Source organism: Plecotus auritus (assembly GCF_963455305.1).
Source record: "Plecotus auritus genome assembly, chromosome: 8".
Lineage (NCBI taxonomy): Eukaryota > Metazoa > Chordata > Mammalia > Chiroptera > Vespertilionidae > Plecotus > Plecotus auritus.
Window position 1 is genome coordinate 173,690,868 of NC_137782.1, and position 70,512 is coordinate 173,761,379.

Below are 70,512 nucleotides of genomic sequence, written 5' to 3' on the forward strand. Positions count from 1 at the left end.
ACGCTGACTGACCCGATGGGCCAGGAGCCAGAACGGGCCGGGAGAAGGCACGCCCCGTGCATGTAAGTCTCACACACAGCCTCAGACTGCCTCAAGAAACCTGCTTTCTTTTCCCCAAGGACTCAGCGGGGGAAACCCCCACATAACAACACTGTGCTCCAAACGTATGAGATACCCCAGCACATTAATGAGGTTTTGGGGCCAGTGTTCTGTATTCTCATGGGAATAGACCAGGGGTGGGCAAACTTTTTGACTCGAGGGCCACCATGGGTTCTTAAACTGGACCGGAGGGCCGGAACAAAAGCATGGATGGAGTGTTTGTGTGAACTAATATAAATTCAAAGTAAAGGAGCGGAGGGGAGAGCAAGAGAACCGGATAGAACAGCCGGATCCGGCCCGCGGGCCGTAGTTTGCCCACGGCTGGAATAGACTCTCATTGTACATTCACTGATTTAATTTTTTAATTAAAAAAAATTTAAAGCTTTTGTTTTAACCTACTGTGCCTAACCCTTTAATGGCTACCGTTGTAGACAGATTTCTCCAGCTATATAAAAATGAGAAAGCAGGTGAAATGTTCAGTACAAGACGGGTGCGTAATAATGTGTCACATGATGTTCGGATGATCCGAATTTGATACTAAGCCCACTAACCCCATGAGACGGAACTCAGTCTCTGCACGTCCTGCCGTCTTTGCATGGCTGTGCGCTGACGAACCGGAGAGGCCTGAAACATGTCGACTCTCTCCCCGCGAAGCATCTCTGCGTTCCACGTGCAGCCCCAGACGCCTCCAACTTCCCACTCAGGATCGTGACTGGGTCGGAGAGCAGCGAAATCGCACCTCAGTGGTAAAATTGTTTCGCTGCAGTGGCATGGAATTTAATTAAAAAGATAAATAAGATTTGTTCATAAAAGGGATTCCACTCGAATCAGCGAAGATCTAGTGGCGAGCACGCCTGAGCCGCCCTGAAAGGCCACGGCGCCGGGGAGCGTGTCGCCAGCAGGAGGGAGGCTGCGCTTCCTGCCACGTCCTGTGTCTCGGGCTTCGTGCTCCCTTTCTCAGAAAGCGATCTGTTCCTCCCTCCTGCGCAGCCTGACGTGACACTGAGCTGGTGCTTTAAGAGGACCACGGATCCGTTCAGGAGATTATTCCTTCAGTGCTACCAATTTCTCTTTCCAGTTTCCCGCTGGCCTTTGACTGCAGTCACATGACCAAGCTTGCCTTTTGCCTCTGGTTTCAGGCTCAGGAAGTCCTTCCCTGTCCCAAGATCATGAAACCTTCAGACCTGTTTTCCTCTAACACTTAGGAAAGACGAGAATGTTCTGATCTTTGATCCATCTGGGATTTACTTTAGGACATAAAGAATAAGGAAGTGATCTAGTTTAAAAGGCAAATTTAGCTCTAAAATCAATGAATAGAAATATCTGGATACCGTTTATATAACATTGCTTTTTAATTTTCTCAAAAAATATTTGTAATTAAAAAAATAAACTCGCTCTTATACACACTTTATAAGCACAATCGACACATATATGTACTATGCATGTCTAGGTATGGATATATAGGCAAAAAATTCTATTTTCCACACTTCTCTGGACTGTTATATTACAATTTGACATTACTGTCACTATTAAAATATTTTCCCTAGGAAGTTTCTAATTCACTCTCCTCATTTTCTCACTTTGCTGGATCTTGAAGATTTCGTTTTTGCTTTACTGTATTTTGTCTTAAAAAGTCTCTTTTCAATTAAGCTCACTTCTTCGTGGAGGAAGTAGGCCTTTATTCTTAGCAGGAAGGAGAAGAGATTTATTACAAACTGGTAACTCAGTGAGAAATTGGACTCTTCGTAGGTTGTCACATGTTTACAATAGCTAGAAGGAAGCAAAGGAAGGTGTTATCTTTAAATGGCCACCTGGGAATGCGTGCATCTACCCCTCGAACGTCTCCCAAATAACTGAACGAGTAGATATGTTTCGGCTTAAAACAGTCATCTGAGTTGAAAGGAAACTTAGAACAATTTGGTAAAACGCCTCAATTTCACAAAGGGAAGAGCTGTGGCCCTGCCCCCGGCCACCATGGCAGGGACACGGCGGGACTGGAGGCAGCTCTTCCAGCTCCTGGTCCAGGGCTCTGCCACTCCTTCCCAGGGTCCCCCACTCCTTACCGTGATCAAGGCAAACAAAGCAGAAGGCAGCGATTCTGGACCCATTTTTAAAACTAATAAGAGAAAGCAAATACTCCCCCACCCCCACCCAAAATAAGAGACCAGCCTTGATGAGGTGGCCCCCAATCCTGTGCCTGTTACAGGAAGTCTCCACAGCAACGCCACTTATTCTCCAGGAGCAGATCCTGCATCTGACAAAACCTCTAACCACCCCCAAATCTCTCATTCAAATCGCAAGCTCGAACTGCCCGCGGCAGGCAATACGGGGACACGGGACCGTGACTCCATCTACATGGTGCGGGAAGTTGTGCCGAACTCATGACCTGCATTACTCAACCAGCAGATTGCACCGGGACAGCAGGAGATAAAGGAGGAATTTACCAACTAAACCACTTAAGGGCTATCTCGGCCACACGCAAGGTATGGATCCCATTTGGATTCTGGGTTATTTAAAAAAGCACACGACAATCGGGAAAATCTAAAAAGTGACTGCATGTGTGATAATATGAAGGAATTATTAGTTTATTTTATGTCTGGTTAATGGTATTATGGTTTTGCTTTAAAAACATATATATTTTTAGCCCGGCTCAGTAGTTGAACATGGATCTATGAACCAGGAGTCACAGTTCGATTTCCGGTCAGGGCACATGCTTGGGTTGTGGGCTTGATCCCCAGTGTGGGGTGTGCAGGAGGCAGCTGATCCATGATTCTCTCTCATCATTGATGTTTCTCTCTTTCCCTCTCCCTTCCTCTCTGAAATCAACAGAAAAATATTTAATATATATATATATATATATATATATGTGTGTGTGTGTGTGTGTGTGTGTGTGTGTGTGTGTGTGTGTGTGTGTATTTAAATCCTCAGCCAAGGACATGGTTTTTTAAAAAATATTTTTATTTTTTAAAATATATTTGTATTTATTTCAAAGAAGAAAGGAGAGGGAGAGAGAGATAAAAACATCTGTGATGAGAGAGAATCATTGATTGGCTGCCTCCTGCATGCCCCCCCACTAGGGATGGAGCCCGCAACCCGGGCATGTGCCCCTGACTAGAATCAAACCTGGGACCCCTCAGTCCGAAGGTTGATGCTCTATCCACTGAGCTAAACCGGCTAGAGCTAAATATATTTTTATTGATTTCAGAGAGGGAGAGGGAGAGAGAAACATCAATGATGAGAAAGAATCATTGATCGGCTGCCTCCTGCATGCCCCCTACTAGGGATGGAGCCCACAACTCAGGCATGTGTCCTGACCGGGAATCGAACCATGACCTCCTGGTTCATAGGTCTACACTCAACCACTGAGCCATGCTGGCCGGGCTGTATGTGACTTTTTTAATTAGAAAAGAATACTCCTCCGGGGCAAACTAGAGATTGTGTCACGTTTCCCATCCTCGGCCTTCTGAGGGCCCACCCACCTTCTGCAGAACCTCTGTGTACTCAGCCAGTAGAGCGCGTTCAGGGTCGTCAGCGACCGGCCTTTCTTGGACAGGAGGCCCTGGAGGCTGTGCCCGTGGAAGCAGACTCCACCGGGGGCCTCTCCCGTCCAGTTGAACTGAAAGCTGGTAGGGCTTTTTTTTGCAGCCGTTGGTACCGAGTCAACCAGTGTGCTGAACTGTTTTTGTAGATTCACCACCATCTCTGGAAACGGAGGGGAAGGGAAGGAATCAGAGAAAAGTAATGTTAATTCCAATAAAATCTGCAGTTCACTTGGTAACAGTGCACCAGTGTTGGTTTCTTAGCATGACAAATGCATCATCGGTAACATTGGGGAACCTGAAAGTGGGTGAGGGTGTGGGGGGACTTCCTGAAAAAGGCTGAGATGGTGAATGTTATCACACATATTTTACCACCTTTATGAATAAGACAACCTGAAGGCAGTTCTCCACACAGAGAGTTCTGGAAGCCATAGGAAGAGTGTTTAGATTTGGCGGGAGCCTCCGCTATTTGGGGAAGCAGCTTCCTGGGGGGTCACTGCGGGGGGGGGCGATGTGGCCCTGGGGTCCCAAAGAATGTCGAGCGCTCTCACTTGCCCAGCCAGGCCCCTGAGCTCCCCTCACCACGCTGCTGCTGGGCGTTCATGAGAGAAAAGGCAACTCACCCCTTCGTTTCTGCACCACTGATCTGTCGATGGGCGAGTGGTAGAGTGGCCTCTCGCTCTTCCACATGAACCTGTGCGAGGCAGAAACACAGCTGGAGCAGGAGGAACGGACCTCACCCACTTCAGCGCCAGGGCCACAGCCCCGAAGCTCCCAATGCACACAGGAGTGGAAGGGGTCCCTCGCCAGGAAGTGCCCGTTGCCTATCCCATAGAGTGAACCCACCTAAGAAACAACGGGTTCTCCTGGCCTTTGCCCAGCTGACCCTGTGCTGAGGGGGAAGGTAGTGGTTCTGGTTCTGATGCCTGAGGTCACGCCTCTCCTGGGGGGGGGGGGGGGAAGGTGAGGAGGAGGAGGAGGAGAAGGGGTCTGGGTTCCAGCACGACAGTCCTACCAGCCCCTGCACTGATCACCCTCCGCAGCTAGGGAGCCAGCCAGGGCGGTGCCGCTATAAAGTGGAGGTACCGCATTGCTCCCCAAATACACACAGGGTCCCCTCCAGAGCACAGACCAAGGGCGTGTGGGCCCTCCCAGGTGGGTGGCCAGCCCAGGCAGGAGCAACAGGCTCCATTTCGAGTTCTTCCCTAAAGTGGACGGTTTTCCCGATTTACAGCAGAAATAAGATCTGCCTCCTTCGCGCTCGGGCCACGTTCTCACTCTGAGGCAGCGTGGCAACAGGCAGGGACTGGCTCGAGGGCCGGGCTCTGCCCCTTCCCAGGCATGACCATAGGAGTCACATGCGACAAATGCTGGAGTTCCAAAGATAGAGCCCGTCCCTCCTCCGGAGTCCCCCGGGCTGACGGGAATGGCACGTGGTAAGGACTCATTCAAGTATTTGGTGAAGAATGACTGGACGAATCAAACCAAGGGACTCAACATCTCCAAGTCTGCCCCCCCTCGCAGGGCTGCTGTGAGGAAGTCCGTCAAGGTCAGGCCGTAACCCCGCACCCCGGTGAGAAGTCGCTCCTACCCCGTGCTGACCAAGTGTCTGGCTAGTAGACACTCAAGAAGTGTCTGTGGATTTTCTACCCAAAAAAGCCGATCAGGAACAGAAAGGCAGAAACGGAAGGTACGTTTACGAGCAAACTCAATCCCAGGGCTCGGAGGGTTAAGTAACCTGCCGCGGGCACAGAGCGGGCTGTCCCAGAGGCAGGTGCCCAGCGCAGCGGGCTCCCCCCTTCACCACAGGGACCCTCGTCGGAACGAGAGTTCAAAGCCAGGGAGACAGACGGAAGGAGAGACCCCTCCGCTTTCCTTGGCTGTGTGTTTTGGAGGGTCTCTATTTCAGGAGAACATTCCAATGAAAGAAAACAGTTATTAGAAAACAGCGGCTAATATTTCCAGAACAGAAGCGTCACAACGCTGACGGGTCCGTACTGATGACACTTCATCTTTCCAAGGTAAAGTGACGGACTTGGAAGGAAGTAGGTGAAGCTAAAACTGGCGGAGGTTGACGTACTTTGCCCTGGCTTCCTCCCATTTTTGTTTTTTCTCATCAAAAGATTTCTTCATAACTTGGTACCATTTTCTGAAATCAAAACATGGCTTATCTGAAAAAAAAAATCCATGATAATCAAATTAGTCACATTATAATAACACACATTATTCACCTGGATCTTCCTTCGCTGACATAACTAAACAGCTATACCATAGCTCTTGGAAGTTACGGATGGGGTCAATTTTCTGGACTCTATTCAAGTCCTGGCAACAGTCACTCCTCGTCTGAGTCTCTGCTGATGTCAGAGCCCAACCAGAAGATGTGGAAACTGCCTTTGTGTGTCTGTTTCTCCTAGACTGGACTACCACCTCCTGAGAACACAGACGTATTTTGTTTCCTCTGCCTACCAGGCCTCTTCCTCCCAGCCCAGCACCAGCGCCCCGTGCCCCGCGCCGTGCCTAACACACAGCTCCACATGTCTGAGGCCACATGAGGAAGGGACTGATGGCCAACACATGTGTGGACTAGCACTACAGCAGCTGAATCCAGACTTCCGGTTCACCAGCTCCCACTCCCGTTCTTCCTACCCCAATTCCAACCCAGGGCTTCCGGGTAGGCGGGGAAGCGGGCCGCGCCGCACAGCTGGCGTGTGTTCCAGATGTCAAGGTTAGAGCCGTTGGAGCTGCGTGGAGCCCAGCCCAGCCCCCATCGCTCCCTATCCACTCCACCTGGGGGATGGGAAGAGCAGGGGGATAAAGTGAAGGAAAGCAGAAAGAGGGTCCGAGTGAGGGAGTCAGAGGAAGGCGGGCTGCCAAGAGGAGGAAGCGGGCTGTGTAAGTCCAGCTTTTCCGTGTTCTCTAATGAGATCGTCTCCCTCCACGTCTATTAAAGTTCTTTCAACTGGCCTAGCCGTCACTCCATCCAGCAGAGCCAAGGCCACACAGCCACCGAGGGGTGGCAGCTAGCCAAGAGCTACAGACAGAGGGACATGGCAGCGATCAACAGAGCACCGGGCCCTCTGACCTAAGCAAGCCACAGCTTCTCGAAGGGCAAGTTCACTGATGACGCGGAGGGACGGTGGGCAGCAGAGCGGAAGAATGGAGACGACCCTGCCCGCTGACAGCTCAGGTGCAGGGGCAGAGGAGGTAACCGGTCTGAGTGCTCTGCCTGCTCCACGCAGCTCCACAGCGAGGGCGGCCCTGCAGCCGGGAGGGCGCCAGGAGCCGGCCTGCCCACCCTTCACTCTGTGCAGGGCCAACGTGAGGCAGTCGCTGAGCCAAGTACTTGCATGTGCTCTGGCAATCACACACACACCAATGACCATGCATGTGGAATCTAAAAAGAGTCAAACTCGTCGGAAGAGTAGAAACGTGGTGCCAGGGCTGGGGGTGGGGAGTCGGGACAGGGTGGTCACAGGTACAAACTTCCAGGTCTAAGATGAACAGGGTCTGCGGATCCGATAGAAAAGCAGTGGCTGCAGTTGGTAACACTGTATAGTATAGTTGAAATGTGCTAAGAAAGTTAAACTTAAATGTACACACACACACCAAAGTTACATACGTGCGGGAATGAGTGTGTTAGCTGACTGGTCGGCAGGAAGCCTTTGACATGGACGTGCATCAAAGCACAAATGTACACTTTCAATGTCTTACTTGTCAGCTTTCCTCAATGAAACGGAGAATTCAGAAAGGACAACATACATGAACCCTAGTGAGGACGCTGAGAAACTGGAACTGCGTGTAAGAGTTCACGTATTTATCACATGTTACTGAGTCTCTTCGGCCAGTCACCATGGAGGCAGCACAGACACATAACAGTAGCAAGGGGATGGCCCCGCCCTCTAGCCGCTCCCCTCTGCTTGTCTGCCTGTGGTGTACACAGTACCGATTGTATGTCAAACAGGCTTCCACGCGCTTGACAAATACGGACACTCTATTAGGGACAGACATACTCAGTCCACTGGCTGTAGTTCAATGTGCTACACATCTCATAGAAGTTGGGACGGCAGCAGCTGTGGCAGGAGCGATGAGTCCTGACTTGGAAAAGGTGATGGGGCGCAGGTGAGGGGAGAAGGTGTTAGGTGCGCCTGAAGAGTGCAGATGGACTTGCCGGGGGGCCGGGGGGCCGGAGGGGAGAAGGGAAGAGCAGTTCAGGGAGGAGAACCAGTGTGAGCAAAGGCTGAAGGCATCGGAACAGACGCACACTCACAACACGGCCCGAGGCTCACAGCCGGGCGTGGCTGGTGAGCAGACGCAGGAACAGAAGAGCAAGCTGGCCTTTGCACACAGCAGGAGAGCTATAACCAGGTAACTATGTGAACCGAGTCCCGGTACAAGGTACCACTTATCCACATGCATCTGTACAAGTACAGTTCCAAAGGTTCTTCCCTCCATTTACTGATCTTTTACCCACCGCCGATCTTTGAATTGGATGGATAAAACAAGTAAGTACCTTCTTTGTTCTCTTCGTTATGTGTCTCAGCGATCGCAGACAAAGACCTGGAGACACCAACAGACACGTCAGTTGATTTAGAAGTCACTTATCCGCAGAGTGAAATTGTGAACCTGCGGAAAGACTAGTACAAGCAGTCCTCGAAACGGACGGCGAAGCCCTCGCTGACACGGGGAGAAGGACACCCCACATGCGGCCTCTGGGAGGGGCCCATTTTACAGCTCCTTGACTTCCCAAAGGATCCGAGACGCACGGCCGGAGCCCACAGGCATGCAGGCGGAGGGGGAGGGTTCTCCAGGACTTGTGAAGCCAGTGGAACATGAGAAATGTGTATCTACCCAAAAACTAGAAATAAAACACACTACACACACACAGGTATGAAGTCAGGATGGCCCCTGACCACCAGCCGCGTCACTACGGCGTCAGGAGGGCGCGCTGCTGCTGGTCGCCGCCCAGAACCGCCGAGGCGCCGCTCTCCACGGAGCGCGCACGGCCTCCTTCACTCTGCACGAGGCCGAACAGCGCCGCGTCCCCGAGACAGCTGTCACTCACCACTCTACACGGTCATCCAACAGGAAGAGCAGCTTCAGCACCACCACAATGACGGCCACCGCCTGCACATCGTACTTCACAGCCCTTGCCTGTCGGGCGATGGGATCGAACGTCAGGAAGTCCACCTCTCCGATGCCAGCCATCTGTACCACCTGGCAGGTGAAATCGTACATCTCGTCTGTGGATAAAGAGCAGTGAGATAGGAAGTAACATAAAACCAGCATGTATGTCCAGGCGACAAGCTTTATCTTCAGACACGGTGCTGCCCCGCCGGCGTGGCTCGGTGGTTGAACGTTGACCTGTGGCCAGGAGGTCACGGTTTGATGCCCGGTCAGGGCGCAGCTTGGGTTATTGAGGCATAGTCTCTTCCCACATAATTTAGAAGTGGGAACCATCTTATTATTATTGTTGTTGTTGTTATTATTATTATTATTATTATTATTATAAAGAATGACATTTCTTGAAAACTATTTATTTTAAATTAATGTCTCGAACTGCTTTCCTTACGCCAAAAGTAGAGAGTAATAAAAAAGCAAACGGGCCCTGGCCAGCATGGCTCAGGGCTGGAGCGTCAGCCTGTGTGTGGGCCAAAGGGTCTCAGGTCCGATTCCAGGTCAAGGGCGCGTGCCCGATCGCAGGTTCAGTGCCCAGCCCTGGGCTGGGGCGCATGCAGGAGGCAACCATTTGACGTGTCTCTCTCACATCCGTGTTTCTCATCCTCCCCTCCTCCTTTCCACTCTCTCTGAAAATCAATGGGAAACAAATATCCTTGGGTGAAGATTAAAAGAGAAACTGGAAGAATCGATGGGAAAGGAAGAGCAGGGGAAACGGAGGCGTGCGGGCTCTGACCCGGAGCGCAATGTGGCGGACACCGGCTCTGGGACGTGCAGATTGGGGGCCAGTGTGTCCTCTGCCGCCTGCCGGCTCTCATCTGTTACTGAGGTGCTGCACGGGGGAGCACGGGAAACGCGCAAGTTCCCACAAAATACACACATGCCGGTGAAAGCTGCCAGCACGCCTCCGGAGCGGGCACCCCGCCCGGGACGAGGAACAAGACCAGAAAGTGGGTTTGGAGCTCATTCAGAGCCGCCAGCGCCAGTGCTGACTCAGCAAGGGTGTGTGTCGCTCGAGGACACCTCCCTGCTGCCCCGGAGACCACGCGGTCCCACGGGCAGGCTCTGGGGAGGGCACTGGCGGGCAGCGTGCTGACAACGGCGCCCCGCTTTCTGGGAACCCGCCAGAGGGCCGCCGACATCCCAGAGTCTCCCTGCAGTCTTATGGGTGGTGTGCAAACCAGGGTCACAGTTCAGACTCTAACCCAGGTGCAGGGATAGCACGTGTTAATTTGTAGGCCATCTGTTTGTGGTTCCCCCCACCATGAAGCAATACCACCCCAATATGGGACACTCGTAAGACACAGGAAGGCAGAAGGAAGGAAAAACGCATAGCCAGAACTTAGAAATAGCACTTACAGTTGGCATTTCACTCCTAATGTTTTTATGAATACTCTCATTTTATGTAGCTGTGGTGACGTTCTATATAATTTTGTGATTTGGGTCATTTCACTTTTTTATTGTATCACAAACATTTTATTGTAACACAAAAAGCTTAAATTATTTTTGTTCTTTTAAAAATATTTTAAAATTACAGACTTAATGTTTATATTTGTGTATATGTTACTAATTATATTTAAATTATAATTAAAATACAGTTTCACATGCTGTCTTTCTCATATATCTCTTTTCCTTTTCTTTTAAAAATATATTCAGTCACAATTTTGATAATCTAAGCAATAGTACAGTCACCCCATGTTCACATTTTCTCCTAAAAACCAAAGTCCTGAGCTTCTCACATTTCTAGTTCAGCCAGAAATTCAAGAACGGACTCCGTGGGGCAGCCTGGGCCGCGCACGGTGAGCGAGTCTACGCGGCTCTACGTCCTGGCGTCGCTGCCCCGCTCCCCACCCCCCCACCCCCCCACCCCGAGCTCACGGGCTCCAGGCACTTTGATCACCATTTGTTTTAGGGACTGGAAATAGCATTAGGTTTCCAAACCAAAGACATGTCTTCTAATAAAACTTAGCTTCTGGGGCTTTTAAAAATCAGAGTTCATCGTGTGATAATCCTGCTTCCTGCCAATGAAGAAGGGCTGGCTGCTTGGGGGGCACCGGGCCGGGGATCACACGCCGGAAGCATCTGCCCCGTTACCTGCGCAGCAAACGGACTGTGAAATCCGCTGTGCGCTCTCGGCACAGCCGCACCCGGCAGAGCGCCCCCCTCTGAGCAGCCCGTCGCTCGTCAGGGCTCTGAGATGCCTTAGAGCAGCGGCTCTCCACCTTCCTGACGCCGCGGCCCTTTAACACAGCTCCTCATGTGGTGGGGACCCCCAACCGTAACGTTATCTTCGCTGCTACTTCCTAACTGTAATTTGGCTACTGTTAGGAATCGTCATGTAAATATCTGTGTCTTCCGATGGTCTTAGGCGACCCTGCTAGCCGTTCTCAAGCCACAGGTCGCGACCCACAGGTTGAGAACCGCTGCTGTAGAGCCTAAGACCTTCGGGAAACACAGATATTTACATGACGATTCCTAACAGCAGCCAAATTACAGTTAGGAAGTAGCAGCGAAGATAATGTTACGGTTGGGGGTCCCCACCACATGAGGAGCTGTGTTAAAGGGCCGCGGCGTCAGGAAGGTGGAGAGCCGCCGCCTTAGAAGGACTGTGAAGTGAAGCTTTGTGTTGCGACGGCCCCGCCAGGAGGCTCTGCTGGTCTGGGACCTGCGAGGACGCGCCATGGTGCTCCCCAGGGTTCTAGAAGCTTCCTCACCACAGACACCCTTTCTTACCGGGCAGGTTGACCTCCATCAGGTATTTCCGACACAGGATGTTGGGGTGGAGGTAGCAGTCTTCCGTGATGGCCGGGAAGCGGGGCAGGTCCAGGAAGGTGGCGACCTCAATCATCTTCCGGTAGATGTCCTCGTAGCTGGGCCACGACTGAAACAGAGCCCAGCGGCGGTTGCCACGACGTGAGTGAGCGTGCAAGCGTTTTCCGGCCTAAAGTAAGCTGTCCGCCCCGAGCGAGACGGGGATGGGGAGGAAAGCGTGAGGGAGCACGCGCACCGCCAGCATCCTGCCCGGCAGTTCAGACAGCGATCACGCCAAATGCAAAGGGCACCGAGATTCGATTTGGCTCCTCAGACTCTGCTGGTGACGCGGTGGAAGCCTAACTTCCTGCCAATCACAGAAGAATCGGCACAGACAACGCTGCGGGGTCCCCACGTGGCCACACCCGCTCGAACGCAGGCACCACCTCACCAACATCCAGTTCACAGCGAACACACAGCGTTCATGTCACACCCTACTGGCGTGCTCCCACGGGACTCACACGGGGGCTGTACCCATGGTCACAGCAGCCTTGTTCGTAACAGCCAAAAGGTGAACAACGAAGTGGCCAGGAATGAATGACTGGCTCCACGGACGGGGTCTGTCCACGCAACCGCCTGTGCGTCCGCCTTAAACAGGGACCAGGCCGACGTGCCGCACGCGGTGAGCCTCCACCGGGCGGATGGCAAGGTGTGCAGGTGGATGGTGGTGATGGCGCAACGTAAATGCACTTAATGCTACTACTGAACTGCACTCTTCAAAATGCTTTAAATGGTAAATGCTATGTCATGTATATTGTACCACAATTTTAAGGAAGTATAAAAAAGGAAGCGAAACATCACCTAAAGGAAAATAATAAGCTGAAAATGTAAAAAATGCAATATACATAAATTCTACCAACATCTCAGCAACGGAGACGTACATTTGGGGGGCGTCAGTGTTACTGTAACTACTACACATACAGCACCAAGTACAGTGAGTGCTTCCCCACAGGACGAAATACGCTGAGCACAAGGCAGCACCCACTCGCGCCGGGCCTCTTGCTCAGGGCCCCTGCCCAGAGGTGTGCTGGTTACACTGGGCGCTCGGGGCAAGGCCGGCAGCGATCTAGTGCCTCAGACGAGGGAAGCCCCGCCACTTCTGTTCCAGAGGAGTCACCGGAGGACCAGCCTGCTACCTCCTGCCTCCGCTATCACTGGAAGGGATGGCCCAGTTGTCCCTGCACATCTGCTCTGATTCCAGCCGAGCCAGGCTGATCTGCGGGCCGGCCCTGCACGCTCAGCAAGTACTCAGCTGGCAGAGGCCGAGCGGTGGCACCGCCCACAGCCCCGCTCTAGAAGCTAAGACCACAGGGAGCCAGTTTGCTTCTGTCCCACTGGCCTTGCCCAGGGAGGGGAGTCAGGCTCTAATTCTGACAAAATTCTGAAACACGGAAAACTATGGTGATAATCGCAGAAAACACTTAATGACGCTCAGAATGATCTTCCTGTGACTTTCAGAAAATGTATCTGTGCACAGGCCACGAAAGGAAGGCCTCGCGGCAGCTGCCAGGTCGTCGTGCCACGTTTTCATGGGGACTCTGGCGGGTTCGGAAGAATGAGCGGCCTGCCAGAACCCTGGGGTGACAGGTATAATGGCATCTGTTCTGCACTGGACTTCGGTTATCTGCTCATTAGTCTAATTCCACCTCAAATACTTTGTGAAGCAAGCTGGAAAAATAAAAGGAAGAGGCAGGGATAACACTGGTCTGTACTGCTCAAAGCACCCTCTATCAGAATCCTTTGCAAGATGCTTGTGAAAAAGGCACATTCCGCCCTGGCTGGTGTGGGTTAGTGGTTAGAGTGTCCGCCCTCGGACCGAAGGGTTGTAGGTTCGATTCCTGGCCAAGGGCATGTACCTGGGTTGCAGGTTCAATCCCTGGCCCTGGTTGGGGCAGGTGTGGGGGGCAACCAATAGACGTGTCTCTCTCACATCATGTTTCTCTCTCTCCCTTACCTCCCTTCCTCCCTCCCTTCCACTCTCTCGGAAGATTCAGTAGAAAATCAAATACGCGTTCCTACACCCCACACCAGACGTACTGCAGCACCTGACGGGGGTCTGCGAACCGGGGCTTGGACAAGCTCTCCAGGATATTCTCACACAAAATAAACCAAGTGAAACGAAGTGCACGCTTCCCCACGTCTCCCTGCCGCCTCAGGAGGCCGGCTCATGGTTGACCCACAAGCTTGACGACAGAGCTGCACCCACACATTCCAGGGGTGGGCGCGCTGCTGTGGGAGGCCAGGAGGAAAGGAAAACAGCAGCTGGTTTCTCCTGAGCCTGGCAGGAGGGAGGTGCGGGGGCGAGGGACTGAGAACACCTGCTACCCTGACATCACCTCAATTCCTCCCGGGGTGACCTCCGGCCTGTCCGAGTGTTACCCTACCAGGGCTTGCACAGACACCCCAGGAGCTACGGGTGGCCTACAGAGTGACGGGCGAGCAAATCAGAGTCCAGTGAAGACTCACATTGTCCTGAAACTCATCCTGTAAGACGGTCACCTGGCGGGGCCTGGCAGTGACGGACGCCCGAAGGCTTTCCCCGTCAGTGGGCCAGCGGGGACCCAGTTTCACCTGGGCGAGACCGCTCCGGGCCGAGTGAGTCATCCTGGCAGCGTGCCCTCGGTGGGGCCGGCTGAACCAGCGTGACATCTTTTCTTTTTACTCATTCAGAGAGATCAGAATGTTGTTGATCAACATTCAAAATACTGGAGCAGTGCTTGGGGGGGTGGGGGGGGGACTCCCAGCCCCTCCCTCTGCGGAGCGGGAGGGTGACCACAGGACGGCCTCCTGCGAGGACTGGGAACACTGTCGGGGCCACGCAGAGTCCTGCTACAAGTGACCTGTTTAGAAACTGGTCTGTGGGTTGAGAAGACATAAAAATGAAGCAAATCAAGGCTGAAAAGACAGAAGCCGCGCCAGTGGCAGGAAATACTGCATCTGTGATAAGAGACAGTGCCGGGCCAGCCTCGGCGCCCGCGGTGACTGGTTTTTGGTGCCTGCATAGGTAGGGTGTCCCCGAAAGAGACCAGATGTGCAGTTCTTTCCACCAGAACTAAAAGATTTTTGCTGGAAGAAAATGATGCTTCGAATCAGTACCGTACTCCAGAAACTTGAGTCAAAAATAAAATAGCAGATGAGGCAAAGGCAGATAAAGGAGATTATCTTCAGATTAAGTGAAAAACCAAAAAGACAGAAAGAAAGGTTACCTACCTGGAGTTGGGAATCACAAAGAAAATACCAAGCTGAACTGGCACACCTGCCCTCCCCCAGCGCTGCCCTCCCCCAGCTGCCCTCCCCCAGCGCTGCCCTCCCCCAGCGCTGCCCTCCCCCAGCTGCCCTCCCCCAGCTGCCCTCCCCCAGCGCTGCCCTCCGCGGGGAGGCAGGAGGCTGCGGGAAAGGAAAGGAAACAACCCCCCAGCTCCAGCTCCGCACTCTGCACCCAGGCCCGGGTTTGCGGGAGCCTGTCAGCTTTGTTTTCACTGGGGAGAGGGGCCCCCTTCAATACTAACGGAGCAGCTTAAGGGAAGGAAGCAGTTGGCCAGGATAAAGGGTTAAGGGTCTTTAAAGCTCTCTTTTTTTCCTGCTTTGTTTTTTAAGGTGTGCTCGACTTTCTGGAATAACAAAAACAAACTAAAACCGAACACAGAAGAAAAACAGTCCCAGTAGCCCACACACACAAAACTCCACTGGCTTATCTCCGCCGCCATCGCCTGGAACAATCGCACCTTTTGTCATTGCTGGTGGAGGCACAGCTGCCGAGGAAGCCAAGAGGTGGAGAGAGCAGAGGCATGAAGGAGGGAGAAAATGCTTCCTTTGTTAGCGAAAAGCGTTTCCATTTAAAAGTTTCGACACACCGTGGAAGAGTGAACGCACCTCTGTGAGCAAAGGCACGGCATGCGATGAGGAAGAGCTGTCAGGTACACATACAGTCATTTGAAGACGTTCAAACCTCCCCCCTTTTCCCTGAAAACCGAGGGGACGGGCGGGAGGGAACGTGGACTCTAACCAGCAGAGGCTGAAGACGCGTCTACAGGGTACATATAGCCCTGGCCGGTGTGGCTCAGTGGATAGAGCGGGGGCCTGCGGACAGTAGGTCCCGGGTTCCATTCCGGTCAAGGGCACGTACCCCGGTAGCAGGCTCCTCCCCAGCCTGAGCCCTGGTGGGGCCTCGTGCAGGAGGCAACCAAACGATGTTTCTGACATGGCTGTTTCTCTGTCTTTCCCTCTCTCTCCCATTCTCTCTAAAAATCAGTGGAAAAATATCCTCGGATGAGGATTAAAAAAATAACCAAACAACGAAGGGTACATACATACAGTACACATGACACACTGGGCTTGAGTGGTACAGATTCATTTCACAGAAGGGAAAAACCACACGGTACATGTGCTGAAAGACCGGGAGGCTGTAACAGGTCGTCCTCGCATGCATTAAAAAGGAGCGCTTGGGAAAGCTTTTTATTGAATTTCACAAATATTTCGGCGCGTTTCTTTTCCTTCATGGAGCAATGCCCTCGGACAGGTCAGGGCACGCTGGAGTTTCTGTTACACAACAGCAGGCTGATGGCCCGACCGAAATACCTGTCAGCGGGTGCTCCCTGCGGAGCCCCACCCTCGCGCTCATTGTTGTTCTGCAGCAAAGATGCGGCTGAGCAGCCAGTGCTACCGGCACCTGCTAATCCGAAGGGAAAGCAAGACCTTCTGTCCCACAGCACAGCCAACAAGGAAGGACAGCCGCCCCGAAGCAACGACCCAGCTCTGCTCTGCCTGTGCTGGGGGGAGGGATGCACCCCACACGCCTGGGGAGCCTCCGGCAGCTCACCTCGCACTTCAGCCACGAGGCCTTTCTCAATGGCTGCACCTACCAGGGCGTCCCAGGAAACACTTTTCTATGTCCAAGTCCAGTCTACTGCGCGTCTGCGGAAAGCACATTGCTTGCTGTGAAATGTAGCCTTGGTCCTGGGGGTGAGTTTAGAAATGGTGTCGGCTGCACAGACAGACAAATCTTACGAATAAACACAAATGTACGAACTGACGGCCAATGAAGACTTGCCAACAGCCCCGGCCAGTGTGGCTCAGCGGCTAGAGCGCCGGCCTGCGGACCAAAGGATCCCGGGTTCCACTCTGGTCAAGGGCACGTACCTTGGTTGCAGGCTCCTCCCCGGCCTGGGCCCTGGTTGGGGCACCTGCTGGAGGCAACCAATTGATGTGTTTCTCTCACATCGATGTTTCTCTCTGCCTTTCCCTCCCTCTTTCACTCTCCCTAAAAATCAAGGGGAAAATATCCTCGGGTGAGGATTAACATAAAAAAAAAAAAAAAAAAGATTTGCCAACGGAATGGGAGACAAGAATTTCTTTGGCCCCAGGATCAGAGCGAGGGAAAACCCACAGAGTCCTCCTCCTTTATTTTATTTTATTTTATTTTATTTTATTTTATTTATTTTTATTGATTTCAGAGAGGAAGGGAAAGGGAAAGATAGAAATATCAGTGGTGAGAGAGAATCACTGATCAGCTGCCTCCTGCACGCCCCCTACTGGGGATGGAGCCTGCAACCCGGGTGTGTGCCCTGATCGGAATAGAACCCGGGACCCTTCAGTCTACAGGCTGCCGCTCTATCCACTGAGCCACACCAGCCAGGGCGAGTCCTCCTTCGTGAGAGCCTCTGTTCTCCGACTATTCTGCTGATGCTGCAGGACTTGTCTGAACCCACATATCTGCACTGAGGAGATGAACAGCTGGGGTCCAGAAGAGCAGATGACCCCAAATAACTCCTATTCAGTCTCGCAGGGCCATGGGGTTATTTGTGCAGCCATGCACCTGTGTCATGACTCAGTCTGCTGTGGACTAGCACGCAGCCTGGTCCCTTTCTCTGCTCCTGGAAGCAGAGGTGAGGGCAGACTGGGCTAAGCACGCCAGCTACTGGGAGGTGCTGGCCCAGAATCAAACTAAGTCGCAGACAATCCACATTAAGGTGCTGGTTTCACTTAGCAAATATGGCGTATGATTCTCCTAAAAGAAGTATCATCCGTGTAGCTCACACAGACATTTTCTGACCGAAGCAATTCGCTACTGGGTTCAGTATATTGGTAAAGAGCACAAATTAACTTTCAGATTATTTATCTCACACACTGGTTTTCATGAGTGATACCAACACACCCATATTTGCATTGTTAATATCCTTGCTTATAAGCAGAAATTATATCCCTTAGATATTTATCACTTAAATATTAACAGAATGCTTTTTTGTCAATCAAATGCCACTACTTACTGGCCTCCCGATATATAATGAATACATCAGAAGCAGTCTGGAAGTTTCCTGCTTACGTGGGAAAGCTCCCCAAAGGATTAATTTGCGATCTTCTAAAAATAAAGTATGTAACGTATTCTGTTTTCTTTAGCTATTTCAGATCATTTTGTCAATTAACACAGCCTGAGTCCTGACCACGGGTACAGAATTGCATTAGGTCTTATGGATAAGAAGTATTAAATGTGGTCCCTGCTGTCACAGAGTACTGGGGGTGCAAGACATATGTACATAAACCCATGCATTACACACTGCCTTGACGCCTCTGGGTCAGAAGTTCTATTTAGACAACATCCTCCAGCTGCCTTTAAAGTCTTAAAAAATACAAAAGAATACATGTAACATACTGTAAGCCATAGAATAAAATGGATACCATGGGATGAAATGTTAACAGTTGAATCTGGGCAAAGGACATATAGGTGTTCTTTGTACTTTACTGTATTGTTTGTATTTTTGCAAGTTTTCTGTAAATCTAGTATTTTTCCAGAATAAAGTTTACTTAAAAACAGAAAAACTCTTCAAGATATAAGTGAAAAAGGCCAAGTGTGATGGTTACTGTTACCAAGGCACAACATGTAACTGGTACCCCAGAAAAATCCAGGGAGGACATATTTCTGACGCCTGTGCTTCTACCAAAATGTCCGTAAGAAACCGCTCACCTGTTTTACCCAGTCGCCTCACTCAAGATTAACTTAAAAACAGCCAACGAAAGCAAGGATTACTAGGAAAAGAATTGTGTGAACAACAGCCCGTAACCAGTAACGTGGTCAGCTGGGGGAAATGTTTAAGCAAAGAGTAGACTAGTGACAGTATTCATGAACAGAGATTGCAATTTTTTTAAAAACCCACTAATAAATGAGCACTGAGATACTTTTAGGCATTTAAGAAAAAATCTGACTACTGACTCTATTTCTAAATATCTAAAACTCAGCATCGGAACACTTCTGTTTCTGCCATGAAGGGTTAGGTGCTGACAATCCGAGACCTGGAAGAAAACATCTAACAGTTCCCGGCCCTGGCCAACAGGAAGCGCAGGGCTAATCTCGGAGCAAACAAATGGCGCCGTTTATTGCCTGGGGGCGGAGGCCCAGCTGCAGCACAGGGCGTGAGGGGAGGCCGGTGGTCTGGCTGACTGAGGAGACAACACGGTCTCTGTAAGCTTCGGTGGCTAATCGCAGCAGATACCAGAGTATAAGTAATAAATCAACAAAGGAGATCAATGAAACCAACAAATCTTAATTCAAAGGAAGGAAGGAATGCCCGGCCAGTGTGGCTCAGTGGTTGAGCGTCGACCTTTGACCTAGGAACCAAGAGGTCACGGGTTCGATTCCCTGCCGGGGGCACATGCCCGGGTTGCAGGCTCCATCCCCAACCAGTAGGGGGCATGCAGGAGGCAGATGATCCATGATTCTCTCTCCTCATGGATGTTTCTCTCTCTCTCCCTCTCCCTTCCTCTCTGAAATCAATAAAAATACATTAAAAAAAAAAAAAGAAGGAAAAGGGGAAGAAAAAGGAATAAAGACTACACTGAGTGGCCAGATTATTATGATTTCTGGATGCATAATAATCTGGCCACTCAGTGTATATCCTAGCTAATAAAAGAGTAATATGCAAATTGACCATCACTCCAACACACAAGATAGCTGCCCCCATGTGGTCAAAGATGGCTGCCCCAATGTGGACACAAGATGGCCGCCAAAAGATGGCCAGCAGGGAAGGGCAGTTGGGAGGGATCAGGCCAGCAGCGGAGGGCAGTTGGGAGGGAACAGGCCTGCAAGGGAGGGCAGTTGGGGGTGACCAGGCCTGCAGGGGAGGGCAGTTAGGGGCAATCAGACTGGCAGGGAAGCAGTTAGGCTTCAATCAGGCTGGCAGGGGAGTGGTTAGGGGGTGATCAGGCTGGCAGGCAGAAGTGGTTAGGGGCAATCAGGAAGGCAGGCAGGCGAGCAGTTGGAAGCCAGCAGTCCTGGATTGTGAGAGGGATGTCTGACTGCCTCGAGGGGTCCCAGATTGGAGAGGGTGCAGGCTGGGCTGAGGGACACCCTGCCCCGTGCACAAATTTCATGCACTGGGCCTCTAGTCCTATATAATAAAAGGCTAATATTCAAACTGTCTCCTCGACCAGGAGTTCGACCAGCAGGCAGGCCGGCCAACCACCCATGTCCCCTCCCCCTGGCCAGGCTGGCCGGACCCCACCCATGCATGAATTCATGCACCGGGCCTCATACATACACACACACACACACACACTGAGTGGCCAGATTATTATGCGTTCAGAGAGAACAATCTGGCCACTCAGTGTAGATGGGACAAATAATAGTAAGATGGTAGATGTTAACCCAACCAAATTTAGAATTACATCAAATATAAATGGTCTAAACACTTTACTTAAAAGGCAGCGTTATCAGACTGGTTAAAAATTATCAACACTTAACTACATATTATCTACCAAATACCCATTTTAAATATAAAGACATAGGTTAAATACAAAAGATTGGAAAAAGATGTCTATAATAACAAAAGCATAATATACAAATCAACCAAACGGCCCAACAGCAGAACGACCATCCGGACGACCACGCTATGACATGCACTGGCGCCAGGCCAGCCAAGGCGGGTGTGATGAGATTGGTCAGGGGGCCAACGTCACCCCACCATCGCCCAGGCCTCCCTCTGCGGAGCAATTGATGTGAGGGTGGGGGGGGGCCTCTGTGATCAACCAGCCTGCAGAAGGAGGCCCAGGCCACCAGCTGATGGGTCGATCGATGGGGGGGGGGGGGGGGGCAGCTCTGGGATCGCTCCAAAGAGGGAGGCCCAGGCCACCCTCTATGGGACGATTGATTGGGGGGCTCCGCAGAACCGGGGAACTGGGGATGTATGGTGGCGGATGCGGGCAGCGCCAGGCCAAGGTGAGTGCGGGGGAGGGGGTGAGTGAGGGGCCGAGGTCGGGGCCAGGGCTGCAGCCGGGACTGCGAGGCAGCGTGGGGCTGCAAAGGCCTACCCGTGCACAAATTTCATGCATCGGGCCTCTAGTATTGTATAAACATTGATTTTTTAAAAAAGTTGAAGTGGCTACATTACTATCAGACAAGGTAAATGTTAGAACAAGAAATATTACCAATATTACAAAACTTGTCCCCAATTTTAAAAACTTCGGAGGGGCGCCCTAACTGGTTTGGCTCAGTGGATAGAGCGTCAGCCTGCGGACTGAAGGGTCCCAGGTTCGATTCTGGTCAAGGGCATGTACCTTGGTTGCGGGCACATCCCCAGTCTGTTTCTCTCTCATCGATGTTTCTAACTCTCTATCCCTCTCCCTTCCTCTCTGTAAAAAAGCAATAAAATATATTAAAAAAAAAACAAAAAAAAACTTCGGAGGGGCAATAAACAGTTTACATTAGATCTGATACTGAGAACACAGTATATCGGGCTGAAGCCCTGTATCATCACCAGAAATACACGTGGCTATACCAGCTGCCGGCACTACCACACCGCCCGGGAAGGCCTCCATCGCACACCCTCACTGAGCGCCGCGCAGGGCGTCTGAGAAGGTGCGCCACGGCACGGCAGTACAGCTCGGATGCTGCCCGCTGCGGGCCACGCTGCAGTCATTCCCACATTTGGCAACAAAGGGATCCGTTGTAAGTGAAAGGGCGCAGAGAACACGTTTTTAGAACCGTCAGTTTTACAGACTGAAACTTGAGTGTCCGCGTGAGTAAATAGAGGGTGAAACCACATTCCTTAACCCAAAAGGCAATCACTGGTTAGGGGCCAATCCCAAGCACGTAACCTAAATCTGGGAAGCAATATCCTTCGCAAGAAGCTGGATTAGGGCAATCAACATTACAAGATGCCACAATGAGAAGTGAGAGTCATTTCCATAGACTTCCTGGAACCTACTTGGAGAAAATTTAGAAATGAGCGCAAAGGTTCAATTTTCTTTTAATAGACTTTTAAGATGCAAACTCTTGTTTTCCAGAAATGACACATTTTTCTCCTCCAAGCAGCCTGGTTACCTCTGTATCTTCACCTTAGAGGAAAAGCTTTTCCAGGCGAGATAGGCCTACATTTTGAATATATTATCCCAAATAATCCTCAGCAGCACCCGGATGAAGCAGAGGTATATTTATTCCCAACTCACATTTCTTGTTAGGACAGTTTCCTTATTGGAAAAATAAGAAAAGTAAACTAAATAATCTCTAAATTTCTCCCAGCTTTAATATTCCATGACTATACTAAAATTTCTGGGGTCTATTCCTGAGAAGTTTAACATTTGTTAAAGACAACTAAGTGATAATTTTAGGCGCCAGAAAAGAGTAAAAATAACCTCAACCAAGCAACGATGATCAACGTACCAAACTGAATGGTGAATGGCTCCGAGAAATCAGGTTAAACCCCAATTAGGATGTAAGATAAAGACTATACTAGGGATTTAGAGGAGAGAGAAGGGGAGAGGGACGAGGAGGGGAGGGAGCCAGAGGAAAGAGAATTTTTATTAACCAAAACCAAGCTGGTAATTAACACAGAAATGGTAACTCGGTTCCGCTGGTTCCTCTAGGAAAGTGGAATAAATGTACAGACACACACCTGGAGTCACTGGACCAGGTGTCTCTTCCTCTGAGCAGAGCACTGAATACTCGCTGGCAGTTAAGTTTAAAATGACTAATTAATGAGTTACACAGACTGTAAAACGCGTTCTCTTAAGACAAGCCTCAGTGCGACAGTTTCAGGGCAGCGTCAGCGTGCCAGACTCTGTCGCCTCGAGCACGGCTGCCATTGGAAACGGTGAAAACCCCATCAACCCCGAGTCCAGCTCGCTCCGAATCTCAGGGCTGGTGTACGCTCTCCCCGACGAGAGAGGCCTCCTGAGGGTCAGGTGCACCTCAGACCCCGCGCCCCCCTCCCCGACTCCACCCACGTCCCACCACTTCGCTGCCAAGCAGCTGGGCCTGGAGCGCCCGCTGCAAGAGCAGACGCGTCCTCTGGCCCCAGTCCTTTGAGGCTGAGAAGGAGACCAGCCGCCTTCCAGAAGGTGCGCCCTTCCAGCCACCTGTACCTCCTGCAGACACAGGGACGCGTCCCCCACTGCCCCTACCCACCAGCCCCCCTCCAGCTGGCTCCTCCGCCCCCCGCTTCCTGTCCTGGCTGCCAGCGCTGCCACAGGCCCACCTCTTGGTTTCGGGAGCCAGTCTGGAGCCCCTTGTTGGCCCCAACGGCCTCCTCCCACGTCCTGCCCGTTGCTCCCCGCTCCCAGGCTCATTGCTTGGTGTGGCCCCTCATCTGTCTCCTTCCCAGCGAGGTCTGCCTCAGCCATGCCAGGCTACGTTCAGAGTGCGAACACCAGGCACGTCACCTCAGACCGGTGCGTCGGTAACACAGGGGTGAGGACACTACTCCGTCCTTCGGACGGCTGGTATGGATAATAAATGAGCGTACGAAGTCTTTGAAACAGGGCCTGGTACATGATAAGCACTCCCACACTAATTCATCTTTTGTTTGTCCAGGTCAAGAGGGGCTGCAGCTGCCCTGGCCGGTGTGGCTCAGTGGATAGAGCGTCGGCCTGCGGACTGAAGGGTCCCGGGTTCGATTCCAGTCGGGGGCGTGTACCTTGGTTGCGGGCACGTCCCCGGTGGCGGGTGTGCAGGAGGCGGCTGGTCGATGTTTCTCTCTCATTGATGTTTCTAATTCTATCCATCTCCCTTCCTCTTTGTAATAAGTCAATAAAATCTATTAAAAAAAAAAAAAAAAAAAAGAGGGGCTGCAGCTCACCCTCCCTCCTCGCGCTTCCCACGCATGGGCCGGGCGAGCACTGGCACTGCCTTCTCTCTCCTGGTCTAAGGCGGCGGCTCTCCACCTTCCTGACGCCGCGGCCCTTTAACCCAGCTCCTCGTGTGGTGGGGACCCCCAACCGTAACATTATTTTCGCTGCTACTTCCTAACTGTCATTTTGCTACTGTTATGAATCGTCATGTAAATATTTGTGTTTTCCGATGGTCTTAGGCGACCCCTGTGAAAGGGTCGTTCGACCCCCAAAGGGGTCGCGACCCACAGGTTGAGACCCGCTGGTCTAAGGGAATAGGGACCGTCCCTGAGAGGCCACCTCCAAGCCAGCGCTGCGTCCCTGTCACGGGAGCCGCTCTGCTCACGTTGTCCTGCGGGAAGAGCCCCCGGGCTTGCAAATCCAACGTTCTCTACAAATCGTTCACAGCGACCGATATTCTGGTTCCATGCAAAAGGCTGCTAGCACTTAACGACCTCAGGGGCAAAATGTTACGCATCTTGCAGACTTCTGTATCGGTGTCTCCACCTCCTTCCGGCTCAGTGCTTCAACAGCACGTGACACGGTTCTATCTTCACGGCACCCAAGCAGGAGTGCTGGAGAACCGGGTGATGAGGAGGGCAGACAGCAGGCAACGGAGCAAAAGATGACGCAATGAGCCTAAGGCAGCCGTGGGCAAACTACGGCCCGCGGGCCAGATCCGGCCCGTTCGGCTGTTCTATCCGGCCCGCGGAGCCGAAAGAGCGGAGGGTTCTCTTGCTCTCCCCTCCGCTCCTTTACTTTGAATTTATATTAGTTCACACAAACACTCCATCCATGCTTTTGTTCCGGCCCTCCGGTCCAGTTTAAGAACCCATTGTGGCCCTCGAGTCAAAAAGTTTGCCCACCCCTGGCCTAAGGCCTAAGGTACCAGAGTCCCCAGGCTGGGACCACCAACATGACCGCGGCAAATCACTCGCCTTTCTGAGGTGTTCGCTGGCCCGGAAGTGGGGTAAAGTGAAATAATTCTCATACAAGGGTTACAAGGATCACCACTGTCTCTCAATGAAACTGCAAACACGGAGGGTTGTGAAGGTTAGGAAGCCTATGAAAGTAACGCCTGAAGTGGGCAAATGGAAGATACTGCTTAGTTCTAGTAATATTTAGTAACCTAAACACCTTCTGGTGATGGAAAAGGAAAGATAACCTTCGGGGAGTGTAAACAGGGATAAAGACTCAGAGTTAAAGGACAGAGCCCTTCCCCGGGAGACGTCGGAAAACAGATCCGGAGGGGAATGCAAGCAAAGGGCTTAGAACGCCGCCTCTTGAAACAAGATAGTACCTTTCTCCAAAGCGACGCAGCTTACAAATAACAACAAGAACTCCTGTTCGGGGGTCTGAAATTCCTTAAAGGTTTCTATATAGAACTTGTAAAGTTTTATACCATTCTTGTGTCTTATTCGTGATGACCAAGTTAAAAAAAGAAAATAACTTACCTCTATAGCAAAGATTCCTTTGTCACGCCCATATAATTTCATCTCTTCTGGAAAATGCTCAAAAGCATTTACATAAGGAATATGGCCCTCTTCAACAAATCTGTTTTTAAAAAGAAAGAATTCCAATAAGAGATATGTACTGATTTAGCGAAGTAATCCAAAGAGCTGAAAATGCTGTCATTCAAAGACAAGGTCCCAGGATACACTGTCTGTACTTATAATTTTATTGTATTTTTCAAAAGTTGCCATTGGTGCCCAACTGGAAATGTAACAAACTGGTTCTTCCCCGCAGATGATGTAAGAGGCAGCACTCAAGTTGAGCACATTTACTTGCAAAGCATCTCCTGCACCCGCTCACCTGGTTCCATTTCCACCTCCACCACCCTCGTCCCAGCCCCACTCCTTCCTGAAGTGTAGCAGCGTCGCCACGCGTCCCCCTGCCCCACCGCGCCCTCCTGGAGCCCAGTGACCAGGTCTGCCTCTCCTGCTCAATCTCCCAGGGCCTCACTGTCTCCCTCCGACGGAGCATGCTGTCCTTTGGAGCGATGACCAGGCTGTGGAAGTAGACAGAGATGGCTGCACAGCCTTGTAAATGCGCTGAGAACCACTGACGGGCATTGAAAGGGTGAATTTATTGTATAGGAATTTTATCTCAGTGAAAAGAACCCGAACTCCTAACCAGGCTAACAAAGACCTCTATCTGACCTCTGCTTATTAGGCCCCTGTCCCCACCTTCCTACTCCTTCAGATTCGCTCCCTCTGTCCCACTGGCCCCTCTCCTCCCTGACCACACAGAGCTCCAGGGCTGGGCCCCTCACCTCCCTCGACCCGAGCGCTAGCCCGTCTGATAGCCCCTCCGGCTCTGTTTTCTTTGAAAGTGCGGCTTAACCCCCCCTTCACAGTGAGACTCCCTCAGGACCCGTCTAAGCAGCCAGCTGGTCACTCTGTCACGCCATCCAACTTCCGTCTCCGGCAGGCACTCCACTCTGGGGTCAGTTTTACACAGTCATGTCCTTGCTCATCTGTTCCCGCCTCGAGTCTAGAACTTTGTGAGAGCAGGGACTTGATCTATATGGCATCTCAAGAATAACACCTGCACATCATCAATATTCAATAAGCATTTGTGGACTGAACAGTGTTGGCTATTTTTACTTATTGCTGTCACTGCTGGGTAGCCAGGGCGCTCTAAAGGCTAAGGTAAGGGTGATGGATTTATCCCGAGGACCACAGATGCCGAGCAAGGATGTAAACGGAGTGATGCGTGATCAGTAAGATATGCAGGTGTCGGAGCCAGGCTCGTCATGTATTCTCTTCAGATCAATGTCCTTTAAATACTTGTTCAGGGTTTGGAGGGGGCTCTCAATTCAGCAGCCACAGGAATCTCCTGGAGGGCTCAGGAAGGCAGAGAGGACGGGCCCATGGCCAGGGCGGCTGGTTTAGAAGGGGAGGACGGCCCGAGGACCTGCGTTTCTCACGGGTCCCGGGCGATGCTGCGGCCAGGGCCACGCTGAGAACCTGGACTTAGAGCTCTTCCTAAGCAGAGAACGAGGACCTGCTCGTCTCCTTTATTCCAAGCAAGTGAGCTCAGTCCCCAAATGTGTATGTGAACCGAGCAAACAAAAGCCCTCCAGCCAGTGAGATCCAATCTCCTTGAAGGCGCTGTAAATTCCCCTGCGAGGGAGGAGGGGACCGAGGGAGGAGGGCAGGAGGGGATCAAGGGAGGAGGGGAGGAGGGGATCGAAGGAGGAGGGGAGGAGGAAGGGAGAAAGAGGAAGGAAGGAAAGGAGGAGGGGAGAGGAAGGAAGGAAAGGAGGAGGGGAGAGGGAGGAGGAAGGGAGAGAGAGGAAGGAAGGAAAGGAGGAGGGGAGAGAGAGGAGGAAGGGAGAGAGAGGAAGGAAGGAAAGGAGGAGGGGAGAGGGAGGAGGAAGGGAGAGAGAGAAAGGAAGGAAAGGAGGAGGGGAGAGGGAGGAGGAAGGGAGAGGGAGGAGGAAGGGAGAGAGAGGGAGAAGGAAAGGGAGCCGGGGAGAAAGAGATGAAGGGGCAGGATTTCACCTCGATCTTCCCACCACATATAACATTCCCCGAGAAGAATTTCAGGTAAATATTTCTCTCCATCTCGTGAGATTTCTAGCAGAGTTCTGCTAGCCTCTTACCGCCGCCCTGGGAGGGTGGCTCGCCTGCATCCGCCAGGGGACCAGACGGCTGTTTCCGCAGGCCCCTCCGGTTAGGGAGGAGATGGCACACCACTGCAGCCACAGGGCTCGCCTGGGAGGTTGCTAAGCAACCAGGTGAAGACAGGCAGGGAATGGGGAGAGGAAAGTGGTTCGAGAGTTACTCTGCAAGTGTGGCTGACGGGATGTGTGTGCAGAGGGGAAGAGTCAGGGCTGAGCCTGGGCGGCGGGGTCGGATGCCAGAGGCGTGGCGTTTCCGAAGAGGGAAAGGCTGGATGGAGAGGAGCTGGGCTGAGGGGAAGACGAGGAGCCTCGTTTGGTCCTGCTGATCCCGAGAGCCGTAAAGACCGCCCAGGAGTGGCCGCCGGCTGCCTCGGGGATGCACATGGGCCTGGCCCTCAGTAAACAAGTCTGGGCTGGAGACAGGGACTCGGGTGTCATCACCAGAGGCGGTAATTAGAGCCCTGGGAGAAGATGAGGTCACCCCACGGGGCAGACAGAGCAAGACGGGGTTTCAGCCTAACAGTAAAGTCACTGAGTCACAGACGATGTGCATGCGGGTGAATCACCCTGAGCAAAGCCTTGTTATCTGGTTGATGTGGCCAAACTCAAAGGTACTCGCATCGTTCACTGGAGGCGTTTTGTTTCATCCGAGGGCCTCGTGCCAAGAATGATGGTGACGGCCAAGGAGGAGGAGGAGGGGAGGAGGAGAGCAAAGGAGGGGGGCGAAGCCCCGGTACAGCACCGGTTCTCCGGTGCCAGCCCTGGTCGAAGTGCTCTGCACGTGCTCAGTCCTGAAGCAGCTGCAAGCCTGCGAGGGAACTAGTGTCACTCCTGCTTCACCACGAGAGAGCAGAGGCAGGGACATTCCAGCGGCACCTGCTCAGACTCCCTGACATACAAGCAGCAGGACGCAGGCGCATGGTCTGAATCTGTGCTCTTAACCACTCCACCGCTGGCGACACCCAAGTGTTGTTAGACAGAATGCGGAACGCAAGGGGACAGCGACACATTCATGACTTGGGCACATCTTCGCTATGGTGAGAAATGGGTGCGCACAACGCCATCATTTACTCATTAACCATAAGCCCTGCAGATTATCTTGAAAAATGTAAATGCCAGCTATCTGCCTAACAGGTTCTTCCCACAGGTTTGTTTTCAATTTCCCCACATGAACACCGGCAGCCTATGTTTAGCTCTTGTGTAACTACATTAATAACCATTTGCCAACGTGAAGGTCATCTGTTCATCTTCTCCCTTAGAAACAAAACCACTAATACTACCACTTGAATGTCACTTTTCTTCTTCAAAGCATCTGACTCACAGTAGATAATTAACTTCCAACGCCGTGTAAGGCAGGTACTATTATTTCCCCTTTATGAATGAGGAAGCCGGGGAGATGGTGAGTTACTAGCCCAGGGAGGACTGAGTTACAGAGTTAGAACGCCGGTTACCCCGTCTTCCCAGGCCCTTCCTAATTCATGCCTCGTGGGTCACACTATCCACGTCTGGCCCGGTCCGCACAGATAAGCACCCACACCCCCGAGGCCGCTTACCGCAGGAGGTCGGAGAGGGCAAGCGCCTCCCGCTGCCACAGCAACGACAGGCCGCAGAGAGCCAGGGTCACGGGCACGGTCATCTTCACAAGCCCCTTCTCCTTGCGCAGAGAGTACTCGACTCCATCCAGAGACCCGGAGCAGACGGATGCCATTTCTGTGGGGACAAAAGGAGAAAACCTGACATCCAAAGAGGCACTTGAACCTGTGGTTCTCAAAGCATCGTCCCTGGACCAGCTGCCTGGGGTCGCCTGAGCCCCGAGGAGCTGCACCAACGTGTCCCACAGCCTGCAGGGGCTGAGGACGCCCAGGATGGAGGACGGCTACTCTACAAGCTAAAAGGACACAGGTTTCCACAGAACACGAGACGTTACGATATGTACCATGACAGCTCGCAGGAACTGCCAGGTAAGATGGCAGGCTGGAAACCTGCTCGGCTTAGCGTCTGCTCTGTCTCACTAAGCAATTATAAAGGCAATTTTAAAAGGTAACCCCAAGAACAAACAGGTGGAAAAGGGAGAAGAGCAGTACAGGCTGAAAGCTGGGAAGCATCTGGACAGGCGATTGGGCCTTAGCAGTCCTCAGAGAGCTGGACTCATGGGTTAACCCAGGGGCCCCCGGCAACAGGGACGGTCGGGCTAACCCCCGGAGAACTAACTGCCGGAAACTCTGATCAGACTCGCACCCCAGCGCCACAGCCCAAGGACTGCCCGCCCCAATCGTGGCAGGAGCCTGGAAGCTCTCCTCTAGAAAGCGGGAAGGAAGGGGCTCTGGGGTAGGGACCTCAGTCACATTCACGGCTGAGTCGGGCATCTTATGAAAATGGGGCGGGGGGCGGGGGTAAGTGAAAGGTCACATATGGAGTCCTGAGGCAACCCCTCTCCCCGGGCCCTCTTCCGCCCGCCCACTTTCCAGAACAGCCAGGATGACACCCTCCGACCAGGAGCCTCCGAGAGAGTTCTCTGGAAAACCGGGTCAGCTCCCGGGGAGCGGCCTCCAGGTGGGAATGCGGGAGGGCCACTAAGGAAGGGACCAGTACTCGGCCTCCCCGCGGAGCCCAGGGACCAGACTCCCCGGGGTACAACTGCGGACTTAGACCAGAAAATGAGGCGCGCACACACACGGACCGCGGCTTCATTCCGCTGGTTTAGTCTGTGCTTGGAAACGGGATGTCACCTTGGACGCCCGTCTACCGACCGCGGGCTAAGCTCTCTCACTGGGCGGCAGTGGCTTTTCTTTTTTCTTTTTTTTAATATATTTTATTGATTTTTTACAGAGAGGAAGGGAGAGGGATAGAGAGCCAGAAACATCGATGAGAGAGAAACATCGATCAGCTGCCTCCTGCACACCTCCTACTGGGGATGTACCCGCAACCAAGGTACATGCCCTTGACCGGAATCGAACCTGGGACCCTTCAGTCTACAGGCCGACACTCTATCCACTGAGCCAAACCGGCTAGGGCTGGCAGCGGCTTTTCTTTGGAATCCTGAGCCCACACATGTATGTGATCTTTACTGAGTTGGCCTCTGTCCTTCTAGACCAGCCGTGGGCAAACTACGGCCCGCGGGCCGGATCCGGCTGTTCTATCCGGTTCTCTTGCTCTCCCCTCCGCTCCTTTACTTTGAATTTATATGAGTTCACACAAACACTCCATCCATGCTTTTGTTCCGGCCCTCCGGTCCAGTTTAAGAACCCATGGTGGCCCTCGAGTCAAAAAGTTTGCCCACCCCTGTTCTAGACCCACTGACTGTTGGGCTCCCTTTCAACATCACGCGACAATATTCACGCAGAGACAATGTGCCTCCATAACATGGCCCGGAGGTTTCACTCCATTGCCTTCTGCCAGGCCAGCCTCCTTCCCCGGAGCGAGGAGGCTGGACTGCGCTCCTTCCGCGGCGCCACCAGCTTTCGCCCCGGGCATCGCGTCTCCTCTTTACCTGACTGGGGGGCTCTGCTGCGGGGGGAAGGCTTCCTGTGGCCGCCAGCCTGGGGCTCGGCCCCACTTTCCACAGAAGAGGGGCCACTGCCGTCACTCAGCAGCGCAGGCTCACTCTCCCAGTCCGAGCGGCTCGGACTCCCCAGGACCTATTTGCAAAACATCATAGTTACTACATAGGAATTGAAAATTAAATGGCAATTAATTCCCCGGAACCTAAACAATTCCTGACCAGCATCAACCCCGGGGGGCGGGCCCATCCTCCTCTCCACGCCTCCCGCGGTGGCCCTTGTCCCACTCTCTGTGGCTCACTTACCGCGGCTTTCCTTTTCCTGGCATAAACCGGGTTTGCGCAATACGCCTGCTTGCTCTTCTGAAGGTAGCGCTTCCAGAAATTATGTAAAACTTGATTCTGAGGTGGAAGGGAAACGAGGGAGATCGGTGTTCCGACGACAAATGCACTCGCACCTCTCCCCCACAGCGGCTCGGTGCGGCTACGTCCCTCCCCACAGCCTCGCCGAGCGCAGTGGCGAGCAGACGCCCTGAGCTCCCTGTGCTCGCGTGACCTCTGCCAGGCCAGGCAGTGCCTCCTCGGCCACACCCGGCCTCGAGGTCCCCTGCGCGGCTGCCCCAGCAAAGCCCCTCCACAGCTCTCCTTGGGGACGCGGCCCACACCGTCTCCCTCCCTTCTCCTTCTGCCCTTCGTGTCGCTTGTGAGCGCCCGGAGTCTGACTTTGCTCACTCACTCCCCGCTCCCCAGCGAGGCTGGGTCTCCAGCGCTTGGCCTGCAGGGATGGTGTGAAGCAGGTGTACAGTAACCACAGTGCCAAGGCACTGGCCTTACAGAGTTTCCGAGATGGCTTCAGCTAGATGGGCAAATACGAAATGCAAAACGGAACAGTCCCTCTCGGGGACACTCTTCAGACGCAGCAAAGTGAAAGGATGCCCCAGACCAGCCGCAGCAGGTCACCTGGGAACTTGCTAGAAAGGCCAATCCTGGGGCCGCTCCAGACCTCCTGCCCAGCAGCTCTGGGACGGGGTCAGCAGTCTGTGCTTCCACAGGCCCTCCAGGCTCCGGACACAAACGCACGCCGGAGAAGCGCGGGTTCGTGCCTCGCTCCCCAGGGAGCGTCTGGGACTCAAGTCCTGCTGGGGCCACACACCGGCTTCTGTCTCAAACCCCGAGCCCGGCCCACGCCGTCCCAGGCCCCTTGGGAGCGGAACTAGCACACTGCCACCCGAGAGGCAGCAGGAAGCCTGCAAAGTGACTCTTTTACACTGTTTAAGTCAACGTTTCCCAAACGCACGCTGAGTCAAGCCTTCCTTGTTTTCTGTGAGCTGTCTGCTTCTTCACACCCGGGGAATGCAGTGTGGGAACTGCTGGTCTAATAAAAAGACTAAAGCAAAAACATCCGAAGCAAGATTCTCCCGGCAGCCCCCTGGTGTTTCTGGTTAGTTTCACTGTACATCTTACTGCTCCTCGAACTACAGGAGGGAAAGCTCACATCCAGGCGCCCACGGACTCACCTTTAATTCGGGGCCTACCCCCAGGGCCTTTAAGGCCTCTGCCTGCTGACACAGGATGTGCTGGAAGCCTTCGCACACGTACCAATCCCAGCCTTTCTCTGAAAGACAGACACCGGTTTCAGACACCCCACCGACCAGGTGTGCTGAGCGGCGTCAGGGTGTGCTTTACCGAGGGCACGCCCCGCGCCTGCGCACGGGCACGCCGTTTGACACGGGGCACTGCCGCTGTCTGTGTCCCTGAGTGGGGTTTCCACTTACAGCCTCGTTTCCAACACGGCAGATGTGTGCCCCAAGGCTAAAGCTAAACGTTATTTTTATAATGGATGAGATTTTGTGTTTCACATTATCCATAGTTTTTCTGAGATGTTCATGTAAAAGGTAGGAAAATGGTAGTCACCATGTTAAACAAACGAAATACGTTTTAAGAAGCATACTGTGGCCGAAACCGGTTTGGCTCAGTGGATAGAGTGTCGGCCTGTGGACTGAAGGGTCCCAGGTTCGATTTCGGTCAAGGGCATGTACCTTGGTTGCGGGCACATCCCCAGTGGGAGGTGTGCAGGAGGCAGCTGATCGATGTTTCTCTCTCATCGATGTTTCTAACTCTCTATCCCTCTCCCTTCCTCTCTGTAAAAAATCAATAAAATATATTAAAAAAAAAAAAAAAAAAAAAAAGAAGCAGCATACTGTGCAGCCAATGCCCAGTGAAGCCGGCATGGGACTCAGCGCCGGCCCCTGGCCTCCGCTGCTCTGCTCCCACGCCCAGGAAGGCAGCGGTGCGCGTCTGGGGACGGAACGGACAGAAGCAGGAGAGGGTCCAGGCCACAGGAGAGGCAACACAGCCACGCCAGCGCCCAGTGCCCAGCGGCATTCTGCTTCTCCGAACACGGCTCCAGGAGCTCGGGGGAAACTGCAAGCGAGGAAGCCCCCGTTCTGGAGCGGTGCCAGGTGCCAGGTGCGCGCTGGGTGCGGGAAGCAGGTTCTCTTCCTCGGTCCTCAGACGGCCCGAGAGATGTGACAGACAAGAGCTACGAGTTTAAACAGAGCCACCGGGTAAGACCCGCACGTTTCCCCCGCCTGCTGGACAGACGCCGTCCTTGGAAGGTGGAGCAGCAGCCTTCGCACACAGAGCTTCTGGAGTCGACTCCAAGGTCCCTCCCCTGGTGCAGTGCCAGAGGCCTGCGCTGCTCCCCCGCACCTGTGTCACGAGGCCCAAGCCCAGTTTCTGCAGAGGGTCGTGGGTTGTACACGAGTGAAAAGGAAAGCCTGTCATTGCGATGCACCCCAAGTGCAGGGAGGGAGGGGAAGCTCTTCAACCTGGGCCCCGTGCACTCCTCCTCCTGCGCCTGCCCTCACCCGCACGCCCTGGCCCAGCGTCTGCTCTCACCCGCACGCCCCGCGTCTGCTCTCACCCGCACGCCCTGCACTGCTCTCACCCGCACGCCCCGCGTCTGCTCTCACCCGCACACCCCACACTGCTCTCACCGCACGCCCCGTGTCTGCTCTCAGCCGCACACCCCACACTGCTCTCACCGCACGCCCCGTGTCTGCTCTCACCCGCACACCCCACACTGCTCTCAGCCACATGCCCTGCATCTGGGCTCCTTGTCCGCATAACAGACAGTACCACCTTCATTTTACAGAGGAAGGAACGAAGGTCAAAGAGGCTGAATATAAGACACCTGACATCTCATTTGAAGCACCTGAAGTTCCTGCAGCTACTTAAGTTTAACTGTACATTTAACTATTTACATGGGTCAAAGCCAAACTAACCAGGTTTACCCTAACAAAATTCAATTAAAACTAATCACAAGTCCCCGTGGAGGTTACACAGGAGCAGAAGCTGGCACCTGGGCACTCTGCCACCCACCAGAGCAGTGAGTGTCGCTCATGAAATTCATTCACATGTTCACATTTCCGTTTCAAGCGTGCGCCCCTGGAGCCCTTCACGTGGAAGGAGCCGTCATTAGCCGGTTTCCAACCTGAGAATCTGGCCCTAGGTCATCAGTGGCAACATACAAAGCATCAGGTAGACTACCTGAGATTCCTCTCCAGAGGTTAATTACATGTACTTACTGCATTAGTGAGACAGATACCTTTCAAAGCACACCCATGCCGAGGCTAGGTTTTCAAAATGTTTTTATTGATTTCAGAGAGGAAGGGAGAGGGAGAGACAGAAACAGCAATGATGAGAGAGAATCACTGATCGGCTGCCTCCTGCACACCCCACACTGGGGATCGAGCCTGCAACCCAGGCATGTGCCCTTGAGCAAAATCGAACCCAGGACCCTTCAGTCCTCAGGCCGACGTTCTACCCACTGAGCCAAACCAGCTAGGGCCTGAGGCTATTTTAAAGAAAAATAATCTTCCCTATTTTAAAAGGGTGTGTTCAGCCCTGACCGGTTTGGCTCAGTGGATAGAGCGTCGGCCTGCGGACTGAAGGGTCCGAGGTTCGATTCAGGTCAAGGGCATGTACCTTGGTGCGGGCACATCCTCAAATAGGTGGTGTGCAGGAGGCAGCTGATCGATGTTTCTCTCTCATCGACGTTTCTAACTCTCTATCCCTCTCCCTTCCTCTCTGTAAGAAATCAATAAAATATATGTTAAAAGTAAATAAATAAATGGGTGTGTTCAAAATTCAGTGTGAGAAATGGGTTTCTGAAAGTTGACTATCAGGTTTAACTGGCCTAACCTGACAATTCCTGCTGAATCATTTCAGAAAGTAAGCATTTTTCTTTAAAGCACAGAAAGTCACATTCATGAGATGATAAATATAGAGCAGAAAGCATACGCCGACAGATAGAGATACGCTCCTTTGGCATCGTTCTTTTTTTGCGTAATAGTTGCTCCACTGGAAAAGCGACTTGACAGCAGCAGGGTGGAAAAGGACATGCTGGCAGACACCCGCCTCCAGTCTCACCATCAGTAACCACCCACTGTAACTCCACGTTGGATCACCTGCTTACAATTCTGGCCACTTCTCTAGAATCTGTTTAACATTCCATTCCACATCCCCAACTCATGAAGGTGCAAACCAAGGCTGAAGCATGCTAGGCACATATGAAGAATGAGCTTACCATGTTTATTTCTCCCTTTAAGCCCCCGGCTGATGGCTTGTATTTTAGTGTTAGGAATCGCCTCGGTGTTTAAAACTTCCTTAGATCTCTGCAGGAAACGGAAACATCGTCATTAAAACCACAGCTTCATGTCTCCCACATACGTTTCCAAGCTGTTCTGGAAGTACAATGAAACCGTGAGTGCCAGAACCAATGATGGTAACGTTTGGGGGAAATTACATAAATTGGAACATTCCGATTAACCTTTCTGTTGCTTTCTCATTCAAAATTACTCCCTACCTAAACAGTGCCTGGAATACAGTAAACACTGAATAAATGTCTGTCAAATGAATAAACTTTTATTTCAAATCACTTGTGTGTGTGTGTGTGCATGTATGTGGGTTAACCTTTTATTTTTATTTATTTTTTTAAATTTATTGGTGAAAGTATTACAGATGACCCCTTTCCCCCCCATTCACCCCCTCCTCAGGCCTTAGCCACACTACTGTATCCTTGGGTTATGCAAAAAGCATATCAGTTCTTTGGTAAAATCACTTTCTAATTGTTTCAAATCAAACCTAAAGTCAGCTCTAGCAGGTTTGGCTCAGTGGATAGAGCGTCGGCCTGCAGACTGAAGGGTCCCAGGTTCGATTCCGGTCAAGGGCATGTACCTTGGTTGCGGGCACATCCCCAGTAGGAAGTGTGCAGGAGGCAGCTGATCGATGTTTCTAACTTTCTATCCCTCTCCCTTCCTGTCTATAAAAATCAATAAAATATATTTAAAAAAAAGAAAAACCTAAAGTCACATATATCAGTTTTTTCTGCACCAAAAACGCTTTGGAATTAAAACAATTTCTGTATTTATTTTAATCAGCAATGCCTAAACTACACATCCTACTTTTCTGTATTTGAAAAATATTCTAAAACAGCTTTATTTATGAAATTATAAAAAAACTACCTTTTATTTTTGTCCAATTACAGGATTTGGGAATGACTAAATGGTAGGTACAATCCACTCCAAAGTCTTCAATTCCAAGTGCTCTCAGACACTGGAACCTCAGGTTCTGGCTTGCTCTCTGCTTACGGCTCTTTCTCTCTCTCACACATGTATTAAATCTTCTTCAAAATTTTATAAATGCCTCCAATGTATACTTTCCCTAATTGTGGCACCAATAATATTATTTACAAACAAGCCATGTTTTACAATCACACACACAACAAAGAAAAGTGCCCTAGAATTCAGATCTCCTAACACCCGGTCCAGAGTTCCGTCTACCTTTCACTAATACTGAAATAAAAATGTAGCCATTACTATATAATTACATAATTTTAAGAATTCTATCCTAAAAACATATATATAAAATTGAATTACTTAATACTCTTAACATACTTACTCATAATGTAAAAATATAGAAACACGATCAAGTATATATTTTTCTTAAATAAATCTCTTACTTCAGTAATACATGTAGGTGAAGTTATTTTCTTCCACGTAATCAATACTTCATAGCTTTGTTTAGTATCTTTAAATAATATGTAGGCACTTACCGCAGACATAATTTTATGTGCAAATAATATGCAGACATTCTAGTCATAAATTTGATTTTCCAGAAGCAATCATCTTTTGTGTGTGCATATCCAAAACCATCACCATAATCAAAACAACGAACATACCCCTTAGCCCAGTGGTCGGCAAACTGCGGCTCGCGAGCCACATGCGGCTCTTTGGCCCCTTGAGTGTGGCTCTTCCACAAAGTACCACGGCCTGGGCGAGTCTATTTTGAAGAAGTGGTATTAGAAGAAGTTTAAGCTTAAAAAATTTGGCTCTCAAAAGAAATTTCAATCGTTGTACTGTTGATATTGGGCCCTGTTGACGAATGAGTTTGCCGACCACTGCCTTAGCCCAACCATGTCATCAGAGGGCACTTATCTTTTAAACACTGTGTGACTGCATGGAAGTCGACATAAGGACTTGCGCTGCAGACAGAAGGACAATGACTGTCTCCAGAACAAGCTTGTGTGACTGAGTTGCAAGCTAAACTAACCATTTTCTCAAGGGGAATTTTTTTTCACTTGTTTCATACATTTTTTCCAGGTTTTTTGTTGTTTAGGGTAGGAAGGTAAATCTGGGTCCTGCTACTCCGTCCTGGCCAGGAGCAGAAGTCGACACAGTGACACTGATCTGTCCCAAATGTGCCTTTCGTAAGGGGATGTGGTGAGGGTAGCTTCTGCTCCTTCCTCTGAGCAAATCCTTTTCCAGAGAGAAGAGCCGTAGCATGTTTATGTCCAACAGCAGTTGCCCGCACCCTTGATTATTTGGGTTCTGTTGCCCTGAGGTGTGTAACCAGGACAGGACCTCGCACTCCGGTGGGAAGGGGCCGCCCTGATCAAGGCCATGCAGGACAGAATGGCAGTCTCTCCTCTAAAAGGCAGGTGTGGTGGGGTAAAATGAACACTGGAGTCAGAAGACTCGGGGTCAAGTCCTGGCTCAACACTTCATACTTGTGTGGCTTTGGCAAACTCGCTCAAGTCGTGAGCCCTACCTGCCCTGTCTCTAGACAGGCACAACAGCGTAGCTCACAGGGTGTTATGAGGAGGGAGTTAAGGACTGGGTAAGAGAACGCTTGGCCATCTGTAAGGTACTGTACAAAGATAAAACAATAACGAAGCCTATTTCCAACAGTCCTCCATCTTTCTAACATTCCATCTCCCAAACCTCTAAGATCCCACCACACATTAAAAACTCCTAACTCATCCAAGAACTACGGTTTTAATTATTTCCCCATAAGACTACACCAAGCATGTCAAACTCAGAGGCTAGCACGGGCCAAATAAACGAGGCATGCGGCCTGCGGGCCACGAGTTTGACACGCCTGGACTACACGGTCTGAATCAGGGAATCAATTATACGTACGGCCCAACAAAATTTCAAAAACTCATCCTAGATCCAACTCACAAATTCCTTCTCCTGTGTAAGCACTTGAAGACTACTGACATCTGTGGAATTGGCGTTATTACAGGACCCATAAGAACAGATCAACTCTTTGCCACATACGAGGCTGAACCTGCAATGTTTGAAACACGAGCTCAAGTTCGTGGATGAGATCTGCTACTTACGTCTGTAACGTTGTGGCAAGAAGTACAATAGTACTTGCCCTCATCGGTCAGACCCCAGGACACGGCGGCGCACTGGGCACAGCGCTCTCTGAGCGCTTTCTGCAGGGAGAGAGGAAAGCCGCATTCAGCACATGGGGCCCAAACCCTGCAGTCCCCCCCACACATAAAAAACCATCAAAATAGCCCTCACCGGTTTGGCTCAGTGGATAGAGCGTTGGCCTGCGGACTCAAGGGTCCCAGGTTCGATTCCGGTCAAGGGCATGTACCTTGGTTGCGGGCACATCCCCAGTAGGGGGTGTGCAGGAGGCAGCTGATCGATGTTCCTCTCTCATCGATGTTTCTAACTCTCTATCCCTCTCCCTTCCTCTCTGTAAAAAAAATCAATAAAATATATAAAATAAAAAAAACCCATCAAAATAGAAAATCCATAAGAGAGATGATCCATAAGCAGGGAGAACAGCAGTTCAGGTTCTGAAGCAGTTTGAATGGATTAAACTATTAAAGAAGAGTTTCTATAACATGCAATGGGTGAGGGGGGAGGGATAAAGAAAAGGTGGTAGGGGTGAAATAGGAACAAGATGAGTGAATACTAGTAAAATTCCTTGAAAATGCTGTGATTAAAAAAAAGATAGCAAGAGTTAAGTATAGAGGAGACTTCACAAATAGAAATAGCATACCATTTTTAATAGATTTTTTAAAAATTGATTTTAGAGAGGAAGGGAGGGGGAGAGACAGAAACATCAATGATCGTTAAGCAGCAACCCGGGCATGTGTCCTGACCGGGAGTCCAACCCCAACCTCCAGGTTCACAGGTCAGTGCTCGGCCACTGGGCCACACCGGCGGGGCAGAGGCCCGATTTTTATTATAGGTGTTTCGATTGATTCATTCAGCAATACCAGGAGCATCAACAATCTGTGTACTGGGCATTTAAGTAGGTGATGAGGATTCCAGGGGGAGCCAGACAGACCTGGTGCCCACTCACAGCACAGTCAGGCTAAGGGTGCTGGAATGACCAGTGTCATGAACAGCCGTTACCCATCCATCGCTCAGTGAACAGCTAGTGAGCATCCACAGTGAGTAAAGGCCTTCTCTTCCCATAGCGCTTCTCCACGTCCCTAGACCCGTGGTCGGCAAACTGCGGCTCGCGAGCCACAGGCGGCTCTTTGGCCCCTGGAGCGTGGCTCTTCCACAAAATACCACGGCCTGGGCGAGTCTATTTTGAAGAAGTGGCGTCAGAAGAAGTCTACGTTTAAAAAATTTGGCTCTCCAAAGAAATTTCCATAGTGGTACTGTGGATATTTGGCTCTGTTGACCAATGAGTTTGCCGACCACTGTACCCTAGGCTGTCACTCCATTCCTGGCCCCTGGTTCTTTGGTGTTTGACAGGATCATTGGTCTCATGACAGAATGCTTTACCGCCACCCAGGACGCCGGCACCTCGTGTGGTAAGCCAAAAGCGAACGCCCCGTTTATTTTGGCGAGTTGGTCACGTGTTCTCTAACCCCGTATCGAGAACGACCGTTCATTCCCTGGAGGGTCCCCAAACCCGAATTTGGAATCCCTGCACGAGATGGTGGCGAGGATTCCCAGGGGTTACCTGGGGGCATTCCGGTTCCAACACCGACGCTCCCTCTCCCGCCCCAACATCACCCCCCGCCCCCCCAAACCCACCGCTCATCCTCTTCCCGAAGCACACCCACCCACACAGGCTGTCACCCCACCCTCTCTGCACCCACACCTCCTCCAGCCAGAAACTCCGGCCTCTTTCCCCAAAACACGGGCGCGCGCCCTCCAGCCCCATCCCCGTCCCCGCCCGCAGCCTTGCGCCCCGCCCCCTGCGGTCAGAGGCCGCCCCGCAGGCAGACGGCGTCCTCCAGCCCCTCCTCCCCAGCTCGGGTCCCCTCCCGCCCGGCCGTGCGGACCCGCCCGGCCCACCACCCCGCTCACCGCCTCCTCTCGGTCCATAGCGACGCAGCGGCCGCCGACGCCGTCGGGGCCCGTTACCCGGGCAGCGAGCGCAACTTCCGGGAGCGGCGGGAGCGGCGTTCCGGGCGGAAACCGAGACCCTGACTTTGAGTTCCGGGCGCCTGCGGCCGCGGTGGAACCTCCCTTGGCTCCCTCCCGGGGCGAAGCCGCAAACCCTGGGTCCCCCTCCCAGACAGCGTCCCTGTCCAAGTCAAGGGAGCGGAAATGACACCTGTAAGGAGCTGGGCGGTGCCTCGTGCTGAGCTGATGCAGCCACGCCCTGTGCGCCTGGCGTTAATTCGGAGACCCGCTCACTGATGGGGGCCGCAGGGAGCGCCCCACTCCACGTGGTTCGGATAGCGCGGGAGGCGTGGGCTCCGCAGGGAAGAATAACAGGTGCTGGTGGGATCTGGGTTTCCAGTCCGGCTTTCCTGCTTCCTGGGCCTCAGTCCCCTCCTCTGCAAAAGCTAGCCATTACCTGTGAGCGCCCTCTCATTGAGCCTCACCTATGGAAGTGCTCACAACTTTACTTTTACTGTTCCTTCCTTGGGCACGTTCACTCCCTGACTATTCATTAAGCGGGCGCTGTTTGGGTCCTGAGGATTCAGCAGTCAACAAAAGTCCCTTGTTGCTTACTCTTCCTGGAGGTTACACTCTGGTAAGGAGGCCAATAAGATTTAAGGAAATCTATCCTAATAAAACCCTCCCGCCCTCACGTCATCACAAAATGGCCCCCCCGCCGTGTTGTCACAAGATGGCCATCCCATGTCATCACAAGATGGCTGCCATAAGATGGCCAGCAGGGGAGGGCAGCTGGGGGCCATCAGGCCGGCAGGGGAGCAGTTAGGCATCAAATCAGGTCGGCAGGGGAGTGATTAGGGGACAATCAGGCAGGCAGGCAGGTGAGTGGTTAGGAGCCAGCAGTCCTGAGGGGTCCCAGATTGGAGAGGGTGCAGGCTGGGCTGAGGGACACCCCTCCCCACCACCCGTGCATGAATTTCATGCACCGGGCCTCTAGTATATGGTATAAGTGGTGATGAGTGCCAAGGAGAAAAGCAGGAATGGAGAGCGGAAGCTATAGGGTGGTGTCCATTTTTAATGGGGTGGTCAGGAAAGGTCTCACCAGGAAGACGACCTTTGAGGCAAGGAAGGCAGAGCCCTGTTGGGAACGTCATTCCAGGCAGAGGGCACAGGAAGTGCGAAGGCCCCGGGTCCTGAGCCTCATGCCATGTCGTTTTAAGGATCGGCAAGGAGGTGGGTGAGTGGCTGGAACCGGGAGTTGTCTCTCTGTCCAGATGGCATTTAAAGAGACGAAGTGAGATCACCAGCGGAGTAGCTCTTTCTTCCCTCCCTCCCTGCTGACTCGTCAGTCCATTCGTTTCACGGTCATTACACACCCACGGAGTGCCAGGCAGTCGCCAGCCATTGGGAAATGAGGGGCAAACAGGACAGCGTCCCTGCCTTGAGAGGCGCCCCGTCCCGGTGCGGAGCCGCCCGTGTCACTATTTTATCACGGCTCTGCATAAGGCTCTTCACCGCTTGCATCAGCCCTGCCGCTCACCAGGCTCGGCTCTGCGGCCGCAGACGCCTTCCAAAAGCCCCTGACCATCTTCAGAGCGTCGAGGACTGTCATACGAGCAGCTGACCATAAGCCTTCTGTTTTCCAGACCGGCTCTGACTTTGAATGCTGCAGTCGGAGGAAGGGGCAGTGCTGAATGTCCGGCTCCTAGGAGTGAGCATATTGAACTCATACAGCTCCATGACCTCAGGATCTGGGTCTCCTGGGTTATGGCTATACACCCCGCGCCTAGAATGTAGCGCCCAGGATGTGAGCAATAAATATTTGTTGAATGGATGAGTGACTTTGTAAGATTTTGATGTATATGCAAAATATTTTAAAGATTTTGCTGTTGTTGTTAGCCCTTGCCTGAGGATATTTTTTCTATTGATTTTTTAAAAATATATTTTTATTGATTTCAGAGAGGAAGGGAGAGGGAGAAAGAGATAGAAACATCAATGATGAGAATCATTGAGTGGCTGCCTCCTGCATGCCCCGCACTTGGGATGGAGCCCACAACCCGGGCATGTGCCCTTGACCGGAATCGAACCAGGGACCCTTCAGGCCACAGATGGATGCTCTAGCCACTGAGGCACCGTGGCCAGGGCCATTGATTTTTTAAAAATATATATTTTATTGATTTCAGAGAGGAAAGGAGAGTGAGAGAGAGAGAAACATCAATGATGAGAGAGAATCATTGATTGGCTGCCTCCTGCACGCCCCCTCCTGGGGATGGAGCCCACAACCCAGGCATGTGCCCTGACCGGTAATCGAATATTGACCTCCTGGTTCATAGGTCGACGCTCAACCACTGAGCTACACCTGCCGGACTCCATAGAGAGAGTGCAAGGGACGGGGAGAGACAGAGAGAGAGAAACATCAATGTGAGAGAGACACATCAATTGGTTGTCTCTTAGGGATCGGGGTCGGTGACTGAGGTACGTGCCCTTGACTGGAATCGAACCCGGGACCCTTCAGTCCGCAGGCCGACGCTCTATCCACTGAGCCACACCGGTTTCGGCCATATGTGTGAAATATTTTAAATGGAGAGGTTGGGTGTGCTGTGGAGTGGATGCGTCTGATGTTCAGGGGAAAGGTTTTCTGCTTGTTCTTCCTGCTGAAGTGGGAAGCAGGTCGCAGCTGGGCACGGACACGGGGCGCTGTACAAGGCCTGAGAGAGACAGGCGTGCCATATCTCTTGGCAATGGGAGAGTCGGATCAGAAGTCCGGTAGATTGCCAGGCAGCGCTGGGGGCCCCTGGGCGTCTGTGACCGTAAACGTGCAGATAAGGCGTCCGCACACCAGTCGTTCAGCTGCTTCCTTGGTGAAAACATCCCCTTTGCCCCGAAGGGACAGATGAAGCGTGTTCACAGCGTGGGAAGGGCCGCCAGGCGGTGGGCTAGGCGGCCGCTGTCATCACAGGAATACGTGCCTTTCTGTTTAAAAAGAAGAAAAAGATGACTCACCGCGAAGTCTGACAGGCCTTTTAAGAATTTTGCTGTGAGATAGCCAACCACCTTGTACGTGAGCAAAGAACTCGCGGATACTCAGCTCCTGCAGGTCACGGGACGGCACCCCGGGGGGGGAGGGGGCTCTCTGCTTCCCACGGGGCACCGTCAGCATCGATCTCAGCGTCCTCTCATTGTTTCAGGCAAAGCAGCCAATCCTTCAGTGGGTACCCGGATGCAATGTTTCCACATAATATTGTTTTGTGGGTTTTTTTCTGTTTTTTTTAAATTTTTTTTAAAATATATTTTTGTCAATTTCGGAGAGGAAGGGAAAGGGAGAGAGAGATAGAAACATCCATGATGAGAGAGAATCATGGATCGGCTGCCTCCCGCACGCCCCCTACTGGGGATGGAGCCCGCAACCCGGCATGTGCCCTGACCGGGGATCGAACCCGGACCCTCTGGTCCGCAGGCTGACACTCTATCCACTGAGCCACACCAGCCAGGGCTCATTTGTTTGTTAAATGTATTTTTATTGATGTCAGAGAGGAAGGGAGAGGGAGAGAGAGAGAAACATCCGTGATGAGAGAGGATCATGGGCCGGCTGCCTCCTGCACACCCCACACTGGCATGGAGCCCCCAACCCGGGCGTGTGCCCCGACCGGGAATCGAACTGTGACCTCCTGGCTCTTGGGTTGACGCTCAGCCACTGAGCCACACCAGCCAGCGCAATAAAAGTATATTTTAAAATAAAAATAAAATAAAAAATGATTGGGACCCGTGACGTTTGACATTCTGTTAGAAACACAAGAGGAGATACTGACTGGGAAGTGGAACAGAGGAGTCTGGAATTCAGAGGAGATGCGGGGCCAGCGGTGAGAATGAGTGAGTCATCGTGTGAAGATGGACTTGAAAGCCGGGGACCAGTGAGGACACCTGAGGGGTGAGGGCAGAGACCTGGCAGCGGGTGGGAGGGGAGAGCGGGGCTGAGGGCTGGGCACTGTGACATTAGAGTCAGGAGCAGGTGGCGGGGCAGGAGCGGGCAGTGGGCAGGAGGCCCAGCGTGTGGGGACAGGGCCCGTGCGGGGCGTCTCATGGAGGAAGACGGCGGCGCCGGTAGGAGCTGGTGAGCTGGTGAACTGAGCAGAGGCCTTAGCAGGATGCGGGCGCTGACAAGATGCTTTGGGGAAGCGGGCAGGATGGCGCTTCCCTGAAGGTCAGGGAGTACAGAGGAGGAGGGGAGCGTGAGCACAGGCAATGTCCGCAGGGGGTCGCCGGAAGGAAGGGCAGAGACGGGGCAGCAGTGAAAGGAGAGCCGGAGGGTAGAGATGGGATCGATCGATCTTGGCGCATCTGTGCATCTGCATGCCGCCGGCAGTGCGATATCGGCGACTGGGAGGGGGAGCGATTGCCGGAGAAAGTCCTTGCGTGCGTCACTCCTGGGTGACCAGGCCCTGGGAATGGCAGGAATGTGGCCACCCGTCCTCCAGGCTGGGCCCCGGGCCCGCAGGGTGTGGCCACAGGGGAGCTGGTCCCATTGCCTCCTCCAGACCCCGGATGCCACCCACATCCCAGGGCTCGGAGCCCAGGATAACTCAGCCGAACGTTTCGTGGAAGAGGCGGTACCGGTGCGGGAAGAGCTGAGTATTCAAGGGGCAGCAGAGCAGAGACTGCGCTCAGGGGAGTGGATTTAAATCCTGGCCTGAGCCCTGGCCGGTGTGGCTCAGTGGATGGAGCGTCGGCCTGCGGACCGAAGGGTCCTGGGTTTGATTCCGGTCAAGGGTCCCAGATTGCAAGAGGGAGCAGGCCAGGGTGAGGGACCCCACCAGTGCACAAATCCATGCACTGGGCTTCTAGTATGCACGTAAGATCTTTGGTTAATCTCTTCTTGCCCTCCTCCCTTCCTTCTGAGACTCATCAGTCTGTTCCATGTTTCCAGGCCTGTGCTCTCCGTTCCTGCTTTGAGCGTCTGCCCCCTGGTGGTCAGTGCGTGTCATAGTTACCGGTCAGACGGTCGGATGGTCAGACGGTCGGATGGTCAGACGGTCGGACCGTTGGCCGGTTGCTTAGGCTTTTATATAGAGAGATGTTTGTTTTCATTTGCATTTTTAAAAATTACTTTATTTTGCCCCATCACCATTTATTCCCCCTCTACCCTGCCCCACCTCCCCCTACTTCCCGCCCCACTGCAATCACCACACTGTTGTCCGTGTCCATGAGTTCTCACTCTTTTTTTTTTTTTCTGTTTTGCTCAATCCCTCCACGTCCCCTGCCTGTATTTTTCTAACCATGTACAATGTGCCCAGCTGGAGTGGCTAGTGGTTGAGCGTCAACCCATGAGCCAAGAGTTTGCTACTTCGATTCCCGGTCAGGGCACATGCCCAGGTTGCGGGCTCAATCCCCAGTGTGGGGCATACAGGAGCCAGCCGATCCATGATTCCCTCTCATCATTGATGTTTCTATCACTCCTCTCCCTTCCTCTCTCTCTAAAAAATCAATAAAAACATACTTTTAAAAAATAACTGAACATGTACAATGTAAAGCAGGGGTCCTCAAACTTTTTAAACAGGGGGCCAGTTCACTGTCCCTCAGACCGTTGGAGGGCCGGACTATAGTTTAAAAAAAAACTATGAACAAATTCCTATGCGCACTGCGGGCCCGGGACGAGTCGGCTGCTAAGCAGGACAGGCAGCGGCACCCGGCGGGCCGGATCCATGTCCTCGGCGGGCCGCATGTGGCCCGCGGGCCGTAGTTTGAGGACGCCTGATGTAAAGTGTATTATTCTTTCGTGAGAATGGAATACACTACAAGTTCCATAGCCTGTCCCTCGAGGCTGTCCGCCACCTGACATTCAGTGTCTTCTGGACTCCTTGCTGAGCCTCCGCGTGGCGTAGCGTCGCACGTTAGCCTCCACGAGCTCCTCATCGTGGCCTGCCTGCGCCTGTGTTTCGCTGTGCCCACCTCCCTCCCAGCCCCCGTGGTGGGGGAGACCCTCGAATCCAGCCACCACTGGCGAGTGGCTGACGTCATCGGTCCAACCTGCGGGCCCTGAAGATGGAGACCCTAGTGCCTACCGCGTGGGCTTGTTGAGTTAAATAAGATCATGCTGGGGAAAGCACTCTTTTTGTTTGTTTGTTTTTCTTTAAAAGTATTTTTTTTAATTTTTATTTTTGTTGATTTCAGAAAGGAAGGGAGAGGGAGAGAGAGATAGAAACATCAATGATGAAAGAGAATCAATGATCGGCTGCCTCCTGCACGCCCCACACTGGGGATCGAGCCCGCAACCAGGCATGTGCCCTGACCGGGGATCGAACCATGACCTCCTGGTTCATAGGTCGACGCTCCACCACTGAGCCACGCCGGCCGGGTGGGAAGAGTCCTCTTAAACAGTAAAGCAATGTACCAAGAGTTAGTAAGCAATGAACAGTAACATGCAATATCTCTTTAAGCCACCAACGTCGGGCAGCTCTGGGTTTAAGACACAGGACCCCGGGAGTCACCCCCTGGCCTGGGCTCCCACCTCCGAGCGGGAACATCCTGAGGCCGCCGTGGTGAGCTGGGAGCCGTGCTCATTGGGACACGCGTTCCAAGGCTGGGTGAGGAGCGTGCAGGCTGCAAACCGGGCCCTCCTGGTGCGCCCCAGAGCCACGTGCGCTCAGGACGTTCTTCCCTCGCACTAGGCCTCAGTTTCTCCATCAATGACGTGAGCATGCCGGACCAGCCTCCTTGCAGCTCCCGAGGCCTCAGACGTTAGCATCCCGGCTGCTTGGGACCCGCCTCTGCCTGCCCCCGCCCCCTTCCCCCCCCCCCCCCCCCGCCCCCTGCACCAGTGGCCCAGGCCGGCAGGAACCCTGACGGAAGCTCAGCTGGGAGGATGGGCTGACCGAGGACTTGAATGGACTTCTCAGACTGAAATCAGACAGACGGAGGCGGCCGACGCGGCGCCAGGAGGGTAGGCCCCCGGGACCTTGGTAGGGGAGGCCAGCTTTCCCTTCTCTTTCCAGCGGGGCCGGGGAATTTACTAGTAGAAGTTCTCTGCGGCATGGAGCCGGCCGAAGGAAACGGAAACCTGCGTGTTCTTACGCTGGGTAAAACCGGAGGCAGCGTGGAAAGTGACGGGAGCCCCTGGGGACGCACAGGACTCTGGGCCTCCTCGTCCCCTCCTTGACGACAGGAACCGGACTCCTTCCTGGGGCCGGAGGCATCTTTCCCAGGGGGCCTTCCTCACCTGCTTTAAGAAAAAGAAGGGAGGGCGGTGGGTGCTCACACCTGCTGAATTTCAAGTGCCTTTCACTTAAAAGAGCTCAGACTTGGCCAGCGGGCGTGGCTCGGTGGGTAAAGGTTGACCTATGAACCAGGAGGTCACGGTTGAATTCCCAGCCAGGGCACAGGCCCGGGTTGCGGTTGTGGCTCCGTCCCTGGTGTGGGGCGTGCAGGAGGCAGCCGATCGATGATTCTCTCTCATCATGGATGTTTCTCTCTCTCTCCCTCTCCCTACCTCTCTGATATAAAAAAAAAAAAAAAAATGTTTTTTAATTAAAAACATAAACGTAGCCGAAACTGGTTTGGCTCAGTGTATAGAGAGTCGGCCTGCGGACTCAAGGGTCCCGGGTTCGATTCCGGTCAAGGGCGTGTACATTGGTTGTGGGCACATCCCTGGTGGGAGGTGTGCAGGAGGCAGCTGATCGATGTTTCTCTCTCATCAATGTTTCTAGCTCTCTATCCCTCTCCCTTCCTCTCTGTAAAAAATCAATAAAATATATTTAAAAAATAAAAATAAAATAAACGTAAAGCAGGGCAGTCCCAAATCAGGGTGGGAGAGGCCCAGGGCTGTTCTCCAGCACAGGCCTGTCTATGTGCACGGCCCCCCAGCCAGAGGGGAGGTCAGAGGTTTGCAGCTGTGTCTGCAGAGGAGCCTTGGGCTCCGTGGGTGGGGGTGGGAGGGCTGGGGTGGGGGATGGGCGAGGACAGCACCCTCCGCTTCCCACCGCACCCACCTGCGTACGACCAGGGCGGGGTGGCTGTGAGCAGGGCCCAGGGCTGCGGGACCCTGTGGGCACTTCGGGAGGTGAGTGGGCGCGTCACCCACGCCCGACAGGCAGGGGGCAGCAGGCACAGGCTGCAGGGCCCCAGGAGCTGTTCCCCGGGCCAGGCAGGAGGCCAGGGCTGGGCTGGGGGGGCTTCCCCTGTCGGGCTCGGGAAGAGTTTCTGGGGGAGCAGCCTGGTTTGGGGACAAGGCTGCTGGAGCCCCTTCCTCAAGCCCTGGATCTCCCTCTGAGCCAGGCCACACCCCTGTTCCCACAGCCCTGTCCCCATCGGCTCCGCCAGCGTTTGCTGAGTGACTGGGTGACCTGGGACCCGGGTGACCTGGGACCTGGGTCAGGGCCCCCCCCTGCAGAGGGGCCTCGGGCGCTGGGTGCTGCTGCCCCCTGGTGGCTGTGGCCGGGAGGGCCTCCCGGGCCAGGCTGTCTGCACCCCTAAGGCCTCCCAGAGCCTGGAGTTCGGTGAGTGACCCAGCCCCCGAATCTGAGGCTGGGCGCCTGGTACCCTGCACTCAGAGGCCTGTCAGTAGGCGCCCGATTAAAGTGAATTTCAGACAAACCACAAGTGATCGTCCAGCGTGCACGTGTCCCATGCAGTATTTCACGTGCTGACTCGCTGTGCCTGGCAGCCCCACGTGTCAGCCATGGGGCTGAGCCTGCACAGCATGGGGCCGGTTAGACGGTGGAGGGCACATGAGGGTCACGCCAATGACTGACCTCAGTCCAGCTCAGGCCCCCTGAGCTCGGCCGCTCAGAGGCCCTGAGACCACAGCCCGAGGAAGGTCAGCTGGACTCAGGCTCCACCTCGGTGACCCCTGTGGCCAGAGGCACGGACTGTCCCATCACGACCTGACATCACTCTGTCCCTGAAACTCCCCCGGAACCTTAAAGGAAATCAGAGAGGAGGTGCCATGCGTGGGGCGGGGGGGTGGGGGGGGTGCACCTGTACAGCCGGCCAGCTAGTGGGGGGCTTCAGGAGGTCACCCCACACCACCTGCCCCGCCACAGGCCTGCAGCCACGAGCAAACAGCACTCCACCTGGCCTTCCGTCCTGCAGGCCTGGAGGTTGGGCGCCCAGGAACCCACCACCACCCACCTTCTCCCTGGTGCTGGGCCCGCGCTCCAGCTGCTGTGCTTGCCTGCCCTCTGGTGGCACGATCTGGAAGTGCTTTGCCATTGCATGCCAAGCTCCCGTCCCCACATCACTTCTCATGGAAACTGGGTGAGTCGGTGGGCACCTCCTGTGCACCAGGGGCTGAAGTGGAGACCAAAAGAGAAGGGCGTGTGCCTACGTTATTTAAAAGTCATAAATCGAGCTCACGAACCAGATTTCGCAAGGACTGCCGCTTGCACCTCCATCTCCCGGGCCGCTAACCTGACTTCCCAGGTGAGGAGAACGAGGCTGAGAGGTGACTTGCCAGGTAAAAGGGAGACCAGGGCTCAACCCCTCACTGACTTCCTGGCTCTGAAGCGGGGAAAGGCAGCAGCCGGGGCAACAGACGTGGCCGGACGGTCCGAGATCCAGTCCTGGCTCGGCCCCTCCCGGGCTGTGCAGCCTTGGGCTGGCTGATGAACCTCTCTGTGTGTGCGCCTCCGCTTTTGTAAAAGGATGGGAATCGTGCCCACCTCACCGAGCTGTCTCTGGGCTTAGCTGAGAGCAGCCCCTGGCGCCGGGAAGCCCGATGCGTGTTCGAGAAGCCCGATGCGTGTTCGCTGTTGCTCACTGCCTCCCTTGGGCTCCCCCAGGTGCCAGGGGCGGGGCCTTCCTGGGAGAGCCCTGGGCTCCTGAGAGAGCCTGCAGGTTGTTTTCATTTAAATGTTATTTACATGTGTTTATTGCTTTCGGAGAGAGGACGGGAGAGGGAGACAGAGAAATGTCAGTGATGAGAGCATCATCGATCGGCTGCATCCTGGTGACGCAGGGTTTTTTTGTTTGCGTGCAGATTATTTTTAACGGAGGCTCAGGCCTCCAGCGAGGTCCGGGCCTGCCTCGGCTGTGCCGGCCTGTGACTTTTTTTTTTTTTTTTAATATACTTTATTGATTTTTTACAGAGAGGAAGGAAGAGGGATAGAGAGTTAGAAACATCGATGAGAGAGAAACATCGATCAGCTGCCTCCTGCACACCTCCCACTGGGGATGTGCCCGCAACCAAGTTACATGCCCTTGACCGGAATCGAACCTGGGACCCTCCAGTCCGCAGGCCGACGCTCTAACCACTGAGCAACACCGGTTTTGGCAAGGCCTGTGAATTAGGAAAACCCCTATTTCCCACGGGTTGCCCTCTGCTTCCCTCTGGAAACAACAGAGCCATCCTAGGGCATCAGGAGGGGCGGGATTTCCCCTTTGGGGGGGGGGATCCTCACTTCCTGCAGGCCCCGGATTTCCGGATTTCCGAAACCAGGCAGAAGTGTCCACAGCAGGGGTCCTCAAACTTTTTAAACAGGGGGCCAGTTCAGTGTCCCTCAGACCGTTGGAGGGCCGGACTATAGTTTAAAAAAAAAACTATGAACAAATTCCTATGCGCACTGCGGGCCCGGGACACGTCGGCTGCTAAGCAGGACAGGCAGCGGCACCCGGCGGGCCGGATCCATGTCCTCGGCGGGCCGCATGTGGCCCGCGGGCCGTCATTTGAGGACCCCTGGTCCACGAAGCCTGGGGGGGGGTGGTGGCAGCAGAAGTGCTGTGTTCCTCCCCGAGCCAAAAACACCAGTCATTTCGGGGTGAGCCAGAAGCCAGGTGGGCCTCCCGGTCCCTGGGACGGTCACCTCTGCCGGGGTCCCCCAGCTCCAAGGCCCGTGAGGCTCATGGTCCTGCCAAGCCTCCCGTTCCCATGAGCCTCCGGTGCTCTCCAGGGAGGAGGCATCTTTCCCAGAGCAGCACAGACCCCTGCGGGGAGTCCTTCCTCCACCAGCAGCCCCTCCGCCTCTCCGCGCTGTCTCCTCCTTCACCGCCTCCCCAGTCTCAGCGGGCTCCTCTCTCCCCACCTTTGCTCAGAACTCAAATGGCAGATTGCCCCTTTGTCTTAGGCGATCAAAATAAAAGTTCCTTTCCCCTTTCAGGGAAAAAGCCCCGGAAGAAAGTCGGGCCCATGGTGTGTCCGGGGGCACCAGCGCCCTGACACCCGGGGGCTTTCCCGCATCCAGCCTGAGCCGGTGGGAAGCGGAGAGGAAGTGAGTTGCGAGGAACACAGCGCGGCCGAAGAGAAGAAGGAGGCTTCTCGGCCCCCACCGGTGACGCTAAGAAAACGTGATCCCTTCCCGGTGATTTCCAAGGTGAGTAAGAAGAGCCGGCTGTTTCTACCTGTCTGCAGCCTGGCTTGGCGTTACCTTGGCAACAGCTGTCAACAGGAATACGGCCTGCCCCGGCGGGTCATATCCTTTCCGCACAGAAGCGTGTGCTCCTGTGTGAAGGGCAAAGCCAGGCCGGCTCCCTTCTGCCAAGAGCTGCTTATTTATAACCGAGAGGAAATTTGCCGTAAGAACAGGATGTCCGTGCTCCCTGGCCACTTTTCTCTTTAGAGTCTATAAGGACTTCAGGGGGAGAATGGCCCCCTTTGAAGAGGTGGCTTAGTTTTAAAAATATAAAGAATTGATTTCAGAGAGGAAGTGAGAGAGAGAAACATCAAGGATGGGAGAGAATCATGGATCGGCTGCCTCCTGCACGTCCCCCCCTGGGGATCGAGCCCACAACCGGGGCCTGTGCCCTGACCGGGAATCGGACCGTGACCTCCTGGTTCCTGGGTCGATGCTCAGACGCTGAGCCACGCCGGCTGGGCGAGGGGTGCTTATTTTTCACGCGGTGTTAGGCTGAGACTCAGCGCGGGATGGTAGAGACCCAGGAGGAGCCCCCGCCGCACGCACCCGTCGTCCAGGCGAGGACACGAAGGCCCCACGGGGCTGACCGGCCCGAAGCTCACGTTGCTTCCTGGCAATGCGGATCGCCCTTGGCGGGAGGCCTGGCTGCCTTTTAGGGGCTGGCATCGCTGCAGGTCCGGCGTGCTGGCAGCCCATCGTCCCGTGGAAAGACACAGGCTCGGTCACACTGCCGGAGCGATGGGGTGCACCCTCCGGGACCCCACTCTCCTGGGTGCACTCCCTTCCCTGCCCCCGCCCACCAGGTGCTGGAACCTGGGGTCCCGGGGTTTGGGCAGCCGGCGGGACTGAGTGAAATGCACGGGGTGGGGCTGGGAAAGCGGCTGTCCTGGGGCCTGTCCCGGCGTGAGCTCTGGGGCCAGGGGCCTTGTGGCCTGTTCTCTCGGCTCCGCACGGCCCCAGCTTCTTTCTGCTCTCGAAGACCCTCCCGGACTCTCCCAGGCACACCCTGCATCTGCCTGTCCCCTCCGTCTCTGAGCTCCCCTGTCACTGCCACCCAGGAAAGGCCGAGGGCCAACCCTCCATGCACCGGCAGGGTAGCCTCAGCCTGGAGCCAGCCCTCCGTTCCCACCCGGCCGGCCGTCTGTCCCAGGCAGGAGAGCCCGGTCTAACTCCCTCGCTGACCTCGTGTTCAGGGGAGATTTTGTTTTACCTGCGGAAGCTGAGCTCCATGGAACGGAGTGCGGAATCTCAGAGGGAAGGCGGGGAGGGTGGGTGGGTGGGAGGTAATCAATCAAAGATCTGGTATGCATGGATGCACAACCCGTGGTCAGACAATGGGGTGGTAGAGGCCTGGGGTGGGGTGCATGGATGCACAACCCGTGGTCAGACAATGGGGTGGTAGAGGCCTGGGGTGGGGTGCATGGATGCACAACCCGTGGTCAGACAATGGGGTGGTAGAGGCCTGGGGTGGGGTGCATGGATGCACAACCCGTGGACAGACAATGGGGTGGTAGAGGCCTGGGGTGGGGTGGGCTGGAGGGGTCAATGGGGGCAACAAGGGGACATGTGTGATACTTTCAACAATAAAGAATTATTTTTTTTTAAAAAAAAAGCTGAGCTCAGCAGGCGCTGGGCTGGGGCGCTCCCAGCTGGGGACACGGCGTCCTGGGGCCGGCTGACCGCCTTGGCTGTGGCTGCTCCTGGTGGAGACAGCGGTGTCCACATGGGGTCCCCAGGCGAGTGACCACTACGCCCTGGAGGCCATGCTGTCCGGGTCCAGCGATAAAGGCACAGGGGGAGGGGGAGGGGTGGCATCCAGGTGGGGACACAGACCTCCATGGCCGGCCTGGTTCTGCCGCGGCCCAGCACAGGCCTCGCTCAGGCTCCTCAGGGCTCTGCACCCCAGGGTTGCGGGCGGGCGGGCGGGGTAAGGGGCGGGAATGTGCGTTGCAGGCTGCCAGGCTCCTGGGGGAGGGGTGACAACGACAGGCCGGCTCAGCCGGACAGCAGGAGGGACGAATGCCCGGCCGGGTGATGGGCTCAAGGCCGGACACAGGTGTAGGAGGAGATGACCTTCCCCAACAAGGTGCGGGTGTTCAAGGTGGCGTCCGGGCTGGAAGGGTGGAGGACGGGTGCTCTCCGGTTTGGGAACTAGACCTGAAGCCAGGGGTTCCCAGCCTCCTTCTGGCCACGCCCACCTGAGCATCTCTAACATCGGATGCCCCCCTCCGTGACACCTAACTCTTTTTTTTTTTATTAAATATATTTTATTGGTTTTTTACAGAGAGGAAGGGAGAGGGATAGAGAGCTAGAAACATCGATGAGAGAGAAACATCCATCAGCTGCCTCCTGCACACCCCCCACTGGGGATGTGCCCACAACCAAGGTACATGCCCTTGACCGGAATCGAACCCGGGACCCTTGAGTCCGCAGGCCGACGCTCTATCCACTGAGACACCTAACTCTCATTATTCAAAAAGTGACTCCTATTCACGTGGAAGAAGCCTAACAGGCCGTGAACTTGGTCTAAACACGCTTCCAAAGAGCATGGCATCCATGAGAGAGAAAAATTAAAGAACGAAAGGACAGTGGAAGGACTGAGGAAGACATCACTAGAAAATTGTTTAAAAAAATAATAACAAGCCGAAACTGGTTTGGCTCAGTGGATAGAGCGTCGGCCTGCGGACTGAAGGGTCCCAGGTTCGATTCCAGTCAAGGGCATGTACCTTGGTTGCGGGCACATCCCCAGTGGGAGGTGTGCAGGAGGCAGCTGATCGATGTTTCTCTCTCATTGATGTTTCTAGCTCTCTATCCCTCTCCCTTCCTCTCTGTGAAATATCAATAAAATATATTAAAAAAATAATAACAATATGAAGTGATAAGAAAAAATAGCAAATAAAGTTTCACAACGTATGGAGAACTGAAATGCATAAATCTGTCACAATATATATTTACATACTGTATATGAGGCCCCTAGGACCGTAAGAAATGGGTTCTAGGATGAAAAAGAAGAAAGTTTCTATTTGGGATGAGGCAATGATGAATTGTGATACTTTCAACAATAAAGAATTATTAAAAAAAAAAAAAAACAAAACAAAACCTGAGCTCAGCAGGCAAAAAAATTTCTATTAATAACTCATTCTCAAATTGCCCCCCTTAAAAAGTAAACTGCCCCTCCCCTGTGGGGCGTGTGCCCCCCATTGGGAACCACCGCCTTAAGCTGTGGGTACCCCAGGGGTCGGCTCCACGGAGAGGCCAGAAGGTGCAGGGTCCATCGGGCAGGCGGGAGGACGCCTGGCGAGGGGAGCTGAGAGCCTGGGTGAGATGCTGTCTGTCGGGGCCCCCCGACCCCAGGGCTGCGGCGTCTCCTTGGCGGATGTCCCCTGGAAAGGACGCTGGTCCCTGCGAGCTGTGGCTCTCTCTGTAAGATACAGAGAACAGGTGGGGGCTGTGGGCGGGGGAAGAGCTGGTCCAGACTCCAAAAGCCAGGGGACCACCCAGGGGAAGGCCCTCCCTCCCTCGGTGCCTCTCGGCCACTGGTTCCCCGCCTTTTTGCGAAGGCCTGTCCCCGAGGGGTGGACATTTCTCTAGGTTGTAGACCTACTATGGGTCAGGTCCAGGCACAGACAGGACCACCGTGGACACGGACTCGCTGGATTCCTTCAACTTGGAGAGGAGAGATCACGACCCAGAGGTGCCCTGCAGAAGGGAGGCTGGTGGCTGTGGAGGGCCTGGGTGCTGACCATGGCCTGTTCGCCACCACATCCAGGGCCCCTCTTGCCCAGCTCTCTCCGTGGCTTCGGACCCCTCACACACAGCGCCGAGGACCGCTGGGCACTGGACAGAGCCCCGGGAGGGAGGGGACTCCACGCACAGGCCACTCCACTTGTGACTTCTCTAGCCAGAGGCTCGGGGCCCGGGGCCTGTCCGGCGGACACGGTCACAAACCCCCTCAGAGGCCCTGGCTGCGGCCCCGCTCCCACGCACTGCTTGAAAGAGAGCTCTAGGATGAAAAAGAGGGAAGTTCCTATTTGGGATGAGGCAACGATGAAATGGAGGCTTCTGCATTATTAAAACCCAGAAATAAATTATTTACTCAGGTCAGATATAAAGCCGCCTTTCATTTCATGAACATGAACCCCACCAACACGCCATCACCCATGTGCTGCCACCTGCCCTCTGTGCGCCTCGGTGTCCTCGTCTGTGGAATGGGTGGGGGCGGGGCCCTCCGTCCCTTCTGTTTGCTCTGCCTGTCTCTCCTCATCCTTTACCTCTGCCTCCAGGACCTGGCAGACGCTCCCCCAGCTCACACCTTCTCTGAGCCACTCAGTGGGTGGGGAGGGGACCGGCTATCCTATCTAATAATCCCATCTAATAAAAGAGTAATATGCAAATTGACTGTCACTCCAACACACAAGATGGCCAGCAGGGGAGGGCAGTTGTGGGCGATGAGGCCAGTGGGGGAGGGCAGTTGGGAGGGACCAGGCCTGCAAGGGAGGGCAGTTGGGGGTGACCAGGCCTGCAGGGGAGGGCAGTTGGGAGGGACCAGGCCTGCAAGGGAGGGCAGTTAGGGGCAACCAGGCCTGCAGGGGAGGGCAGTTGGGAGTGACCAGGACTGCAGGGGAGGGCAGTTGGGAGTGACCAGTCCTGCAGGGAGGGCAGTTAGGGGCAATCAGGCTGGCAGGGGAGCAGTTAAGCATCGATCAGGCTGACAGGGGAGTGGTTAGGGGGTGATCAGGCTGGCAGGCAGAAGTGGTTAGGGGCAATCAGGCAGGCAGGCAGGTGAGCGGTTGGGAGCCAGAATTCCTGGATTGTGAACGGGCAGTCCAGCATCCCTTGAGGGGTCCCAGATTGGAGACAGTGCAGCCTGGGCTGAGGGTCACCCTCCCACCCTGTGCACTAGAGGCCCGATGCACGAAAATTCATGCAAGAGTAGGCCTTCCTTCCCCCAGCTGCCAGCACCGGCTTCCCTCCAGCACCCACGACCCGGGCTTCCCTCCTCTGGCCACCCGCAGGCATCCGGGACCCGGGCTGGCTTCCCTCTGGACCCAGCTTCGCCAGGAAGAACATCGGGAATGACGTCCGGAATAACATCAGGTCTAATTAGCATATTACCCTTTTATGATTCTAGGTAATATTGCTGTGTGCCAGGCCCTGCACAGTGGTTTCTACATCCTAGCCTATACCCTCCAGCCACCCCAAGGTGGACAAACTATGATCTGCGTTTCACAGACGAGAAATCGGGCACCCAGGAGTGAAGTGCCTTGCTGGAGGTCACCCGTCTCAGAAGTGGCACCCTGGGGTCCAAGTGCAGACAGCTTGCTCTGAGCTACCCCTGACCCCCCAGCCTCGCCGTGCCTGGGGTGAGGCCCTCAGGCACCTGTCTCCCTGGAAGTGTCCCATTCTCTGCCTGGACGGCTCTCCCTGCCCCAGGCCACAGCCATGTCACCTCTCCCAAAGCCTTCCTCTGAGCTTGCAGCACCGCCTCCACTACCCGGTGGAAACCCTTCCCCTCCCAGCGGTCGGCATGTACACCCGTCTCCCCACCGCACTGCGCTCCTTGAGCAACAGCGCTCTGTGGATTTCCGCATCCCCGCGGCCCGGCCGGGTGCCCGGGGCAGACCAGGGAAGTGTGGGTTGAATGAATGCGTGAGTGAATGAGTGCGTGAAGGGACGCGGCTCCCTCACCCTTTGGGGTGCGGTTGTTGGTTGTCCCAGGGCCCAATCCAGGGAAGCCCCCTAAGATAACCCGTTCCTGGCGTCTCTGACATTCTACCATGAGGGACTCAGCTTGGTCGGGAAGACATTGGGTTGCCATGGCGACAGATTTTTTTTTCTGCCCAAGCAAACATTTCCACAGAAACCCCCAGTAGAAGCCAGCGGCGCACCCCTCCCTCCTCCTGCACCCCTCTCGCCTCCCCGGAGCCTCTGCGCCCAGAGCCAGCCCTTCTCCTGGGGGCCCTGGCTGGGTTTCTCGCCGCCGCCCTATTGAATGCTGTGCCCCCGGCTGGCCCAGCTTCGCCTCACGCCCTCCCTGGGCAAGAGGGGGCAGCAGCCTCAGGCTGACCACACTGGGAGTCAAGCCCCATCACCCTTGGGTGGGAAACCCCAGCCCAGGGTGGGAAAGGCTCAGGGCTCCTACCCCCCACCACCCGCCCGTCCCACCCCACTCAGACCCTGCGCCTTCCCCTCCCCTCCCCTCTCTCTTTCCCTGGTCCCCGAGCCGGGGAGGGGCAGGGCCCCGCTGGAGAGCCTCCTACGCCCACCTCCCTCCCTCCTCCCTCCTCCCTCCCTTCCCGTCATCCTGGATCCACCGCCCACACGCTGGAGCCTGCCTCCCAGCGGCATCGCAGGCTCTCGTCTCCATGGCAACACACCACCCTGCGCAGGACCACGGCACTCAGCTACCCAGCGGCCAGCCTCCGCGCTCCCACGGGGGGGGGGGGGAGACACCCACGCACCTGCTCAGGCCAAGACCTGGCGCTCTCTCATGTCCCGCCTCCTCCCCGCTGGCCAGAGCGACAGCCTGTGGGTGTCCCAGGTGCTCGCACAGGCACAGGTGCCCAAAGCATCAACGCCTCGCCTGACTCTGGCCCCTGCACCAGGGAGCTGCCCGCGACCCCGAACTGTGCGCCGTGTGCCCTCTCCGGTCGGCATGTCTGTCTGTCTGTCTGTCTGTGTTTGTCTCCAGCAGAGGTCAGGGGGGGCAGGCGTGTCCTCCCGGGCGTCAGGGATTCGGGACCCACAGCTCCTTCACGTCACTCCTCCAACAGCAGGAGCGGGGCCCGGCCGTTCTCCTAGGAAGTTCAGGCCCAGCAGCGGCTGACGGGGCCACCCACGGGCCCCCTGTGCGTGCTCTCCCCCGGGGCCAACACCTAATCCACAGACCTCCACGCTGGCCCTCGGGATCCACCGCATTGCCCCTGAGCCGTCACCCCGATTCCGTCTTCCCGTGGGATCCCGGGCCAGCATCGGTGGAGGGATACCAACCTCAGTCTGTCAGCACCTGGCCACAGTGCCGCTAGGCCTCAGTTTCCCCGTCTGTCACCGATTTCTTATGGACGTTCTGGTCCCGACTATCCAGAATTCCATCCAGTGTCAGCTGGCCAGCCCTGGCCGGTTTGGCTCAGTAGCTAGAGCGTCGGCCTGCAGACTGAAGGGTGCCGGGTTCGATTCCGGTCAAGGGCACGTACCTTGGTTGCAGGACTGAGGCTCAATCCTCAGTCCTGGTCGGGGCACATGTGGGGAGCATGTGGGAGGCAACCAATCGATGTGTCTCTCTCCCATTGATGTCTCTCCCTCCTCCTCCTCCTCCTCCTCCTCCCTTCCACTCTCTCTGAAAATCAATGGGAAAATATCCTCGGGGGAGGGTTTTTTAAAAAGTGCCAATGGCTGTCCTAACTGGTTTGGCTCAGTGGACAGAGCGTTGGCCTGCGGACTGAAGGGTCCCAGGTTCGATTCCGGTCAAGGGCATGTACCTTGGTTGCGGCACATCCCCAGTAGGGGGTGTGCAGGAGGCAGCTGATCGATGTTTCTCTCTCATCTGGGACCACCCTTCCAACTTGATGTTTCTAACTCTCTCTCCCTCTCCCTTCCTCTCTGTAAAAAAATCAATAAAGTATATATTTTTTAAAAAGTACCAATGGCTAACACTCGGTTCTCCTGCCACGCAGCGTCTCCTCCCTCCCTCTCTCTCTCTCTCTCTCTCTCTCTCTCTCTCACACGCTCACGGCAGCCCTGTGTGTTGCACGGTGTCCTCCCAGCAGGTGAGGAGGAAACGGAAGCCAAAGAAGTCACCCCGCGGGCACGCTGAGGGGTCAGCCTCGCTCCCTCTCCGTCTGCTCCCAGCCATGCTCTCCTGGGCTCTCGGACCAGACGGGGCCCCCGGGTGCCGCCTGCCACAGCTCAGCAACCCCGAATGGGCCCTGTGACCATGGGCACCAGCTGGCTCTGTGGGCAGGCCCCTCCCCACCCTGGCCGCCCGTGGGCCATAAATCAAAGAGGGGACATGTCAGAAGGAAGGACAAGAGACGGCTGCCAGGCTCCCGCCTGGTGGGCAGTAATGCATTAGGGACCTGAAGGAGACACGCACGGCCAGAGGGGACTCGATGCCTCAGAGCTGGAGCCGGCGGCAGGGCGGGGGTGGGGGCGGGGAGGGGCTGGGCTGACAGGTGCTGGGCAGGTGGGGGAGCAACACCGAGGCTCTGTAGCTGCTGCTCAGACTTCCCGCGGGGACGGGGACGGCCACCGTGTTTATATTCACATCTTGGACCAGCAGGTCTTGGGGAGGCCCTGGGCTTCTGCATCTTATTTTGTTTTATTTTATTTTTATTGTTTTTTTACAGAGAGGAAGAGAGAGGAAGAGAGAGTTAGAAACATCGATCAGCTGCCTCCTGCACACCCCCTACTGGGGATGTGCCCGCAACCAAGGTACGTGCCCTTGACCGGAATCGAACCTGGGACCTTCAGTCCACAGGCCGACGCTCTATCCACTGAGCCAAACCAGCTAGGACAACTTCTGCATCTTTTAAAAAATATATTTTTTATTGCCTTTAGAAAGAGAAACATCAATGATGAGAGAGAAACATAGATCGGCTGCCTCCCGCACACACACGCCCACCCCCCCCCCCCCCCCCGACTGGGGATGGAACCTGCAACCCGGGCATGAGCCCTGACCGGGAATCCCACTGTGACCTGGTTCATCGGTCGACGCTCACCCGCTGGGCCACGCCGGCCGGGCCGCATGTGTAACGGGGTCCCGGGCGGTGCTGCTGCTGCGGCGGGTCTGGGACCACCCTTCCAACTTGATCTGCCCCTAATGAGCTGCAGGAGTGGACAAGAAGCTCCCAACGCTTCGTGCCTCGGTTTGCTCGCCTGTAAAATGGGGATCGTGGCAGCACCAGTTCCAGGAGGGGGAGGGGAGGGGTGGGAAGGGAATCGGCCTTCCTCTGTTAAAAGCACGCAGGTCGGGTCTGGTAGGTGTGTAATGAGTCTCACGTGCGAGGCTGAAGAAGGTGTGCTTCTTCGCTGAGGACAACGGTCGCCGTTGAGTGGCAGTGATCTGACCGAAGTCTTGTGGGAGTTTTCTCTGGGGGTGACTCTGCTGGGGGCCCTGTCCGTCTGCCAGTAGGAGGGCCCCCGGCAGGGACCTCCCCTTTCCTCTCTGTATCCCGCACACCAGCCTGACAGCTGGCCCGCAGCAGGGACTCCTCCGTCAAGGGCTGAGGGGCGGGTCAGTGAGCACAGGACCCGGTGCATCCTCTTCCCCTTCCCCCTCCCCGGCACCAGGAGGCCCTCACAATTTATTTAAATTGAACGGAATCGATTCTGGGAGTTTGAGATGAGACATCCTCAGAGGGCGGCTGTCAGGAAGCCCTGAGGGCTGCCGGCTTCGCTCCCCAGGGGCGCAGGCAGGTCCTGGAGGCTGAGGGGTTCTTCCTGGCGCCCCATCGCCGAAGCCTGGTGGGGGTCTCGGGCGCTCTCCACCCCCCAGGCTGTTCCCAAGTCGCTGGCAGCAACGTCTCTATTGGAACCACGCTGCTCAGGTACCCCCTGCCCACCTTTCTAGAAACACGCAAGGTTCCTGTCTGGTGCATTCTTTTCCTCCGTGATCATTCCAGAAACCCAGTCCTTTGTCTTGGGCAATAATAACCCAATTCCCAGGACTCCAAATGGAAAAGAACAGCCTGCATTGCCAGGCCGGGGAGCGGGGCGAGCCAGACGGAGCCCTCCCAGCCGCGGAGCTGTGTCTGTGCCCGGACGGCGGAGCGCTATTAGGGTGCGGGATGCCCGTCACCGGGATTCTCTCGCAGCTGGGAGGCTGGGAAGACAAGGAGACTGTACAAAAGCTGAGATACATTACGGCCAGCACTTCCGACGTCTGGGAGCCCCCAGAAAGTGCTCTGGGCGGGGGGGGCATAAGCCGGGCTCCCCGGAAGGAGCGGAAGATGAGCTCCAAGCCCCGTGCCAAGTTGATGTCGCTTCCCGAGACCCTCCGTGCCCATATCCGGTGGATTTCTATCAGCCGCCATCGTCTGGGTGCGAACAGCCTTACGGAGCTGGACGATTTTCATGCAACATCTGACTGGCGGTTTGGGGGAGCAGAAAGGCCACGCCCGCATGTGTAACAAGCGCCCCTTCGGCTCTGAGGCTTTCTCCTTCGGCTCTGAGGCTTTGTCCTTCGGCTCTGAGGCTTTGTCCTTCGGCTCTGAGGCTTTGTCCTTCGGCTCTGAGGCTTTCTCCTCCGGCTCTGAGGCTTTGTCCTTCGGCTCTGAGGCTTTCTCCTCCGGCTCTGAGGCTTCCTCTGTGCTCCCAGGAACAAGTGGAATACGGAGGCCGCATGGGCGCGGCCAGAGCCCATTAGGAATTTGCTCCGGCCCGGCCGGCCCGGCTCCGTGGCTGAGCGTCCACTAGGAACCAGGGGGTCACAGGTGGACTCCCGGTTGTGGCCCAGGCCCAGGTGGTGGGCTCCGTCCCCCAGGGGGGCGTGCAGGGGGCAGCTTCTCCGTGATTCTCTCTCATCATGGATGTTTCCCTCTCCCTCCCTCCCTCTCTGAGATCAGTAACCTTATATTTTGTTAGAAAAGGAATGTGCTAGAAGCAGCGTGGGCGCGGGCTCCGGCGTGCAGAGGCGACGCTGGACGTGGAGGTGGGGGGCTGGCCTCCACGCCCGGCCCGCTGACCGGCTGCGATGTCTGCATCCGCGCTCACCCACTGCCCTTTCCCCCGCGGGCCCGGCCTGCACACGCACCGGCCTGTGCGCAGTTTCCAGGGCCCCGCGGCCCCCGCCACCCAGAACCCTCTTCTCCAGAGGCCAGAGACACGGTGCCTCTTCTCTAACCCCAGACAAACACCGATGGCTTCCCGCTTCCTGGCCTTCCTCTTTAAGCAGCACCCGAGGACCGCCCGGCACCTTGCTTTCTCCCAGGAGACGCTCGGCATCTGTCCCGTGGTCTCTCACTTCCCTCTTGACAGGACGCTTCTTCCCATGACGCCTCAGGAGGAGGGAGAGGAGGAGGGGCCGCCGATGCTTGGAACTAGGACAAGTTCACGGAGGTCCAGGGCAGCCTTGTGCCCCCTGGGTGTGGGCTGGGAGAATCAGAACCCACCGCCTGACCCCTGGGACCCGCCCGGCCCCTCCCGCCAGCCCCGTGTGGCTGTGGACCCACTTCATCAGCATCTGTCTCAGAGTCGCCCAGTCTCCCCATCCATCCATCCATCCAGCCAGCCAGCCAGCCAGCCAGCTGTACAAGATACTGACTCAGGGCCCTATCCGGTTTGGCTCAATGGATTGAGCGTTGGCATGCAGACTGAAGAGTCCTGGGTTCGATTCTGGTCGAGGGCACATGCCTGGGTTGCGGGCTTGATCCCCAGTAGGGGACGTGCAGGAGGCAACCGATCAGTGATTCTCTGTCATCATTGATGTTTCTATCTTTCTCCCCCTCTCCCTTCCTCTCTGAAATCAATAAAAATATAAAAAAAAAAAAAAAAAAAAAAAGATACTGGCTTAGGGCTATTGTACCAAAGAAAAGCAGGAGAGGGCAGGCGGGCAGGAAATGTGGGTGGGGTGCATTGGGAGCCTGCAGGGGAGAAGGGCTGTGTGAAGTGCTCACCCACTGCCAGGGGCCCCAAGGGACCGGGACGGCGGCCCACCATCCACAGGGGAGGCATCTTCAGCTCCGTGTGGAGGGGGGGGGAGGGGCAGGCCCAGCTGTCTCAAGGCAGAGCGGGCTGCCTGTGGGGGCCGGTTCCCCATCACCAAGGCGCTCACACCAGGCCCTGGGCAGGGAGGCTGCGGGGACAGGAGCCTGGGCAGGGACTGAAGTACTCCAGGCTGGTCCGTCTACCCCTGCAGACTTCTGCATCAGAATCCTTGAGTTAGCCTGGCCGGCGTGACTCAGCGGTTGATCATCGACCTACGAACCAGGAGGTCACGGTTTGATTCCCGGTCAGGGCACATGCCTGGGTTGTGGGCTCGATCCCCAGTGTGGGGTGTGCAGGAGGCAGCCGATCCATGATTCTCTCTCCTCATGGATGTTTCTCTCTCTCCCTCTCTCTCCCTCTCTCTTCCTCTCTAAAATCAATTAAAAAAATATATTTTTTAAAAAATACACAGAGAGCTAAGTGCCCAGCAGAAGGCTGCGTCCACTCACAGGGAGGGCTTGGGGCCAGTTGCCAGTGAGGGCGGAACAACAGCAGATCTTGGAAGCCAGGGCACTACGCCGGGCATCCGAAAGGCCGGGGGTCGAGGAAGGCATGGGGCGGAGCGACCGCCCGGGGCGGCAGCAGTCCTGGGCGCGCCCGGCGGGGCCCCGTGGGCTGAGGCCGATTCCCAGGCTTGTTGACAGGGGCCACGTCCCAGGAGCAGGCCCAGGCCTCCGGAACACAACCGGGTTGGCAGGTGGGGGTGGTCGGCCAGTGCCAGAGCTGGAAGGAAACAAGAAGCCTTGGTTCCTGGGGGCCCAGGGTCCCCGAGATAGACGCTGTCCCTGGCGCGTGAGGATGGCCGCAGTGTGCCCGGGAAGGCTTGCTGGGAGCGGAGGGGACAGCTCGCACCTGGCAGACTCGTGGCCCCCAAGGAATCCCAAAGGGTCCCTTCTTTTCAGGCGAAGGCGGGAGCACGTGAGCCATCCCTGCCCACACCCACATGTGCTCGCCGGCCATCAGTCGGGATGTGGGGGGGCCGGTGGTGGGACTGTGACGGCCTCTGCACGGAGAAATGAAATGTCCCCCACTCCTCTGTATTCCCGGCGCTGAAGGCCCAAGCCGAGTGTGGTGAGTCGAGGAAATGCTCCTCCGAACGTCCCGGGAAGAACGGCTCCTGGAGGCCGATGCCCCTTGCGGACTGGCAATCGTCCAGCGACAAGCAGAGAAGGTCACAGGCTCTGGACGCTTCGGACCCCACTGCCCCCTGAATCGCCTGGTTCAGTCCCGCCCCCTGCCAGGTGGGCAAAGGGAGGCCGAGACGGTGTCTCTAAACCCGGGTCCCTGGGGGCATCCAGCCCACCGTCCCCCTTCACCACCCAGGACACGGGGCCAGACGGGCGAGTCAACCCTATCGGCCCCACGCCGCCAGCAGCCCGCGGAGGACTGCGACCCGGGTCTCCACATGGGGTTCCCTTTCTTCTGTCCGGGCTGCCCCCCCAATTCCCGACCTTCTTGCACGATCGAGAAATCAACCCACAGCGGCCTGTCTCCCTCCGTCTCCGGACACGCGGAAGGAGTCCCAGACCGTCCCGCCTCCAGTAACGAGCCCTCCGGCCCCCGCTGAACTTCTCGCTTTCGAAACTCGGGATTGATGCCACAGTTTCTCCACCGCAGGACGACAGGCCCCCCCAGCGCAGCTCCGGCAAAACATGCTGTTTCGAGAAGCACATCGAAGGGGGGGCCGAGCAAGACTCCCTGCACCGGGAGAGGGTTCCCCGGAGAGGCTGCACCCGCCCCTCGCAGAGACAGGAGGGCAGAGTCCGTCTCCCATCCACGGACCGTCTGTGGGCCCCGGGGCTCAGCCCAGCCACCAACAAGGAAGAGCAAAGCCGGGACTGGCCGGGGCTCCGGGGCCGGAGGGGGACACGGGGGCCGATGGCCAAGTGCGGATGGCTGAGCCCCTCCAGGAACGAGCTGGACAGAGTCGGCCAAAGACAGGAGGAAGCTGGTTCCTTGGGCTGAGGGCAGACCTGGCTCCACGTTACTGGACAAAGGCCAGGTTCACGGGGTGGACGAAGCCCGCTGTCCCGGACCCTCCGGAGACCCGCTCTGGCTCATCCGTTCAGCGGCCCCGCAGGAGAGTTGTCATCACGGGGATGAGAGAGGCCTCGCCTTTGGGGGCCGTGGGCAGCATGATCTGGGGGGAAGCCTCCTCTCCCACCTGGCAGCCCTGGCATCGGACGCAGGCGGAGCCGCCGTGGGCACGTGGCCTCGGGAGGTGGGTTTCAGGCCGCAGAGGGGCTGTCCCGTCGCTGAGGCTACTCCCCCCTGAGCTGGAGCCGCACAGCCGCTGTCCCGTCTTCCGACATCAGCGCCCGCTTTCCTGGCTCTGCTCTCTCGGTCCCTCTTTGCTGCTTCTATGTCTGGTGAACTCCTACTCATCACTCAAGGCCCCGCTCAAGTGTCCCTTCTCTGCCCCCTTTTGGACCCCACTGGAGTGACTTGCTGTCCCGCTCAGGGCTCCCTCCTCCCTCCGTGACCACCCCATCCACCTGGGGCTGCCTCGGGAAGCGGGGTAGGCAAAGGCTTTCTCTCCTCGGCCCCGGGCGAAACTGGGCCAGGTTTGGAGCGGGCACAAAGGGATCCGGGGTCGGAGTCACCGGGAGGGACCGAGCGGAGAGGACGGGTCCGGAGGAAGCAGGAACAGGCACCGGGCAGTCGGGTGGGGCTCTTCAGCCAGGCTGTCCCCATTTTAATTCCCGCAAGCGTATAAACTGGGAGCAGGGTCCCCATTTCCCAGACCAGGAAACTGAGGCTCAGAGGCTCTGACGGGGCCAGTTCACCCAGCTGGAGAGCGACGGAGCTGGAATGTGCTGGAAAGTGGCTGTGGCAGAGCCGGAACGGTCTGCTCCCACCTGGCCACACCCAGGAGCCAGCTGGGCTGCGGGCAGGCGGGGCTGCGGAGGGTGGCCGGCCCCCAGCGCGCCCCTAAACTGGCACAGAGCCGGCTCCAGGGAGGCGGCAGCCGGCGGCGGGCCTCGGGAGCCGGGTATTTTTAGTCGCTCTGTCACCGGGACCAGGCGGGGAGGATGGGAAACCGCAGGGGCTGGCACAGGCCGAGGATGGGAAACCGCAGGGGCTGGCACAGGCCGGGGATGAACTCATGAGCCCGGAATAGCGGAGCGCCGCTCTCCCTGGCCGCAGCCGACGGGCCGAGGGAGCTGGCTGGCGTTTGTTTTTTCCCTGGGCCCCAGGCTCTTGCAGAAGGTTCTGGACCAAAGGACGTTTGAGCTGGGAAGAACCTTAACCATCTCACATCACACTCTAATCCGGGGATGGGGAACCTGTTTTCTGCCAAGGGCCATTCGAATGCTTATAACATCGGTCGAGGGCCGTACAAAGTTATCAGCTTAAAAATTAGCCTGCTCTGCCCTGGCCGGTGTGGCTCAGTGGATAGAGCGCTGGCCTGTAGACTGAAAGGCCCCGGGTTCAATTCGGGTCAAAGGTACATGCTTGGGTTGCAGGTTCAATCCCCAATAAGGGACGTGCAGGAGGCAGCTGATCACTGATTCTCTCTCATCATTGATGTTTCTCTATCTCTCTCACTCTCCCTCTCCCTTCCTCTCCGAAATCCATAAAAATATGTTTTAAAACAATTAGCCTGCTCTGTTTGGTCAATCATTTAGTTAACTCACCCCTAATGCCTCGGCAGGGCCAGACCAAATGATTTCAGGGGCCTTATCTGGCCCGAGGGCCGGACGTCCCCCACCCCTGCTAATCCCTCGCTTCTACTGATGGGGAAATCGGGGCTGAGGGGAGGGCCGTCTCGTGCGAGCCGCAGGCCCCTAGGCCGTCATGCCCGTCTCGGGGTGCGCGGCGGCGGGGGTGGGGAGCGTAGTGCCATGCGGGGGTAGGAAGCCCTGGCTGGGGTCCGGTTCACACCGGCAGGCTGAGGCCCGGGGACCGCGGTTCACCTTGTCGGTGACATCCATTTCCCAGGGGAGGCGCCTGAGGCTCAGCGGGCGGAGGGCGGCAGACCAGGCAGCAGGCTGGCCCTTCCGGCTCCAAAGCCTGAGCTTTGCCCAGCGCCGCTGCCCTTCTGGCGGGTGGGGGACAGGCAGCGTGGCGGCTGCACCAGCCACGGCTCCCGTGCAGGGGAGAGAGCGTGCCGCTTGCTGCTCAGGAAAAGCAGACGGGCCTGTGCCAGGTGCCGCCGCCGCTCAGGGACCCCGCTGCCCCGGGCGTCTGGATGGCGCCTCTTCCCACTGTCCTGGCCTCGCCTCTGCGCCTGTTGTTCCTACAGGCCCCCCATCCTACGGGCCCCCCATCCTACGGGCCCCCCCATCCTATGGTCCCCCCATCCTATGGGCCCCCCATCCTACAGGCCCCCCGATCCTACGGGCCCCCCATCCTACGGGCCCCTCCATCCTACGGGTCTTCCATCCTATGGGTCCCCCATCCTACGGGCCCCCCCATCCTACGGGCCCCCCCATCCTACGGGCCTTCCATCCTATGGGTCCCCCATCCTACGGGCCCCCCCATCCTACGGGCCTTCCATCCTATGGGTCCCCCATCCTACAGGTCCCCCCATCCTACGAGTCCCCCATCCTACGGGTACCCCATCCTACGGGCCGCCCCATCCTACGGGCCGCCCCGTCCAGCGGGACAGCAGGAGCTGCAGTGGGGTGCTTCCGATGTGTACGTGACTCTGGGAGTGGGTGTGTCTGTATCTGTCTGAGGGTGGCTACGACCTGACTGTTGGGGTGGGGTTGTGTGAAACTAATACACGAGAGCATGTGTGTACTTATGTGGCTACATCCCACAGAAACTGTGTGTGTGTCTGCGTGTCTGCGTGTCTGTGTGAGTGCAGCTAACCTTACTGTTGAGGATGGGGGGGGGGGGGCGGGTGAAATGAAAATGTGACTGTGTGTATCTATGTGGTTAGGACCCACATAGATCTGTGTGTGTGTGTGAGAGAGAGAGAGAGAGAGAGAACGACCACGGTTGTTTGTGTCTGTCTGTCTGTCTGTCCGTCCGTGTGGGGTGAGGCTGGATTCCAGCCCAGGCCCCTGTGGTGGGAGTGCCCTCCCCCAGGCTGTGAGGAGGCGGCAGGACCGGCTCCTGGTGCCCGCCCCCCCCCCCCCCCCCGGGAGCAGCCTCACCACTTCCCTCCCCGATGGGCCTGCACAGGTGGGATGAGTCACCGACAGTGAATCCCTGCCGGCGGCACGGCATGCCCGCGTAACATGCCTCTGAATCCCTCTCCGCTGGCAGGAATGAGCAGAGCAACCTCAGCCCGCAGGTCAGAGCCTCCTGGGGTGTCCTGAGGTCACCTCCCAGCCCCTTGTGTGCTTGGGGCGTCAGGGCCACCAGAACTCAACCACCTCCTTCCTGACAGGTGGCCAACGGCAAAGTGACCCCCCTCACAGTCCCCCCTGCTGCAGCTCTCAGCCCAGGAAAGGCCCCCCCCACCAAGCAAGCACTTGGGGGGGGGCAGGGACACCAAGGGACCCAACAACCACTCTGGTCCCTCTCTCCCCGTGGTCACTCGCTGAGGGATCTGCTGGTGCCTCCCGCTCTTGCTCTTGCTTTTGAAGACCGCCCCCCAAGCTCTCCCTGCGCCAGGCCCAGAGGTCCACCTCTCAGTAGATCTTGAGCCCCCTCTCTTTGCCAGGACCCCCGCACCTGCTCCTTCTCGGGCCTGCGGAGGCGCCTGGGGGTGGGAAGGGTACCCCTCTTGGGGGTGGGACCTTCACTCTGAGTCTGTCTTCACCCCTCAGCTGGGGCTCCTGGGCTGGCCCGCTGCTTCCTGAGCCCTCCTTCCTCCCTCACCTCTTCCCTCACACAGGGAGGTTTCTTTTCTTTTCTTTTCTTTTCTTTTCTTTTCTTTTCTTTTCTTTTCTTTTCTTTTCTCTTCTCTTCTCTTCTCTTCTCTTCTCTTCTCTTCTCTTCTCTTCTTTTCTTCTCTTTTCTAATATATTTTTATTCATTTCAGAGAGGAAGGGAGAGGGGGAGAGCTAGAAACATCAATGATGAGAGATTCATTGACCGGCTGCCTCCTGCACGCCCCACACTGGGTGTAGAGCCCACAGCCTGGGCCTGTGCCCTGACCGGGACCGAACTGTGACCTCCTGGTTCCTAGGTCGATTCTCAGCCCTGAGCCCCGCCGGCCGGCCAGCAGAGGTCGGTGTCCCCTCTTGCAGGTGCGGTAAACAGCGTGCGCTGACTTGCGGGGCGCGGGGCGGGGCGGTGTAAGAGTTTGCCCAGCCTTTCCTGTCGTGTATGCAAAACAGCCTTTTCTTTCATCATCTGCACACGTTTCCTCCTGGTTACTGTTTGCATAGTTTATCTTTTTCCATGATTACACTCGACGTTTCTGAATCTCTGTGTTTTAGATGTAAATAGCAATAAAGTGGGAATTTGTTTTTTAAAAGTCTCGAAATCTTTGTCTTTAACAAGATTATTTAAATTGACATGGAACATGATTTCTGATCTATTTCTGTTTAAACATACAATTTTTGTGTGTGATAATGGCACTGTGGTGCTATAGTTCTCAAGTCCTTATCTGATAACGGTTCATAGGGAAATATTTAGGAATAAAATGATGTGGTGTGTGGGATTTGCTTTAAAACATTCGAGGGGGCCTACCCGGTTTGGCTCAGTGGATAGAGCGTTGGCCTGCGGACTGAAGGGTCCCAGGTTCGATTCCAGTCAAGGGCATGTACCTTGGTTGCGGGCACATCTCCAGTAGGGAGTGTGCAGGAGGCAGCTGATCAACGTTTCTCTCTCAATGTTTCTAGCTCTCTATCCCTCTCCCTTCCTCTCTGTAAAATATCAATAAAATAAATTTAAATAAAAAAGAAAACACTCAAGGGGGAAAACGAGGAGGTAAATGAAACTAGATTTGCAAGTGTTAGGATTATGAGTGTGTGAAGTCCGCTATAGCATGCTGTCTATTTCTGTACAATATTAACATTTTCTATAACAAAACGTTTTCCCATCT

The 70,512-nt window shown here is 55.1% G+C and overlaps 1 protein-coding gene across 1 annotated transcript; it reads right to left on the reverse strand.

Annotated features, from left to right (window-relative positions):
• Nucleotides 1-440: 440 nt before the first annotated feature.
• On the reverse strand, nucleotides 441-40,559 carry TAF1B (TATA-box binding protein associated factor, RNA polymerase I subunit B). The gene is made up of 15 exons (XM_080686976.1): nucleotides 40,483-40,559; nucleotides 38,535-38,633; nucleotides 35,439-35,526; nucleotides 32,365-32,462; nucleotides 31,154-31,249; nucleotides 30,839-30,986; nucleotides 28,902-29,058; nucleotides 25,175-25,274; nucleotides 11,547-11,694; nucleotides 8,701-8,878; nucleotides 8,149-8,195; nucleotides 5,719-5,809; nucleotides 4,262-4,332; nucleotides 3,579-3,801; nucleotides 441-1,869 (listed from the first exon to the last, which is right to left on the reverse strand). The coding sequence occupies exons 1-15, from the start codon at nucleotides 40,498-40,500 to the stop codon at nucleotides 1,668-1,670; spliced, it is 1,764 nt and encodes a 587-aa protein (XP_080543102.1). The 5' UTR covers nucleotides 40,501-40,559; the 3' UTR covers nucleotides 441-1,667.
• Nucleotides 40,560-70,512: the final 29,953 nt, after the last annotated feature.

What these genes read in the sequence shown, in the direction of transcription:
- TAF1B (XM_080686976.1), bottom strand. An exon ending in CAGCAGAGCCCCCCAGTCAG is followed by an intron (nt 29,059 to 30,838) that starts GTAAAGAGGAGA and finishes TTGTCCCCACAG; the next exon opens with AAATGGCATCCGTCTGCTCC. An exon ending in TGGGAGGAAGCCAGGGCAAA is followed by an intron (nt 4,333 to 5,718) that starts GTACGTCAACCT and finishes TGCCTCGCACAG; the next exon opens with GTTCATGTGGAAGAGCGAGA.